Source organism: Zea mays, unplaced genomic scaffold (genome assembly GCF_902167145.1).
Source record: "Zea mays cultivar B73 unplaced genomic scaffold, Zm-B73-REFERENCE-NAM-5.0 scaffold_22, whole genome shotgun sequence".
Taxonomy (NCBI): Eukaryota; Viridiplantae; Streptophyta; class Magnoliopsida; order Poales; family Poaceae; genus Zea; species Zea mays.
This window is the reverse complement of record NW_023366838.1, coordinates 466,639-538,727: the sequence shown is the minus strand read 5'-3', so window position 1 is coordinate 538,727 and position 72,089 is coordinate 466,639. Positions and strand designations below refer to the sequence as shown.

The 72,089-nt window shown below is 42.6% G+C and overlaps 1 pseudogene; it reads right to left on the bottom strand.

Annotated features, from left to right (window-relative positions):
* Positions 1–20,170: 20,170 nt before the first annotated feature.
* Positions 20,171–60,829, bottom strand: LOC118474112 (pentatricopeptide repeat-containing protein At2g36240-like; annotated as a pseudogene).
* Positions 60,830–72,089: the final 11,260 nt, after the last annotated feature.

Here is a 72,089-nt window from a genome sequence, read left to right as displayed (position 1 = left end):
GTACACCTCACCCCACATATGTTTCCTTGCCATAGATCACATTCTTGGATTTCTGGTGGAGACCATTTCTTGGTAAAAAATCTGTAGGTGTTAGCCTTCGGTATTATTGTAAATGGTCGTTCATGGCTATTTTCAACAAAAATGGGGGTTGTGTGGCCATTGATCATCGACCAGAGGCTCATACACCTCACCCCACATATGTTTCCTTGCCCTAGATCACATTCTTGGATTTTTGGTGGAGACCATTTCTTGGTAAAAAATCCGTACGTGTTAGCCTTCGGTATTATTGAAAATGGTCATTCATGGCTATTTTCGACACAAATGGGGGTTGTGTGGCCATTGATCTTCGACCAGAGGCTCATACACCTCACTACACATATGTTTCCTTGCCATAGATCACATTCTTGGATTTATGGTGGAGACCATTTCTTGGTCAAAAATCCATAGGTGTTAGCCTTTAGTGTCACTGAAAATGGTCGTTCATGGCTATTTTCGACAAAAATGGGGGTTGTGTGGCCATTGATCATCGACCAGAGGCTCGTACACTTCACCCCACAAATGTTTTCTTGCCATAGATCACAATCTTGGATTTCTTGTGGAGACCATTTGTTGGTCAAAAATTCGTAGGTGTTAGCCTTCAGTGTCATTGAAAATGGTCATTTATGGCTATTTTCGACAAAAATGGGGGTTGTGTGGCCATTGATCATCGACCAGAGGCTCGTACACCTCACCCCACATAAGTTTCCTTGCCATAGATCACATTCTTGGATTTCTGGTGGAGACCATTTCTTGGTCAAAAATCCGTAGGTGTTAGCCTTCGGTATTATTGAAAATGGTCGTTCATAGCTATTTTCGACAAAAATGGGGGTTGTGTGGCAATTAATCATCGACCAAATGCTCATACACCTCACCCCACATATGTTTCCTTGCCATAGACCACATTCTTGGATTTCTGGTGGAGACCATTTCTTGGTAAAAAATCCATAGGTGCTAGCCTTCAGTGTCATTGAAAATGGTCGTTCATGGCTATTTTCGACAAAAATGGGGGTTGTGTGGCCATTGATCATCGACCAGAGGCTCATACACTTCACCCCACATGTTTTATTGCTATAGATCACATTCTTGGATTTCTGGTGGAGACCATTTCTTGGTCAAAAATCTGTTGGTGTTAGCCTTCGGTATTATTGAAAATGGTCGTTCATGGCTATTTTCGAATAAATGGGGGTTGTGTGGCCATTTATCATCGACCAGAGTCTCGTACACCTCACCCCACATATATTTACTTGCCATAGATCACATTCTCGGATTTCTGGTGGAGACCATTTCTTGGTTAAAAATCCGTACGTGTTAGCCTTCGGTATTATTTAAAATGGTCATTTATGGCTATTTTCGACAAAAATGGGGTTGTGTGGCCATTGATTATCGACCAGAGGCTCGTACAACTCACCCCACATATGTTTCCTTGCCATAGGTCACATTCTTGGATTTCTGGTGATGACCATTTCTTGGTCAAAAATCTGTAGGTGTTAGCCTTCGGTATTATTGAAAATGGTCGTTCATAGCTATTTTCGACAAAAATGGGGGTTGTGTGGCCATTGATCATCGACCAAAGGCTCATACACCTCACCCCACATATGTTTCCTTGCCATAGATCACATTCTTGGATTTCTGGTGGAGACCATTTGTTGGTCAAAAATCCGTCGGTGTTAGCCTTCGGTATTATTGAAAATGGTCGTTCATGGCTATTTTCATCAAAAATGGGGGTGGTGTGGCCATTTATTATCAACTAGAGGCTCGTACACCGCACCCCATATATGTTTCCTTGCCATAGATCACATTCTTGGATTTCTAGTGGAGACCATTTCTTGGTCAAAAATTCGTACGTGTTAGCCTTCGGTATTATTGAAAATGGTCGTGGTCGTTCATGGCTATTTTCGACAAAATGGGGGTTGTGTGGCCATTGATCATCAACCAGAGGCTCGTACACCACACCCACATATGTTTCCTTGCCGTAGATCACATTCTTGGATTTCTGGTGGAGACCATTTCTTGGTCAAAAATTCGTACGTGTTAGCCTTCGGTATTATTGAAAATGGTCGTTCATGGCTATTTTCGACAAAATAGAGGTTCTATGGCCATTGATCATCGACCAGAGGCTCATACACCTCACCCACATATGTTTCCTTGTCGTAGATCACATTCTTGGATTTATGGTGGAGACCATTTCTTGGGCAAAAATCCGAATGTGTTACCCTTCGGTATTATTGAAAATGGTTATTCATGGCTATTTTCGACAAAAAATGGGGGTTGTGTGGCCATTTATCTTCAACCAGAGGCTCATACACCTCACTACACATATGTTTTCTCGCTATAGATCACATTCTTGGATCTATGGTGGAGACTAGTTCTTGGTCAAAAATCCATAGGTGTTAGCCTTCAGTGTCATTGAAAATAGTCGTTCATGGCTATTTTCGACAATAATGGGGGTTGTGTGGCCATTGATTATCGACCAGATGCTCGTACACCTCACCCCACATATGTTTCCTTGCCATAGATCACATTCTTGGATTTCTGGTGGAGACCATTTCTTGGTCAAAAATCCGTAGGTGTTAGCCTTCGGTATCATTGAAAATGGTCGTTCATGGCTATTTTCGACAAAAATGGGGGTTGTGTGGCCATTGATCATCGACCAGAGGCTCGTACACCTTACCCCACATATGTTTTATTGCCATAGATCAAAATCTTGGATTTCTCGTGGCGACCATTTCTTGGTCAAAAATCCGTACGTGTTAGCCTTCGGTATTATTGAAAAAGGTCGTTCATGGCTATTTTCGACAAAAATGGGGGTTGTGTGGCCATTGATCATCGACAAGAGGCTCGTACACCTCACCCGACATATAATTCCTTGCCATAGACCATATTCTTGGATTTCTGGTGGAGACGATTTCTTGGTCAAAAATCCGTAGGTGTTAGCCTTCGGTATTATTGAAAATGGTCGTTCATGGCTATTTTCGACATAAATGGGGGTTGTGTGGCCATTGATCATCAACAAGAGGCTCGTACACCTCACCCCACATATGTTTCCTTGCCATAGATCAAATTCTTGGATTTCTGGTGGAGACCATTTCTTGGTCAAAAATCCGTAGGTGTTAGCCTTCGATATTATTGTAAATGGTCGTTCATGGCTATTTTCGACAAAAATGGGGGTTGTGTGGCCATTGATCATCGACCAGAGGCTCATACACCTCACCCCACATATGTTTCCTTGCCATAGATCACATTCTTGGATTTCTGGTGGAGACCATTTCTTGGTCAAAAATCTGTAGGTGTTAGCCTCTGGTATTATTGAAAATGGTCGTTCATGGCTATTTTGATAAAAAATGGGGGTTGTATGGCCATTTATCAGCGACCAGAGGCTCGTACACCTCACCCCACATATGTTTCTTGCCATAGATCACATTCTTGGATTTCTGGTGGAGACCATTTCTTGGTCAAAAATTCGTACGTGTTAGCCTTCGATATTATTGAAAATGGTCGTTCATGGCTATTTTCGACAAAATGGGAGTTGTGTGGCCATTAATTATCGACCAGAGGCTCGTACACCTCACCCCACATATGTTTCCTTGCCATAGATCACATTCTTGGATTTCTGGTGGAGACCATTTCTTGGGCAAAAATCCGAATGTGTTAGCCTTCGGTATTTTTGAAAATGGTCATTCATGGCTATTTTCGATAAAAATGGGGGTTGTTTCGCCATTGATCTTCGACCAGAGGCTCATACACCTCACTACACATATGTTTCCTTGCCACATCTCACATTCTTGGATTTATGGTGGAGACCATTTCTTGGTCAAAAATCCATAGGTGTTAGCCTTCAGTGTCATTGAAAATGGTCGTTCATGGCTATTTTCGACAAAATAGAGGTTCTGTGGCCATTGATCATCGACCAGAGGCTCATACACCTCACCCCACATATGTTTCCTTGCCATAGATCACATTCTTGGATTTCTGGTGGAGACCATTTCTTGGTCAAAAATCCGTAGGTGTTAGCCTTCGGTATTATTGAAAATGGTCATTCATGGCTATTTTCGACAAAAATGGGGGTTGTGTGGCCATTTATCTTAACCAGAGGCTCATACACCTCACTACGCATATGTTTTCTTGCCATATATCACATTCTTGGATCTATGGTGGAGACCAGTTCTTGGTCAAAAAATCCGTAGGTGTTAGCCTTCAGTGTCATTGAAAATAGTCGTTCATGGCTATTTTCGACAAAAATGGGGGGTGTGTGGCCATTGATAATCGACCAGAGGCTCGTACACCTCACCCCACAAATGTTTCCTTGCCATAGATCACATTCTTGGATTTCTGGTGGAGACCATTTCTTGGTCAAAAATCCGTATGTGTTAGCCTTCGGTATTATTGAAAATGGTCGTTCATGGCTATTTTTGACAAAAATGGGGGTTGTGTGGCCATTTATCTTCGACCAGAGGCTCGTACACCTCACCCCACATATGTTTCATTACCATAGATCACAATCTTGGATTTCTCGTGGAGACCATTTCTTGGTCAAAAATCCGTACGTGTTAGCCTTCTGTATTATTGAAAATGGTCGTTCATGGCTAGTTTCGACAAAAATGGGGGTTGTGTGGCCATTGATCATCGACCAGAGGCTCGTACACCTCACCCCACATATGTTTCCTTGCCATAGATAATATTCTTGGATTTCTGGTGGAGACGATTTCTTGGTCAAAAATCCGTAGGTGTTAGCCTTCTGTATTATTGAAAATGGTCGTTCATGGCTATATTCGACAAAAATGGGGGTTGTGTGGCCATTGATCATCGACCAGAGGCTCGTACACCTCACCCCACATATGTTTCCTTGCAATAGATCACATTCTTGGATTTATGGTGGAGACCGTTTCTTGGTCAAAAATCCGTAGGTGTTAGCCATCGGTATTATTGAAAATGGTCGTTCATGGCTATTTTCGACAAAAATGGGGGTTTTGTGGCCATTGATCATTGACTAGAGGCTCACACACCTCACCCCACATATGTTTCCTTGCCATAGATCACATTCTTGGATTTCTGGTGGAGACCATTTCTTTGTCAAAAATCTGTAGGTGTTAGCCTCTGGTATTATTGAAAATGGTCGTTCATTTTTGACCAAGAAATGGTATCCACCAGAAATACAAGAATGTGATCTATGGCAAGGAAACATTTGTGGGGTGAGGTGTACGAGCCTCTGGTCGATTATCAATGGCCACACAACCCCCATTTTTGTCGAAAATAGCCATGAACGACTATTTTCAATGACACTGAAGGCTAACACCTACGGATTTTTGACCAAGAACTGGTCTCCACCATAGATCGAAGAACGTGATATATGGCAAGAAAACATATGTGTAGTGAGGTGTATGAGTCTCTGGTTGAAGATAAATGGCCACACAAACCCCATTTTTGTCGAAAATAGCCATGAATGACCATTTTCAATAATACCGAAGGCTAACACCTATGGATTTTTGACCAAGAAATGGTCTCCACCAGAAATCCAAGAATGTGATCTATGGCAAGAAAACATATGTGGGGTGAGGTGTATGAGCCTCTGGTCGATGATCAATGGCTACAAAACCTCTATTTTGTCGAAAATAGCCATGAACGACCATTTTCAATGACACTGAAGGCTAACACCTATGGATATTTGACCAAGAAATGGTCTCCACCATAAATCCAAGAATGTGATATATGGCAAGGAAACATATGTGTGGTGAGGTGTATGAGCCTATGGTCGAAGATCAATGGCGAAACAACCCCCATTTTTTTCGAAAATAGCCATGAATGACCATTTTCAAAAATATCGAAGGCTAACACATTCGGATTTTTGCCCAAGAAATGGTCTCCACCAGAAATCCAAGAATGTGATCTATGGCAAGGAAACATATGTGGGGTGAGGTGTACAAGCCTCTGGTCGATGATCAATGGCCACACAACCCCCATTTTGTCGAAAATAGCCATGAACGACCATTTTCAATAATACCGAAGGCTAACACGTACGAATTTTTGACCAAGAAATGGTCTCCACCAGAAATCCAAGAATGTGATCTATGGCAAGAAACATATGTGGGGTGAGGTGTACGAGCCTCTGGTCGATGATAAATGGCCATACAACACCCATTTTTTATCAAAATAGCCATGAACGACCATTTTCAATAATACCAGAGGCTAACACCTATAGATTTTTGACCAAGAAATGGTCTCCACCAGAAATCCAAGAATGTGATCTATGGCAAGGAAACATATGTGGGGTGAGGTGTATGAGCCTCTAGTCGATGATCAATGTCCACACAACCCCCATTTTTATCGAAAATAGCCATGAACGACCATTTACAATAATATCTAAGGCTAACACCTACGGATTTTTGACCAAGAAAAGGTCTCCACCAGAAATCCAAGAATTTGATCTATGGCAAGGAAACATATGTGGGGTGAGGTGTACGAGCCTCTGGTCGATGATGAATGGCCACAGAACCACCATCTTGTCGAAAATAGCCATGAACGACCATTTTCAATAATACCGAAGGCTAACACCTACGGATTTTTGACCAAGAAATCGTCTCCACCAGAAATCCAAGAATATGATCTATGACAAGGAATTATATGTCGGGTGAGGTGTACGAGCCTCTGGTCGATGATCAATGGCCACACAACCCCCATTTTTGTCGAAAATAGCCATGAACGACCATTTTCAATAATATCGAAGGCTAACACGTACGGATTTTTGACCAAGAAATGGTCTCCACGAGAAATCCAAGATTTTGATCTATGGCAATAAAACATATGTGGGGTGAGGTGTATGAGCCTCTGGTCGATGATCAATGGCCACACAACCCCCATTTTTGTCGAAAATAGCCATGAACGACCATTTTCAATAATTCCGAAGGCTAACACCTACGGATTTTTGACCAAGAAATGGTCTCCACCAGAAATCCAAGAATGTGATCTATGGCAAGGAAACATATGTGGGGTGAGGTGTATGAGCCTCTGGTCGATTATCAATGGCCACACAACCCCCATTATTGTCGAAAATAGCCATGAACGACTATTTTCAATGACACTGAAGGCTAACACCTATGTATTTTTGACCAAGAACTGGTCTCCACCATAGATCCAAGAATGTGATCTATGGCAAGAACACATATGTGTAGTGAGGTGTATGAGCCTCTGGTTGAAGATAAATGGCCACACAACCCCCATTTTTGTCGAAAATAGCCATGAATAACCATTTTCAATAATACCGAAGGCTAACACATTCGGATTTTTGCCCAAGAAATGGTCTCCACCAGAAATCCAAGAATGTGATCTACGACAAGGAAACATATGTGGGTGAGGTGTATGAGCCTCTGGGCGATGATCAATGGCCACAGAACCTCTATTTTGTCGAAAATTGCCATGAACGACCATTTTCAATAATACCGAAGGCTAACACGTACGGATTTTTGACCAAGAAATGGTCTCCACGAGAAATCCAAGATTTTGATCTATGGCAATAAAACATATGTGGGGTGAGGTGAATGAGCCTCTGGTCGATGATCAATGGCCACACAACCCCCATTTTTGTCGAAAATAGCCATGAACGACCATTTTCAATAATTCCGAAGGCTAACACCTACGGATTTTTGACCAAGAAATGGTCTCCACCAGAAATCCAAGAATGTGATCTATGGCAAGGAAACATATGTGGGGTGAGGTGTATGAGCCTCTGGTCGATTATCAATGGCCACACAACCCCCATTATTGTCGAAAATAGCCATGAACGACTATTTTCAATGACACTGAAGGCTAACACCTATGTATTTTTGACCAAGAACTGGTCTCCACCATAGATCCAAGAATGTGATCTATGGAAAGAACACATATGTGTAGTGAGGTGTATGAGCCTCTGGTTGAAGATAAATGGCCACACAACCCCCATTTTTGTCGAAAATAGCCATGAATAACCATTTTCAATAATACCGAAGGCTAACACATTCGGATTTTTGCCCAAGAAATGGTCTCCACCAGAAATCCAAGAATGTGATCTACGACAAGGAAACATATGTGGGTGAGGTGTATGAGCCTCTGGGCGATGATCAATGGCCACAGAACCTCTATTTTGTCGAAAATTGCCATGAACGACCATTTTCAATAATACCGAAGGCTAACACGTACGGATTTTTGACCAAGAAATGGTCTCCACCAGAAATCCAAGAATGTGATCTACGGAAAGGAAACATATGCGGGTGAGGTGTACGAGCCTCTGGTCGATGATCAATTGCCACACAGCCCCCATTTTGTCGAAAATAGCCATGAACGACCACGACCATTTTCAATAATACCGAAGGCTAACACGTACGAATTTTTGACCAAGAAATGGTCTCCACTAGAAATCCAAGAATGTGATCTATGGCGAGGAAACATATGTGGGGTGAGGTGTACGAGCCTCTGGTTGATGATAAATGGCCACACAACCCCCATTTTTGATGAAAATAGCCATGAACGAACATTTTCAATAATACCGAAGGCTAACACCTACGGATTTTTGACCAACAAATGGTCTCCACCAGAAACCAAGAATATGGTCTATGGCAAGGAAACATATGTGGGGTGAGGTGTATGAGCCTTTGGTTGATGATCAATGGCCACACAACACCCATTTTTGTCGAAAATAGCTATGAACGACCATTTTCAATAATACCGAAGGCTAACACCTACGGATTTTTGACCAAGAAATGGTCACCACCAGAAATCCAAGAATGTGATCTATGGCAAGGAAACATATGTGGGGTGAGGTGTACGAGCCTTTGGTCGATAATCAATGGCCACACAACCCCCATTTTTGTCGAAAATAGCCATAAATGACCATTTTCAATAATACCGAAGGCTAACATGTACGGATTTTTAACCAAGAAATGGTCTCCACCAGAAATCCAAGAATGTGATCTATGGCAAGTAAACATATGTGGGGTGAGGTGTACGAGCCTCTGGTCGATGATAAATGGCCACACAACCCCCATTTTTGTCGAAAATAGCCATGAACGACCATTTTCAATAATACCGAATGCTAACACCAACAGATTTTTGACCAAGAAATGGTCTCCACCAGAAATCCAAGAATGTGATCTATAGAAAGAAAACATATGTGGGGTGAAGTGTACGAGCCTCTAATCGATGATCAATGGCCACACAACCCCCATTTTTGTCGAAAATAGCCATGAACGACCATTTTCAATGACACTGAAGGCTAACACCTATGAATTTTTGACCAAGAAATGGTCTCCACCAGAAATCCAAGAATGTGGTCTATAGCAAGGAAACATATGTGGGGTGAGGTGTATGAGCCTTTGGTCGATGATCAATTGCCACACAACCCCCATTTTGTCGAAAATAGCCATGAACGACCATTTTCAATAATACCGAAGGTAACACCTACGGATTTTTGACCAAGAAATGGTCTCCACCAGAAATCCAAGGATGTGATCTATGGCAAGGAAACTTATGTGGGGTGAGGTGTACGAGCCTCTGGTCGATGATCAATGGCGACACAACCCCCATTTTTGTCGAAAATAGCCATGAATGACCATTTTCAATGACACTGAAGGCTAACACCTACGAATTTTTGACCAACAAATGGTCTCCACGAGAAATCCAAGATTGTGATCTATGGCAAGAAAACATATGTGGGGTGAAGTGTACGAGCCTCTGGTCGATGATCAATGGCCACACAACCCCCATTTTTGTCAAAAATAGCCATGAACGACCATTTTCAATGACACTGAAGGCTAACACCTATGGATTTTTGACCAAGAAATGGTCTCCACCATAAATCCAAGAATGTGATCTATGGCAAGAAAACATATGTGTAGTGAGGTGTATGAGCCTCTGGTCGAAGATCAATGGCCACGCAACCCCCATTTGTGTCGAAAATAGCCATGAATGACCATTTTCAATAATACCGAAGGCTAACACGTACGGATTTTTGACCAAGAAATGGTCTCCACCAGAAATTCAAGAATGTTATCTATGGCAAGGAAACATATGTGGGGTGAGGTGTATGAGCCTCTGGTCGATGATCAATGGCCACACAACCCCCATTTTTGTCGAAAATAGCCATGAACGACCATTTACAATAATACCGAAGGCTAACACCTACGGATTTTTGACCAAGAAATGGTCTCCACCAGAAATCCAAGAATGTGATCTATGGCAAGGAAACATATGTGGGGTGAGGTGTACGAGCCTCTGATCGATGATCAATCGCCACACAACCCCCATTTTTGTTGAAAATAGCCATGAATGACCATTTTCAATAATTCTGAAGGCTAACACCTACGGATTTTTGACCAAGAAATCGTCTCCACCAAAAATCCAAGAATATGATCTATGGCAAGGAAACATATTTGTGGTGAGGTGTACGAGCCTCTGGTCGATGATCAATGGCCACACAACCCCCATTTTTGTCGAAAACAGCCATGAACGACCATTTTCAATAATACCGAAGGCTAACACGTACGGATTTTTGACCAAGAAATGGTCTCCACGAGAAATCCAAGATTGTGATCTATGGCAAGTAAACATATGTGGGGTGAGGTGTACGAGCCTCTGGTCAACGATAAATGGCCACACAACCCCCATTTTTGTCAAAAATAGCCATGAACGACCATTTTCAATAATACCGAAGGCTAACACCTACGGATTTTTGACCAACAAATGGTCTCCACCAGAAACCAAGAATATGGTCTATGGCAAGGAAACATATGTGGGGTGAGGTGTATGAGCCTTTGGTTGATGATCAATGGCCACACAACACCCATTTTTGTCGAAAATAGCTATGAACGACCATTTTCAATAATACCGAAGGCTAACACCTACGGATTTTTGACCAAGAAATGGTCACCACCAGAAATCCAAGAATGTGATCTATGGCAAGGAAACATATGTGGGGTGAGGTGTACGAGCCTCTGGTCGATAATCAATGGCCACACAACCCCCATTTTTGTCGAAAATAGCCATAAATGACCATTTTCAATAATACCGAAGGCTAACATGTACGGATTTTTAACCAAGAAATGGTCTCCACCAGAAATCCAAGAATGTGATCTATGGCAAGTAAACATATGTGGGGTGAGGTGTACGAGCCTCTGGTCGATGATAAATGGCCACACAACCCCCATTTTTGTCGAAAATAGCCATGAACGACCATTTTCAACAATACCGAATGCTAACACCAACAGATTTTTGACCAAGAAATGGTCTCCACTAGAAATCCAAGAATGTGATCTATGGCGAGGAAACATATGTGGGGTGAGGTGTACGAGCCTCTGGTTGATGATAAATGGCCACACAACCCCCATTTTTGATGAAAATAGCCATGAACGAACATTTTCAATAATACCGAAGGCTAACACCTACGGATTTTTGACCAACAAATGGTCTCCACCAGAAACCAAGAATATGGTCTATGGCAAGGAAACATATGTGGGGTGAGGTGTATGAGCCTTTGGTTGATGATCAATGGCCACACAACACCCATTTTTGTCGAAAATAGCTATGAACGACCATTTTCAATAATACCGAAGGCTAACACCTACGGATTTTTGACCAAGAAATGGTCACCACCAGAAATCCAAGAATGTGATCTATGGCAAGGAAACATATGTGGGGTGAGGTGTACGAGCCTTTGGTCGATAATCAATGGCCACACAACCCCCATTTTTGTCGAAAATATCCATAAATGACCATTTTCAATAATACCGAAGGCTAACATGTACGGATTTTTAACCAAGAAATGGTCTCCACCAGAAGTCCAAGAATGTGATCTATGGCAAGTAAACATATGTGGGGTGAGGTGTACGAGCCTCTGGTCGATGATAAATGGCCACACAACCCCCATTTTTGTCGAAAATAGCCATGAACGACCATTTTCAATAATACCGAATGCTAACACCAACAGATTTTTGACCAAGAAATGGTCTCCACCAGAAATCCAAGAATGTGATCTATAGAAAGAAAACATATGTGGGGTGAAGTGTACGAGCCTCTAATCGATGATCAATGGCCACACAACCCCCATTTTTTGTCGAAAATAGCCATGAACGACCATTTTCAATGACACTGAAGGCTAACACCTATGAATTTTTGACCAAGAAATGGTCTCCACCAGAAATCCAAGAATGTGGTCTATAGCAAGGAAACATATGTGGGGTGAGGTGTATGAGCCTTTGGTCGATGATCAATTGCCACACAACCCCCATTTTGTCGAAAATAGCCATGAACGACCATTTTCAATAATACCGAAGGTAACACCTACGGATTTTTGACTAAGAAATGGTCTCCACCAGAAATCCAAGGATGTGATCTATGGCAAGGAAACTTATGTGGGGTGAGGTGTACGAGCCTCTGGTCGATGATCAATGGCGACACAACCCCCATTTTTGTCGAAAATAGCCATGAATGACCATTTTCAATGACACTGAAGGCTAACACCTACGAATTTTTGACCAACAAATGGTCTCCACGAGAAATCCAAGATTGTGATCTATGGCAAGAAAACATATGTGGGGTGAAGTGTACGAGCCTCTGGTCGATGATCAATGGCCACACAACCCCCATTTTTGTCAAAAATAGCCATGAACGACCATTTTCAATGACACTGAAGGCTAACACCTATGGATTTTTGACCAAGAAATGGTCTCCACCATAAATCCAAGAATGTGATCTATGGCAAGAAAACATATGTGTAGTGAGGTGTATGAGCCTCTGGTCGAAGATCAATGGCCACACAACCCCCATTTGTGTCGAAAATAGCCATGAATGACCATTTTCAATAATACCGAAGGCTAACACGTACGGATTTTTGACCAAGAAATGGTCTCCACCAGAAATTCAAGAATGTTATCTATGGCAAGGAAACATATGTGGGGTGAGGTGTATGAGCCTCTGGTCGATGATCAATGGCCACACAACCCCCATTTTTGTCGAAAATAGCCATGAACGACCATTTACAATAATACCGAAGGCTAACACCTACGGATTTTTGACCAAGAAATGGTCTCCACCAGAAATCCAAGAATGTGATCTATGGCAAGGAAACATATGTGGGGTGAGGTGTACGAGCCTCTGATCGATGATCAATCGCCACACAACCCCCATTTTTGTTGAAAATAGCCATGAATGACCATTTTCAATAATTCTGAAGGCTAACACCTACGGATTTTTGACCAAGAAATCGTCTCCACCAAAAATCCAAGAATATGATCTATGGCAAGGAAACATATTTGTGGTGAGGTGTACGAGCCTCTGGTCGATGATCAATGGCCACACAACCCCCATTTTTGTCGAAAACAGCCATGAACGACCATTTTCAATAATACCGAAGGCTAACACGTACGGATTTTTGACCAAGAAATGGTCTCCACGAGAAATCCAAGATTGTGATCTATGGCAAGTAAACATATGTGGGGTGAGGTGTACGAGCCTCTGGTCAACGATAAATGGCCACACAACCCCCATTTTTGTCAAAAATAGCCATGAACGACCATTTTCAATAATACCGAAGGCTAACACCTACGGATTTTTGACCAACAAATGGTCTCCACCAGAAACCAAGAATATGGTCTATGGCAAGGAAACATATGTGGGGTGAGGTGTATGAGCCTTTGGTTGATGATCAATGGCCACACAACACCCATTTTTGTCGAAAATAGCTATGAACGACCATTTTCAATAATACCGAAGGCTAACACCTACGGATTTTTGACCAAGAAATGGTCACCACCAGAAATCCAAGAATGTGATCTATGGCAAGGAAACATATGTGGGGTGAGGTGTACGAGCCTCTGGTCGATAATCAATGGCCACACAACCCCCATTTTTGTCGAAAATAGCCATAAATGACCATTTTCAATAATACCGAAGGCTAACATGTACGGATTTTTAACCAAGAAATGGTCTCCACTAGAAATCCAAGAATGTGATCTATGGCAAGTAAACATATGTGGGGTGAGGTGTACGAGCCTCTGGTCGATGATAAATGGCCACACAACCCCCATTTTTGTCGAAAATAGCCATGAACGACCATTTTCAATAATACCGAATGCTAACACAAACAGATTTTTGACCAAGAAATGGTCTCCACCAGAAATCCAAGAATGTGATCTATAGAAAGAAAACATATGTGGGGTGAAGTGTACAAGCCTCTAATCGATGATCAATGGCCACACAACCCCCATTTTTGTCGAAAATAGCCATGAACGACCATTTTCAATGACACTGAAGGCTAACACCTATGGATTTTTTACCAAGAAATGGTCTCCACCAGAAATCCAAGAATGTGGTCTATAGCAAGGAAACATATGTGGGTGAGGTGTATGAGCCTTTGGTCGATGATCAATTGCCACACAACCCCCATTTTGTCGAAAATAGTCATGAACGACCATTTTCAATAATACCGAAGGTAACACCTACGGATTTTTGACCAAGAAATGGTCTCCACCAGAAATCCAAGAATGTGATCTATGGAAAGGAAACTTATGTGGGGTGAGGTGTACGAGCCTCTGGTCGATGATCAATGGCGACACAACCCCCATTTTTGTCGAAAATAGCCATGAATGACCATTTTCAATGACACTGAAGGCTAACACCTACGAATTTTTGACCAACAAATGGTCTCCACGAGAAATCCAAGATTGTGATCTATGGCAAGAAAACATATGTGGGGTGAAGTGTACGAGCCTCTGGTCGATGATCAATGGCCACACAACCCCCATTTTTGTCAAAAATAGCCATGAACGACCATTTTCAATGACACTGAAGGCTAACACCTATGGATTTTTGACCAAGAAATGGTCTCCACCATAAATCCAAGAATGTGATCTATGGCAAGGAAACATATGTGTAGTGAGGTGTATGAGCCTCTGGTCGAAGATCAATGGCCACACAACCCCCATTTGTGTCGAAAATAGCCATGAATGACCATTTTCAATAATACCGAAGGCTAACACGTACGGATTTTTGACCAAGAAATGGTCTCCACCAGAAATTCAAGAATGTTATCTATGGCAAGGAAACATATGTGGGGTGAGGTGTATGAGCCTCTGGTCGATGATCAATGGCCACACAACCCCCATTTTTGTCGAAAATAGCCATAAACGACCATTTACAATAATACCGAAGGCTAACACCTACGAATTTTTGACCAAGAAATGGTCTCCACCAGAAATCCAAGAATGTGATCTATGGCAAGGAAACATATGTGGGGTGAGGTGTACGAGCCTCTGATCGATGATCAATCGCCACACAACCCCCATTTTTGTTGAAAATAGCCATGAATCACTACAAGAAACTGGTTAAAGAACGTGGGTGAAAAACCGTCGAACTTAATGTAATAGGCCGTCGAACTTACCATAAGAACGTGGGTTTACCGACGAATATAGCCGACGGTGATTTTTGGACGAACTTAAAGAAGTAAGTTCGACGGCCCCCACGTTCTTAAGGTTAAGAACGTGGGTACCGTCGAACTTAACATTAAGAACGTGGGTAACATCGAACTTAAGGTTAAGAACGTGGGTTTTTAAGTTCGACGGGGGCCATCGAATTTTTTCCCATAAGTTCGACGGCACCCACGTTCTTACATTTAAGTTCGACGGGGCCACGTGGTCGTCGAACTTATGGGTCCTGCATGGGTCGACGAGGGCTACCCATTAAGTTCGATGGTACCCACGTTCTTAACCTTAAGAACGTGGGTACCCACGTTCTTAACTCTTTTCCAGAAAAAAATAAAAAATACAGAAATGAAAAATTAGACACACATAATATCACATGCAACACAGAATATCACATACAATACAGATTTCAAACACATGGATATATATTCATATCACAAATTCACACAAGTCCAAATACATAAGTTCACAAATTCACATAATTAAGTCCAAATACATAAGTTCACAAATTCACATAAGTTCACATCCATAGTTCACATTTGTAGTTCACAAGTTCAAATACACAAGTTCAAACATTAGCTCCATCGCTCTCGATCAGGACATCGAATTGTTGTTCGTAGCTCCACCACTAGAATTGAGACATCTGTCCGCAAAGTTATCGTGAGGGGGAGGAGTCACTTGATGAGAGCCTGAATCCTACAAAATAAACCAAAATTCTCATAAATATACAACTGGCATTAAATAACAAGTACACAAAGATATTAATTATGCGTGCAAGAACAGCTGAACCAAGAAGATCATCTACAACCTATATATATTCATTCTTGCATTGGTCGATATATAAATTGTAGCCAGCACTAGCAATTATATATATATATATCCTACCCAGGTAGATGAAAACTTACACTTCTAGAAGATTGCTTACTTACTCACTATCAGCTCCCGGCTGATTAGAAAAGAGGTCTGATCCGCAAATCCAACAAAAGCACAAAAAAATCCAGCTCTAGCCTCTACTAAACCCAAGGACCATTATTTGTGAAGGACAGCACGACGCCACGGTTCTGATACTGCCGACAGCATCAGACGCCACTTGGCTTGCATCCTCTACATCTCCTGCGTTGTGATTGGAGTGGGTTATAATCAGTGTTCTTTGTGAAGGACAGTTGTGATATAGGACATTTAATATCTGCACAACAGTATCTGTTTTTCCCGTACCAGGAGGACCAACAACCATCGTCAACCCAGGTTGAATACCAGACATTATAGCACCAATCTGCAAATAAATAATATTGTCACATTCAGAATTTTAAATACTGGACGAGCTACTGCATTCAGAGGCCAGATTCCAAGCAGGTGAATAATTACAGATGGAGGTTGTGTGTATAGTGGGATCTTCCTGCAGCTGGAATCAAGAAGCGGAAGCTGGAGTCAAGCTGTTAGCTCTTAAGCTGCTGCATTCAGAGCCAACACCTGCGACTAGGGCACATCGAAGCCAAGAGATGTTGCATAGATGGGAGGATCAATATTTTCCTTTTTTTTATTTCTTTAACCAAACACCTCGGAATACTTTTACACGAGGGTTGTGTGTATAGTGGGATCTTCCCAGTTTCTTGAATTCAGAATCATATCCACTGTATGTGTTCCTTGTTTGTGTAAATCTAGCATGCCCGAAGTTCGGCTTTAATTAGATTATAGGTGTAACTGTAGCAGGGATTGTCTCGTGTTAAGCCCGACAAGAAAATGATTTAGTGTAACTGTTACTGGTAACCAAAGAAAAGTAGTTATTCACTATAGACTTATTATTAACAAAAGAAAAGACAGTTACTGTTGTAATTACAGCACCAGTCTGCAATTCTACTGACATAACTGTTACTGCAATTCTAGTGAAAAGAAAAGTAGTTCTAATTACAGCACCAGTCTGCAATTTTTAGTCAGTGACATAATTGGTGCAAGAATCACATGGACGAGTACTAGTAGTCTGCTTTAGGTTGTTCTGATTACAGCACGAGATTTATGCATTAAGTAAACATTCCAAAACAGACCATGACTGACAGCAGCAGGGAATCATATACAGTTACTAACTACAAACTGGGTTCAAAACAACAACTGAATAAACATATATGCAAGCTGGTACAAGATCATGGTCTGGACCAGAGGTGAGCATCACAAGAGACGATGGGCTGGCTGAGTCGATGCACACAAAGAAAAAGTATCTACCTCACGTCCTCACATAGACTAGAGGATGGATAAATGGAGTACATGGTCACTAACTATAAACTGAGCCCACAAAGCCTAGCCATGTACCATTTCATTTGCTAGAAATTAAATAGGTTCATAGTCACTAACTGTTTTTAGTGTGCATCACTTGTTGTTTTCACTTTTTTGCTAAATCTGTAGTTTGATTTCAGATAGTTTGATAGTCACTTTTTTGCTGAATCTGTAGTTTGATTTCAAATAGGTTCATAGTCACTATCTAAATTAAATAGGTTCATAGTCACTGAATTACAACAGGGCTATTGGGGAAACACATATCCTCTTTTTGTAAATCTAGAATTCAGAAACAATTATTGTAATCTTGATATGGTATGCCATCCTTAATGTAAACAGAAGTGAACCTGGCTAGCAGTAGAATTGACTGCTTATACATTTTTCTCAATACAATATGGGTCCACTTCAGATGAGATGTACGGCAAACATCAAAGTTACAAGTTTCTATGTGCATTTTATAAATGGGACAGGAATGGATGTTCAGAGTGAGGAGAGAAATATACCTTCATGATTTCTTCATCATTACCAGAATTGGATTAATGTTGCTTGCAGGTATCCATTGAATGTTAGTTCACTATGAGCTGTTTGGATATATGAATATGTTTTGTATTGAAGTGAGTACTTTGTAAGAGTCGTTGGATGCTGCATATGGTATCTTCTGTGTTGGCTGCTAGTAGTAATTTTTTATGTTTGAGTTACTTAAGATCAGCTGGGCGGTAGATGAACAACACATTATACCAAAGAATATGATACATCATACAGAGTGTGCCTTCATGGGTTTGCGAACAAAATAAATGTGTAGATATTTTTGAGCATCGAACAGTCCCTAAATGTCAGATAAGGAGAGCAAAACAAATACAGTCATGTTCGAACTCGAAGACCTAGATGACTGCAATCTAAATTTTAATGGTGTGTTCCTCACACATGTGTGACATGCATGAAGCCAAATGTTTTCAGTAGATTAAAGTAGCCCGAGCAGACACGCACAGAAGCGTATACTGACCTTGAGGAGCCACAGAGAGGTTGAGGGGCTCAGCTGTCTCCCTCTGCGGCTTCGGCTACTGCTGGGCCATAGAAGCCTTGAGCGGCAACACCAGAGGGTCCAGCGGTCCCTGGGGAGCCTAGATGTGGCCATCCCGTCAGTGGTCCTCACTCCTCCGACAACAGAGCTAGCGGCTGCTTAGCATCATGGTCGACCCTGCCGACCACGGCAGCGGCGCTCCGTCGGCAGCGACGGCGTGGTCGAAATCGAACCTGTTGTGGCTGCTCCTGAAACTCATCGTTGTGCTAGCGGATAGACGTAGGCCAATAAATTAATATATAGAAATATGACAGAATTTTCATGAAACATTCATCACTTTAAATTCTCAGCTTTAAAATAGGCAAAAAGCACCATCCTTAGACCGATCAATCCAAGAGATCTTTCAATCCAAACAAAATTGGGAAGTCTCTCTTCCAATGTCCACTGCAGGCCAATAAATTATTTTCGTGTAGAACATTTCTCAAATACTTCACAAACACCCCCATCCTAGATCATTTCGCAGTGACGGCTGCAAGACTACATTGGAAGCAGTCCCACTCCCACCGTAGCAGTTGAGTTCCTCTTTCTGCAATCCTGGTGCAACATATTAGCGTCATATCTACTGTCCAAATATCATAACATTATAATAAGACTCCAACTCTCACATTAGGTGGACTTAATATGTTCAGAGGTTGCACATAAGAAAAGTGATAGAAAGACAGTATAGTATCATAAGTTCCTAAGCAATAGAAAGACACTTACTTTTCTTGATCTAATGCATTGAAAATATCATAAATCCCTAGTTTATGAAGATCAGGCAGTCATATATTTGGGTGGTGGGCACCAGGCATAAGAAGATGCCAGAGGTACATAGTTCGGTAAAACGATGTCATTCAGGCTCTAGTGTCCTACCTTAGTTGCTATCTAGTTAGGCCAATAAATATTGGAACGCAAGCACAATTGATTAGCACCTTCCAGAAAACATACACAGATCACTGATGGAATAAGACATTTTCTATCATACACACCTTATGATGAATGGTTTGTCAATATGTCCAAAAATGCACACAAAAATATGATAAATAGTCCTTGCTTCCAAACAGATAGGCCTTCAAAATTCATTCGTGTCAATTGAACTTTTTTCATAAATTAATTTAAAGAACAAATGGAAAATGCCACATTGGAAGCTTGGAATTTCAATGATAAATTTTTTGTAGATATGTGGAGCCAACACCACAAAAAGAATGCACATCAGTGGAATAAAATAATGTTATGTGCAATAGAAGCAAATAATCAAAAGAATACCTCATTTCAAACATTCCATCTTATATCTGTGCAGTTATGTACACCACTGGCTCATCAGGCATCTCCATCCAGACTCATCTAGCGGAATACTCAGTCCAGTGCTCTCATATGCCCTGAGAAGTGCTCTTGTAGCCACAAAGATCTTCACTTATGCAAGCCACCAAGAAGCCTATTATAAGAGGCAATATTTGGTATAAATCCTAAATCAAGCATTTCATCCAACACAGCCTTCCCTTCCTTTCTTTTCCCTTGCCTTTCAAATCCTTGCACCAGCATACAATAAGTTTCACCATCAGCCTCAAAACCCTTCTCCTTAGCGAACACCCTTAGCTGGTTGGCATCAGCTGTCCTCCCAGCTTTGCAAAGCGCCTCAAAGATGCAGTTACAAGAAATTGTATCCAGAACAATCCCCTGATCAATCATTCTCCACATCAACCGGTAAACCTTATCCAGCTTCCCTGCCTCCATCAGGCACTCCAAAACTGTGGCGCCAGCAGGTGCACTGAGACAGCATTTGGTATTCCTCTCTAATACCATGTCTACTACTTCCACTGCTCTGTCCACCTTCCCACCACGGCAAAGAGCCTCAACGAGTTCAAAGCAATCAAACCCTTCTGGCACCACCCCATCCCCCAAAAACTCAACAAACAGCTCAGCCGCCTCTAGAGCCTTGCTACCACGGCACAATCCACCGATCAAAATCTCCATGGACGCAACGGACAGCCCAACACCAAGCTCAAGCATCTCGCGTGCCACCTTTGTTCCCTCCTTATACCTACCTTCTCTGATGAACCCCCGCATAAGTGTGTTGAAATTAACGACCGTCGGTGCACAGCTCCGGCGCTGCATCTCACCAAACCACTGCATGGCGGCGTCTACGCCTTCCACCCGGCATGAGCTACTGAAGAATATGTTGAAGGTGGGAGTGGACATCCGGAGCGACGCGGTAGACGGAGGTCATTTCGCCGTAGAAGCGAATGGCATCGTTGTGGCGACGGAGGTGGGAGAGAGCTTGGAGGATGATGTTGTAGAACTCGGCGGGTAGTGGGGAGTCAACGACGCGTCGGAGAGAGGCGAGGGCATGCGATGGAGAGGGGATGTCACCGGAAGCGGCGAAGGCGACGATGGCCTTGCGGAAGGTGGGGAGGAGCTCGGGGCATGAAAAGATGGGGTCGTCGGCACAGGGGCAGGGGCGGGTGAGGACGAGCTCCAGGAGGCGCTGGAGCGAAGGGAGGCGGCGGGAAGCCGTGAGGCGGGCGGCGACGAGGGACATGAGGCTGTGGTCGGGTCGGAAAGTGGAGGACGCGTCTGCGGCGGCCAGCAGGATGTGGAGGTCGAGCGCCGCGAGTTGGGGGTGGTGGCGGGCTCGGCGGAGGAGACGAAAGAGAGAGGCGGGGGAGGAAGCGTGAGCGGTGGGGAGCACCGGGAGCGGATTAGGCGGCGCGCGGGGGGAGGAGCGGGGACCGGCGGCGCGCGGGGGAGGGATAGAATCATAGAAGAGAGATGTGCGGGTCGCTAGGGATTTAGTTTGGGTTAAGTTCGACGGTTTCCACGTGGCCCACGAACTTAAATTAGGAACGTGGATACCCACGTTCCTAATAGGTTAAGTTCGACGGTTTTGGCTAGGGCCCACGAACTTAATTTTAGAACGTGGGTACCCACGTTCTTAAAAAAACCCATGAACTTAAGTAATGTAAGAACGTGGGTACCCACGTTCTTAACAAAACCCACGAACATTTATCAGTTTCTTGTAGTGAATGACCATTTTCAATAATTCTGAAGGCTAACACCTACGGATTTTTGACCAAGAAATCGTCTCCACCAAAAATCCAAGAATATGATCTATGGCAAGGAAACATAATTGTGGTGAGGTGTACGAGCCTCTGGTCGATGATCAATGGCCACACAACCCCCATTTTTGTCGAAAACAGCCATGAACGACCATTTTCAATAATACCGAAGGCTAACACGTACGGATTTTTGACCAAGAAATGGTCTCCACGAGAAATCCAAGATTGTGATCTATGGCAATTAAACATATGTGGGGTGAGGTGTACGAGCCTCTGGTCAATGATAAATGGCCACACAACCCCCATTTTTGTCAAAAATAGCCATGAACGACCATTTTCAATAATACCGAAGGCTAACACCTACGGATTTTTGACCAAGAAATGGTCTCCACCAGAAATCCAAGCATGTGATCTATGGCAAGGAAACATATGTGGGGTGAGGTGTACGAGCCCCTGGTCGATTATCAATGGCCACACAACCCCCTTTTTTGTCGAAAATTGCCATGAACAACTATTTTCAATGACACTGAAAGCTAACACCTATGGATTTTTGACCAAGAACTGGTCTCCACCATAGATCCAAGAATGTGATCTATGGCAAGAAAACATATGTGTAGTGAGGTGTATGAGCCTCTAATTGAAGATAAATGGCCACACAACCCCCATTTTTGTCGAAAATAGCCATGAATGACCATTTTCAATAATACCGAAGGCTAACACATTCGGATTTTTGCCCAAGAAATGGTCTCCACCAGAAATCCAAAAATGTGATCTATGTCAAGGAAACATATGTGGGGTGTGGTGTATGAGCCTCTGGTCGATGATCAATGGCCACATAACCTCTATTTTGTCAAAAATAGCCATGAACGACCATTTTCAATAATACCGAAGGCTAACACGTACGGATTTTTGACCAAGAAATGGTCTCCACAAGAAATCCAAGAATGTGATCTATAGCAAGAAAACATATGTGGGGTGAAGTGTACAAGCCTCTGGTCGATAATCAATGGCCACACAACCCCCATTTTTGTCGAAAATAGCCATGAACGACCATTTTCAATGACACTGAAGGCTAACACCTATGGATTTTTGACCAAGAAATGGTCTTCACCAGAAATCCAAGAATGTGATCTATGACAAGGAAACATATGTGGGGTGAGGTGTATGAGCCTTTGGTCGATGATCAATTGCCACACAACCCCATTTTTGTCGAAAATAGCCATGAACGACCATTTTCAATAATACCGAAGGCTAACACCTACGGATTTTTGACCAAGAAATGGTCTCCACTAGAAATCCAAGAATGTGATCTATGGCAAGAAACTTATGTGGGGTAAGGTGTACGAGCTTCTAGTCGATGATTAATGGCGACACAACCCCCATTTTTGTCGAAAATAGCCATGAATGACCATTTTCAATGACACTTAAGGCTAACACCTACGAATTTTTGACCAACAAATGGTTTCCACGAGAAATCCAAGATTGTGATCTATGGCAAGAAAACATATGTGGGGTGAAGTGTACGAGCCTCTGGTCGATGATCAATGGCCACGCAACCCCCATTTTGTCGAAAATAGCCATGAACGACCATTTTCAATGACACTGAAGGCTAACAACTATGGATTTTTGACAAAGAAATGGTCTCCACCATAAATCCAAGAATGTGATCTATGGCAAGGAAACATATATGTAGGGAGGTGTATGAGCCTCTGGTCGAAGATCAATGGCCACACAACCCCCATTTGTGTCGAAAATAGCCATGAATGACCATTTTCAATAATACTGAAGGCTAACACGTACGGATTTTTGACCAAGAAATGGTCTCCACCAGAAATCCAAGAATGTGATCTATGGCAAGGAAACATATGTGGGGTGAGGTGTATGAGCCTCTGGTTGATGATCAATGGCCACACAACCCCCATTTTTGTCGAAAATAGCCATGAACGACCATTTACAATAATACCGAAGGCTAACACCTACAGATTCTTGACCAAGAAATGGTCTCCACCAGAAATCCAAGAATGTGATCTATGGCAAGGAAACATATGTGGGGTGAGGTGTACGAGCCTCTGGTCGATGATCAATGGCCACACAACCCCCATTTTTGTCGAAAATAGCCATGAACGACCATTTTCAATAATTCCGAAGGCTAACACCTACGGATTTTTGACCAAGAATTCGTCTCCACGAGAAATCCAAGAATATGATCTATGGCAAGGAAACATATTTGGGGTGAGTTGTACGAGCCTCTGGTCGATGATCAATGGCCACACAACCCCCATTTTTGTCGAAAACAGCCATGAACGACCATTTTCAATAATACCGAAGGCTAACACGTACGGATTTTTGACCAAGAAATGGTCTCCACGAGAAATCCAAGATTGTGATCTATGGCAATTAAACATATGTGGGGTGAGGTGTACGAGCCTCTGGTCGATGATAAATGGCCACACAACCCCCATTTTTGTCGAAAATAGCCATGAACGACCATTTTCAATAATACCGAAGGCTAACACCTACGGATTTTTGACCAAGAAATGGTCTCCACCAGAAATCCAAGAATGTGATCTATGGCAAGGAAACATATGTGGGGTGAGGTGTACGAGCCCCTGGTCGATTATCAATGGCCACAGAACCCCCATTTTTGTCGAAATTTGCCATGAACGACTATTTTCAAAGACACTGAAGGCTAACACCTATGGATTTTTGACCAAGAACTGGTCTCCACCATAGATTCAAGAATGTGATCTATGGCAAGAAAACATATGTGTAGTGAGGTGTATGAGCCTCTGGTTGAAGATAAATGGCCACACAACCCCCATTTTTGTCGAAAATAGCCATGAATGACCATTTTCAATAATACCGAAGGCTAACACATTCGGATTTTTGCCCAAGAAATGGTCTCCACTAGAAATCCAAAAATGTGATCCATGTCAAGGAAACATATGTGGGGTGAGGTGTATGAGCCTCTGGTCGATGATCAATGGCCACAGAACCTCTATTTTGTCAAAAATAGCCATGAACGACCATTTTCAATAATACCGAAGGCTAACACGTACGGATTTTTGACCAAGAAATCCAAGAATGTGATCTACGGCAAGGAAACATAGCCATGAACTACCATTTTCAATAATACCGAAGGCTAACACGTACGAATTTTTGACCAAGAAATGGTCTCCACCAGAAATCCAAGAGTGTGCTCTACGGCAAGGAAACATATGTGGGGTGAGGTGTACGAGCCTCTGGTCGATGATAAATGGCCACACAACCCCCATTTTTGATGAAAATAGCCTTGAACGACCATTTTCAATAATATCGAAAGCTAACACCTACGGATTTTTGACCAACAAATGGTCTCCACCAGAAATCCAAGAATGTGGTCTATGGCAAGGAAAAATATGTGGGGTGAGGTGTATGAGCCTTTGGTCGATGATCAATGGCCACACAACCGCCATTTTTGTCGAAAATAGCCATGAACGACCATTTTCAATAATACCGAAGGCTAACACCTACGGATTTTTTACCAAGAAATGGTCACCACCAGAAATCCAAGAATGTGGTCTATGGCAAGGAACAGATGTGGGGTGAGGTGTATGAGCCTTTGGTCGATGATCAATTGCCACACAACCCCCATTTTTGTCGAAAATAGCCATGAACAACCATTTTCAATAATACCGAAGGCTAACACCTACGGATTTTTGACCAAGAAATGGTCTCCACCAGAAATCCAAGAATGTGATATACGGCAAGGAAACTTATGTGGGGTGAGGTGTACGATCCTCTGGTCGATGATCAATGGCGACACAACCCCCATCTTTGTCAAAAATAGCCATGAATGACCATTTTCAATGACACTGAAGGCTAACACCTACGAATTTTTGACCAACAAATGGTCTCCACGAGAAATCCAAGATTCTGATCTATGGAAAGAAAACATATGTGGGGTGAAGTGTACGATCCTCTAGTCGATGATCAATGGCCACACAACCCCCATTTTTGTCGAAAATAGCCATGAACGACCATTTTCAATGACACTGAAGGCTAACAGCTATGGATTTTTTACCAAGAAATGGTCTCCACCATAAATCCAAGAATGTGATCTATGGCAAGGAAACATATGTGTAGTGAGGTGTATGAGCCTCTGGTCGAAGATCAATGGCCACACAACCCCCATTTGTGTCGAAAATAGCCATGAATGACCATTTTAAATAATACCGAAGGCTAACACGTACGGATTTTTGACCAAGAAATGGTCTCCTCCAGAAATCCAAGAATGTGATCTATGGCAAGGAAACATATGTGGGGTGAATTGTACGAGCCTCCGGTCGATGATAAATGGCCACACAACCCCCATTTTAGTCAAAAATAGCCATGAACGACCATTTTCAATAATACCGAAGGCTAACACCAACAGATTTTTGACCAAGAAATGGTCTCCTCTAGAAATCCAAGAATGTGATCTATGTCAAAAAAACATATGAGGGGTGAAGTGTACGAGCCTCTGGTCGATGATCAATGGCCACACAACCCCCATTTTTGTCGAAAATAGCCATGAACGACCATTTTCAATGACACTGAAGGCTAACACCTATGGATTTTTGACCAAGAAATGGTCTCCACCATAAATCCAAGAATGTGATCTATGGCAAGGAAACATAAGTGTAGTGAGGTGTATGAGCCTCTGGTTGAAGATCAATGGCCACACAAGCCCCATTTTTGTCGAAAATAGCCATGAATGACCATTTTCAATAATACCGAAGGCTAACACGTACGGATTTTTGACCAAGAAATGGTCTCCACCAGAAATCCAAGAATGTGATCTATGGCAAGGAAACATATGTGGGGTGAATTGTACAAGCCTCTGGTCGATGATAAATGGCCACACAACCCCCATTTTAGTCGAAAATAGCCATGAACGACCATTTTCAATAATACCGAAGGCTAACACCAACAGATTTTTGACCAAGAAATGGTCTCCTCCAGAAATCCAAGAATGTGATCTATGGCAAGAAAACGTATGTGGGGTGAAGTGTACGAGCCTCTGGTTGATGATCAATGGCCACACAACCCCCATTTTTGTCGAAAATAGCCATGAACGACCATTTTCAATGACAATAAAGGCTAACACCTATGGCAAGGAAACATATGTGGGGTGAGGTTTACGATCCTCTGGTTGATGATCATTGGCCACACAACCCCCATTTTTGTTGAAAATAGCCATGAATGACCATTTTCAATAATACCAAAGCCTAACACGTACGGATTTTTGACCAAGAAATGGTCTCCACCAGAAATCCAAGAATGTGATCTATGGCAAGGAAACATATGTGGGGTGAGGTGTATGAGCCTCTGGTCGATGATAAATGGCCACACAACCCCCATTTTAGTCGAAAATAGCCATGAACGACCATTTTCAATAATACCGAAGGCTAACACCAACGGATTTTTGACCAAGAAATGGTCTCCACCAGAAATCCTAGAATGTGATCTCTAGCAAGAAAACATATGTGGGGTGAAGTGTACGAGCCTCTGGTCGATGATCAATGGCCACACAAACCCCATTTTTGTCGAAAATAGCCATGAACGACCATTTTCAATGACACTGAAGGCTAACACCTACGGATTTTTGACCAAGAAATGGTCTCCACAATAAATCCAAGAATGTGATCTATGGCAAGGAAACATATGTGTAGTGAGGTGTATGAGCCTTTGGTCGAATATCAATGGCCACACAACCCCCATTTTTGTCGAAAATAGCCATGAACGACCATTTTCAATAGTACCGAAGGCTAAAACATTTAGATTTTTGACCAAGAAATGGTCTCCACCAGAAATCAAAGAATGTGATCTATGACAAGGAAACATATGTGGGGTGAGGTTTACGAGCCTCTGGTCGATGATCAATGGCCACACAACCCCCATTTTTGTCGAAAATAGCCATGAATGACCATTTTCAATAATACTGAAGGTTAACACGTACAGATTTTTGACCAATAAATGGTCTCCACCGGAAATCCAAGAATGTGATCTATGGCAAGGAAACATATGTGGGGTGAGGTGTACGAGCCTCTGGTCGATGATCATTGGCCACACAACCCCCATTTTTGTCGAAAATAGCCATGAATGACCATATTCAATAATACCGAAGGCTAACACGTACGGATTTTTGACCAAGAAATGGTCTCCACCAGAAATCCAAGAATGTGATCTATGGCAAGGAAACATATGTGGGGTGAATTGCACGAGCCTCTGGTCAATGATAAATGGCCACACAACCCCCATTTTAGTTGAAAATAGCCATGAACGACCATTTTCAATAATACCGAAGGCTAACTCCAACAGATTTTTGACGAAGGAATGGTCTCCTCCAGAAATCCAAGAATGTGATCTATGGAAAGAAATCATATGTGGGGTAAAGTGTACGAGCCTCTGGACGATGATCAATGGCCACACAACCCCCATTTTTGTCGAAAATAGCCATGAACGACCATTTTCAATGACACTAAAGGCTAACACCTATGGATTTCTGACCAAGAAATGGTCTCCACCATAAATCCAAGAATGTGATCTATGGCATGGAAACATATGTATAGTGAGGTGTATGAGCCTCTGGTCGAAGATCAATGGCCACACAACCCCCATTTTTGTCGAAAATAGCATGAATGACCATTTTCAAAAATACCAAAGGCGAACACATTCGGATTTTTGCCCAAGAAATGGTCTCCACCAGAAATCCAAGAATGTGATCTATGGCAAGGAAACATATGTGGGGTGAGGTGTACGAGCCTCTGGTCGATGATCAATGGCCACACAACCCCCATTTTGCCGAAAATAGCCATGAACGACCATTTTCAATAATACCGAAGGCTAACACGTACGAGTTTTTGACCAAGAAATGGTCTCCACCAGAAATCCAAGAATGTGATCTATGGCAAGGAAACATATGTGGGGTGAGGTTTATGAGCCTCTAGTCGATGATAAATGGCCACACAACCCCCATTTTTTATGAAAATAGACATGAGCGACCATTTTCAATAATACTAGAGGCTAACACCTACGGATTTTTGACCAAGAAATGGTCTCCACCAGAAATACAAAAATGTGATCTATGGCAAGGAAACATATGTGGGGTGAGGTGTATGAGCCTCTGGCGATGATCAATGGCCACACAACCCCCATTTTTGTCAAAAATAGCCATGAACGACCATTTTCAATAATACCGAAGGCTAACACCTACGGATTTTTGACCAACAAATGGCCTCCACCAGAAATCCAAGAATGTGATCTACGGCAAGGAAACATATGTGGGGTGAGGTGTATGAGCCTCTGGTCGACGATCAATGGCCATACAACCCTATTTTTTGTCGAAAATTGCCATGAACGACCATTTTCAATGACACTGAAGGCTAACACCTACGGATTTTTGACCAAGAAATGGTCTCCACCATAAATCCAAGAATGTGATCTATGGCAAGGAAACTTATGTGTAGTGAGGTGTATGAGCCTCTGGTCGAAGATCAATGGCCACACAACCCCCATTTTTGTCGAAAATAGCCATGAATGACCATTTTCAAAAATACCAAAGGCTAACACATTCGGATTTTTGCCCAAGAAATGGTCACCACCAGAAATCCAAGAATGTGATCAATGGCAAGAAAACATGTGTGGGGTAAAGTGTACGAGCCTCTGGTCGATGATCAATGGCCACACAACCCCCATTTTGCCGAAAATTGCCATGAACGACCATTTTCAATGACACGGAAGGCTAACACCTACAGATTTTTGCCAAGAAATGGTCTCCACCAGAAATCAAAGAATGTGATCTATGGCAAGGAAACATATGTGAGGTGAGGTATATGAGCCTCTGGTCGGTGATAAATGGCCACACAACCCCCGTTTTTACAAAAATAGCCATGAACGACCATTTTCAATAATACCGAAGGCTAACACCTACGAATTTTTGATCAAGAAATGGTCTCCACCAGAAATCCAAGAATGTGATCTATGGCAAGGAAACATACGTGGGGTGAGGTGTATGAGCCTCTGGTCGATGATCAATGGCCACACAACCCCCATTTTTGTCGAAAATAGCCATGAACGACCATTTTCAATAATACCGAAGGCTAACACCAACGGATTTTTGACCAAGAAATGTTCTCCACCAGAACTCCAAAATGTGATCTATGGCAAGGAAACATATGTGGGGTGAGGTGTATGGGCCTCTGGCCGATGATCAATGGCCACACAACGCCCATTTTTATCGAAAATAGCGATCAACGACCATTTTCAATAATACCGAAGGGCCGATGTTAATCGCTATTTTCGATAAAAATGGGCATTGTGTGGCCATTGATCATCGGCCAGAGGCCCATACACCTCACCTCACTTATGTTTCCTTGCCATAGATCACATTCTTGGATTTCTAGTGGAGACCATTTCTTGGTCAAAAATCCGTAGGTGTTAGCCTTCAGTGTCATTGAAAATGGTCGTTCATGTCTATTTTCGACAAAAATGGGGGTTGTGTGGCCATTGATCGTCGACCAGAGGCTCGTACACCTCACCCCACATATGTTTCCTTGCCATAGATCACATTTTGGATTTCTGGTGGAGAACATTTCTTGGTCAAAAATCCGTAGGTGTTAGCCTTCGGTATTATTGAAAATGGTCATTCATGGCTATTTTCGACAAAAATGGGGGTTGTGTGGCCATTGATCATCGACCAGAGGCTCATACACCTCACCCCACGTATGTTTCCTTGCCATAGATCACATTCTTGGATTTCTGGTGGAGACCATTTCTTGATCAAAAATCCGTAGGTGTTAGCCTTTGGTATTATTGAAAATGGTCGTTCATGGCTATTTTCGTAAAAAACGGGGGTTGTGTGGCCATTTATCATCGACCAGAGGCTCATACACCTCACCTTACATATGTTTCCTTGCCATAGATCACATTCTTGGATTTATGGTGGAGACTATTTCTTGGGCAAAAATCCGTAGGTGTTAGCCTTCCGTGTCATTGAAAATGGTCGTTCATGGCAATTTTCGACAAAATGGGGGTTGTGTGGCCATTGATCATCGACCAGAGGCTCGTACACTTTACCCCACATATGTTTTCTTGCCATTGATCACATTCTTGGAATTCTGGTGGAGACCATTTCTTGGTCAAGAATCCGTTGGTGTTAGCCTTCGGTATTATTGAAAATGGTCGTTCATGGCTATTTTCGTCTAAAATGGGGGTTGTGTGGCCATTTATCATCGACCAGAGGCTCGTACACCTCACCCCACATATGTTTCCTTGCCATAGATCACATTCTTGGATTTTTGGTGGAGACCATTTCTGGGTCAAAAATCCGTACGTGTTAGCCTTCGGTATTATTGAAAATGGCCATTCATGTCTATATTCGACAAAAATGGGGGTTGTGTGGCCATTGATCATCGACCAGAGGCTCATAAACCTCACCCCACATATGTTTCCTTGCCATAGATCACATTCTTTGATTTCTGCTGGAGACCATTTCTTGGTAAAAAATCCGAATGTGTTAGCTTCGGTACTATTGAAAATGGTCGTTCATGGCTATTTTCGACAGAAATAAGGGTTGTGTGGCCATTGATATTCGACCAGAGGCTCATACACCTCACTACACATATGTTTCCTTGCCATAGATCACATTCTTGGATTTATGGTGGAGACCATTTCTTGGTCAAAAATCCGTGAGTGTTAGCCTTCAGTGTCATTGAAAATGGTCGTTCAAGGCTATTTTTGACAAAAATGGGGGTTGTGTGGCCACTGATCATCGACCAGAGGCTCGTACACCTCACCCCACATATGTTTTATTGCCATAGATCACATTCTTGGATTTCTGGTGGAGACCATTTCTTGGGCAAAAATCTGAATGTGTTAGCCTTCGGTATTATTGAAAATGGTCATTCATGGCGATTTTCGACAAAAATGGGTGTTGTGTGGCCATTGATCTTCGACCAGAGGCTCATACACCTCACTACACATGTGTTTCCTTGCCATAGATCACATTCTTGTATTTATGGTGGAGATCATTTCTTTGACAAAATTCCGTAGGTGTTAGCCTTCAGTGTCATTCAAAATGGTCGTTCATGGCTATTTTCGACAAAAATGGGGGTTGTGTGGCCATTGATCATCGACCAGAGGCTCGTACACCTCACCCCACATATGTTTCCTTGCCATATATCACATTCTTGGATTTCTGGTGGAGACCGTTTCTTGGTCAAAAATCCGTAGGTGTTAGCCTTCAGTGTCATTGAAAATGGTCGTTCAAGGCTATTTTTGACAAAAATGGGGGTTGTGTGGCCACTGATCATCGACCAGAGGCTCGTACACCTCACCCCACATATGTTTTATTGCCATAGATCACATTCTTGGATTTCTGGTGGAGACCATTTCTTGGGCAAAAATCTGAATGTGTTAGCCTTCGGTATTATTGAAAATGGTCATTCATGGCGATTTTCGACAAAAATGGGTGTTGTGTGGCCATTGATCTTCGACCAGAGGCTCATACACCTCACTACACATATGTTTCCTTGCCATAGATCACATTCTTGTATTTATGGTGGAGACCATTTCTTCGTCAAAATTCCGTAGGTGTTAGCCTTCAGTGTCATTGAAAATGGTCGTTCATGGCTATTTTTGACAAAAATGGGGGTTGTGTGGCCATTGATCATCGACCAGAGGCTCGTACACCTCACCCCACATATGTTTCCTTGCCATATATCACATTCTCGGATTTCTGGTGGAGACCGTTTCTTGGTCAAAAATCCGTAGGTGTTAGCCTTCGGTATTATTGAAAATGGTCGTTCATGGCTATTTTCATCAAAAATGGGGGTTGTGTGGCCATTTATCATCGACCAGAGGCGCGTACACCTCACCCCACATATGTTTCCTTGCTACAGATCACATTCTTGGATTTCTGGTGGAGACCATTTCTTGGTCAAAAATTCGTACGTGTTAGCCTTCGGTATTATTGAAAATGGCCATTCATGTCTATATTCGACAAAAATGGGGGTTGTGTGGCCATTGATCATCGACCAGAGGCTCATAAACCTCACCCCACATAGGTTTTCTTGCCATAGATCACATTCTTGGATTTCTGGTGGATACCATTTCTTAGTCAAAAATCCGAATGTGTTAGCTTCGGTATTATTGAAAATGGTCGTTCATGGCTATTTTCGACTAAAATGGGGGTTGGGTGGCCATTTATCATCGACCAGAGGCTCGTACACCTCACCCCACATATGTTTCCTTGCCATAGATCACATTCTTGGATTTCTGGTGGAGACCATTTATTGGTCAAAAATCTATACGTGTTAGCCTTCAGTATTATTGAAAATGGTCATTCATGGCTATTTTCGACGAAAATGGGGGTTGTGTGGCCATTGATCATCGACCAGAGGCTCGTAAACCTCACCCCACATATGTTTCCTTGCCATAGATCACATTCTTTGATTTCTGGTGGAGACCATTTCTTGGTCAAAAATCTTAATGTTTTAGCCTTCGGTACTATTGAAAATGGTCGTTCATGGCTATTTTCGACAAAAATGGGGGTTGTGTGGCCATTTATATTCGACCAAAGGCTCATACACCTCACTACACATGTTTCCTTTCCATAGATCACATTCTTGGATTTATGGTGGAGACCATTTCTTGGTCAAAAATCCGTAGGTGTTAGCGTTCAGTGTCATTGAAAAGGTCGTTCATGGCTATTTTCGACAAAAATGGGGTTTGTGTGGCCATTGATCATCGACCAGAGGCTCGTACACTTCACCCCACATATGTTTTCTTGCCATAGATCACATTCTTGGATTTCTGGTGGGGACCATTTCTTGGTCAAAAATCCGTTGGTGTTAGCCTTCGGTATTATTGAAAATGGTCGTTCATGGCTATTTTCGACAAAAATGGGGGTTGTGTGGCCATTTATCATCGACCAGAGGCTCATACACCTCACCCCACATATGTTTCCTTGCCATAGATCACATTCTTGGATTTCTGGTGGAGACCATTTCTTGGTCAAAAATCCGTACGTGTTAGCCTTCGGTATTATTGAAAATGGTCATTCATGGCTATTTTCGACAAAAATGGGGGTTGTGTGGCCATTGATCTTCGACCAGAGGCTCATACACCTCACTACACATATGTTTCCTTGCCATAGATCAAATTCTTGGATTTATGGTGGAGACCATTTCTTGGTCAAAAATCCATAGGTGTTAGCCTTCAGTGTCATTGAAAATTATCGTTCATGGCTATTTTCGACAAAAATGGGGGTTGTGTGGCCATTGATCATCGACCAGAGGCTCGTACACTTCACCCCACATATGTTTTCTTGCCATAGATCACATTCTTCGATTTCTGGTGGGGACCATTTCTTGGTCAAAAATCCGTTGGTGTTAGCCTTCGGTATTATTGAAAATGGTCGTTCATGGCTATTTTCGACAAAAATGGGGGTTGTGTGGCCATTTATCATCGACCAGAGGCTCATACACCTCACCCCACATATGTTTCCTTGCCATAGATCACATTCTTGGATTTCTGGTGGAGACCATTTCTTGGTAAAAAATCCGTAGGTGTTAGCCTCTGGTATTATTGAAAATGGTCGTTCATGGCTATTTTCATCAAAAATGGGGGTTGTGTGGCCATTTATCATCGACCAGAGGCTCGTACACCTCACCCCACATATGTTTCCTTGCCATAGATCACATTCTTGGATTTCTGGTGGAGACCATTTCTTGGTCAAAAATCCGTACGTGTTAGCCTTCGGTATTATTGAAAATGGTCATTCATGGCTATTTTCGACAAAAATCGGGGTTGTGTGGCCATTGATCTTCGACCAGAGGCTCATACACCTCACTACACATATGTTTCCTTGCCATAGATCAAATTCTTGGATTTATGGTGGAGACCATTTCTTGGTCAAAAATCCATAGGTGTTAGCCTTCAGTGTCATTGAAAATTATCGTTCATGGCTATTTTCGACAAAAATGGGGGTTGTGTGGCCATTGATCATCGACCAGAGGCTCGTACACTTCACCCCACATATGTTTTCTTGCCATAGATCACATTCTTGGATTTCTGGTGGAGACCATTTCTTGGTCAAAAATCTGTTGGTGTTAGCCTTCTGTATTATTGAAAATGGTCGTTCATGGCTATTTTCGACTGAAATGGGTGTTGTGTGGGCATTTATCATCGACCAGAGGCTCATACACCTCAACCCACATATGCTTCCTTGCCATAGATCACATTATTAAATATCTAGTGGAGACCATTTCTTGGTCAAAAATCCGTACGTGTTAGCCTTCGGTATTATTGAAAATGGTCATTCATGGCTATTTTCGACAAAAATGGGGGTTGTGTGGCCATTGATCATCGACTGAAGGCGCGTACACCTCACCCCACATATGTTTCCTTACCATAGATCACATTCTTTGATTTCATGTGGAGACCATTTCTTGGTCAAAAATCCGAATGTGTTAGCCTTCGGAACTATTGAAAATGGTCGTTCATGGCTATTTTCGACAAAAATGGGGGTTGTGTGGCCATTGATATTGGACCAGAGGCTCATACACCTCACTACACATATGTTTCCTTGCCATAGATCATATTCTTGGATTTATGGTGGAGACCATTTCTTGGTCAAAAATCCGTAGGTGTTAGCCTTCAGTGTCATTGAAAATGGTCGTTCATGGCTATTTTCGACAAAAATTAGGGTTGTGTGGCCATTGATTGTTGACCAGAGGCTCATACACCTCACCCCACATATGTTTCCTTGTCGTAGATCACATCCTTGGATTTCTGGTAAAGACCATTTCTAGGTAAAAAATCGGTAGGTGTTAGCCTTCAGTATTATTGAAAATCGTCGTTCATGGCTATTTTCGACAAAAATGTGGGTTGTGTGGCCATTGATCATCGCCAGAGGCTCATACACCTCACACCACATATGTTTCCTTGCCATAGATCACATTCTTGGATTTCTAGTGGAGACCATTTCTTGGTCAAAAATTCGTAGGTGTTAGCCTCTAGTATTATTGAAAATGGTCGCTCATGGCTATTTTCATAAAAAATGGGGGTTGTGTGGCCATTTATCATCGACTAGAGGCTCATAAACCTCACCCCACAAATGTTTCCTTGCCATAGATCACATTCTTGGATTTCTGGTGGAGACCATTTCTTGGTCAAAAACTCATGGTCGTTCATGGCTATTTTCGGCAAAATGGGGGTTGTGTGGCCATTGATCATCGACCAGAGGCTCGTACACCTCACCCCACATATGTTTCCTTGCCATAGATCACATTCTTGGATTTCTGGTGGATACCATTTCTTGGGCAAAAATCCGAATGTGTTAGCCTTTGGTATTTTTGAAAATGGTCATTCATGGTCGTTCATGGCTATTTTCGGCAAAATGGGGGTTGTGTGGCCATTGATCTTCGACCAGAGGCTCATACACCTCACTACACATATGTTTCCTTGCCATAGATCACATTCTTGGATTTATGGTGGAGACCATTTATTGGTCAGAAATCCATAGGTGTTAGCCTTTAGTGTCATTGAAAATGGTCGTTCATGGCTATTTTCGACAAAAATGGGGGTTGTGTGGCCATTGATCATCGACCAGAGGCTCGTACACTTAACCCCACATATGTTTTCTTTCCATAGATCACATTCTTGGATTTCTGGAGGAGACCATTCCTTGGTCAAAAATCTGTTGGAGTTAGCCTTTGGTATTATTGAAAATGGTCGTTCATGGCTATTTTCGACTAAAATGGGGGTTGTGTGGCTATTTATCATCGACCAGAGGCTCGTGCAATTCACCCCACATATGTTTCCTTGCCATAGATCACATTCTTGGATTTCTGGTGGTGACCATTTCTTGGTTAAAAATCCGTACGTGTTAGCCTTCAGTATTATTGAATATGGTCATTCATGGCTATTTTCGACAAAAATGGGGGTTGTGTGGCCAACGATCATCGACCAGAGGCTCGCACACCTCACCCCACATATGTTTCCTTGCCATAGATCACATTCTTGGATTTCCGGTGGAGACCATTTATTGGTCAAAAATCTGTACGTGTTAGCCTTCAGTATTATTGAAAATGGTCATTCATGGCTATTTTCGACAAAAATGGGGGTTGTGTGGCCATTGATCATCGACCAGAGGCTCGTAAACCTCACCCCACTTATGTTTCCTTGCCATAGGTCACATTCTTTGATTTCTGGTGGAGATCATTTCTTGGTCAAAAATCTGAATGTTTTAGCCTTCGGTACTATTGAAAATGGTCGTTCATGGCTATTTTCGACAAAAATAGGGGTTGTGTGGCCATTGATATTCGACCAAAGGCTCATACACCTCACTACACATATGTTTCCTTGCCACAGATCACATTCTTGGATTTTATTGTGGAGACCATTTCTTGGTCAAAAATCCGTAGGTGTTAGCCTTCAGTGTCATTGAAAATCGTCGTTCATGGCTATTTTCGACAAAAATGGGGTTTGTGTGGCCATTGATCATCGACCAGAGGCTCGTACACTTCACCCCACATATGTTTTCTTGCCAGAGATCATTAGGATTTCTGGTGGAGACCATTTCTTGGTCAAAAATCCGTTGGTGTTAGCCTTCGGTATTATTGAAAATGGTCGTTCATGGCTATTTTCGACTAAAATGGGGGTTGTGTGACCATTTATCATCGACCAGAGGCTCATACACCTCACCCCACATATGTTTCCTTGCCATTGATCACATCCTTGGATTTCTGGTGGAGACCATTTCTTGGTCAAAAATCCGTACATGTTAGCCTTCGGTATTATTGAAAATGGTCATTCATGGCTATTTTCAACAAACATGGGGGTTGTGTGGCCAATGATCATCAACCAGAGGCTCGTAAACCTCACCCCACATATGTTTCCTTGCCATAGATCACATTCTTGGATTTCTGGTGGTGACCATTTCTTGGTCAAAAATCCGTAGGTGTTAGCCTTCGGTATTATTGAAAATGGTCGTTCATAGCTATTTTCGACAAAAATGGGGGTTGTGTGGCCATTGATCATCGACCAAAGGCTCATACACCTCACCCTACATATGTTTCCTTACCATAGACCACATTCATGGATTTCTGGTGGAGACCATTTGTTGGTTAAAAATCCGTAGGTGTTAGCCTTCGGTATTATTGAGAATGGTCGTTCATGGCTATTTTCATCAAAAATGGGGGTTGTGTGGCCATTTATCATCAACCAGAGGCTCGTACACCTCACCCCACATATGTTTCTTTGCCATAGATCACATTCTTGGATTTCCGGTGGAGACCATTTATTTGTCAAAAATCTGTACGTGTTAGCCTTCAGTATTATTGAAAATGGTCATTCATGGCTATTTTCGACAAAAATGGGGGTTGTGTGGCCATTGATCATCGACCAGAGGCTCGTAAACCTCACCCCACATATGTTTCGTTGCCATAGATCACATTCTTTGATTTCTGGTGGAGACCATTTCTTGGTCAAAAATCTGAATGTTTTAGCCTTCGGTACTATTGAAAATGGTCGTTCATGGCTATTTTCGACAAAAATGGGGGTTGTGTGGCCATTGATATTCGACCAAAGGCTCATACACCTCACTACACATATGTTTCCTTGCCATAGATCACATTCTTGGATTTATTGTGGAGACCATTTCTTGGTCAAAAATCCGTAGGTGTTAGCCTTCAGTGTCATTGAAAATGGTCGTTCATGGCTATTTTCTACAAAAATGGGGTTTGTGTGGCCATTGATCATCGACCAGAGGTTCGTACACTTCACCCCACATATGTTTTCTTGCCAGAGATCACATTCTAGGATTTCTGGTGGATACCATTTCATGGTCAAAAATCCGTTGGTGTTAGCCTTCGGTATTATTGAAAATGGTCATTCATGGCTATTTTCGACTAAAATGGGGGTTGTGTGGCCATTTATCATCGACCAGAGGCTCATACACCACACCCCACATATGTTTCCTTGCCATAGATCACATTCTTGGATTTCTGGTGGAGACCATTTCTTGGTCAAAAATCCGTACGTGTTAGCCTTCGGTATTATTGAAAATGGTCATTCATGGCTATTTTCAACAAAAATGGGGGTTGTGTGGCCAATGATCATCAACCAGAGGCTCCTAAACCTCACCCCACATATGTTTCCTTGCCATAGATCACATTCTTGGATTTCTGGTGGTGACCATTTCTTGGTCAAATATCCGTAGCTGTTAGCCTTCGTTATTATTGAAAATGGTCGTTCTTAGCTATTTTCGACAAAAATGGGGGTTGTGTGGCCATTGATCATCGACCAAAGGCTCATACACCTCACCCCACATATGATTCCTTGCCATAGACCACATTCTTGGATTTCTGGTGGAGACCATTTGTTGGTCAAAAATCCGTAGGTGTTAGCCTTCGGTATTATTGAAAATGGTCGTTCATGGCTATTTTCATCAAAAATGGGGGTTGTGTGGCCATTTATCATCAACCAGAGGCTCGTACACCTCACCCCACATATGTTTCCTTGCCATAGATCACATTCTTGGATTTCTAGTGGAGACCATTTATTGGTCAAAAATTCGTACGTGTTAGCCTTCGGTATTATTGAAAGTGGTCGTGGTCGTTCATGGCTATTTTCGACAAAATGGGGGTTGTGTGGCCATTGATCATCGACCAGAGGCTCGTACACCTCACCCACATATGTTTCCTTGCCGTAGTTCACATTCTTGGATTTCTGGTGGAGACCATTTCTTGGTCAAAAATCCGTACGTGTTAGCCTTCGGTATTATTGAAAATGGTCGTTCATGGCAATTTTCGACAAAATAGAGGTTCTGTGGCCATTGATCATCGACCAGAGGCTCATACACCTCACCCACATATGTTTCCTTGCCGTAGATCACATTCTTGGATTTCTAGTGGAGACCATTTCTTGGGCAAAAATCTGAATGTGTTAGCTTTCGGTATTATTGAAAATGGTTATTCATGGCTATTTTCGACAAAAATGGGGGTTGTGTGGCCATTTATCTTCAACCAGAGGCTCATACACCGCACTACACATATGTTTTCTTGCCATAGATCACATTCTTGGATCTATGGTGGAGACCAGTTCTTGGTCAAAAATCCATAGGTGTTAGCCTTCAGTGTCATTGAAAATAGTCGTTCATGGCTATTTTCGACAATAATGGGGGTTGTGTGGCCATTGATAATCGACCAGAGGCTCATACACCTCACCCCACATATGTTTCCTTGCCATAGATCACATTCTTGGATTCCTGGTGGAGACCATTTCTTGGTCAAAAATCCGTAGGTGTTAGCCTTCGGTATTATTGAAAATGGTCGTTCATGGCTATTTTCGACAAAAATGGGGGTTGTGTGGCCATTGATCATCGACCAGAGGCTCGTACACCTCACCCCACATATGTTTTATTGCCATAGATCAAAATCTTGGATTTCTCTTGGAGACCATTTCTTGGTCAAAAATCCGAACGTGTTAGCCTTCGGTATTATTGAAAATGGTCGTTCATGGCTATTTTCGACAAAAATGGGGGTTGTGTGGCCATTGATCATCGACCAGAGGCTCGTACACCTGACCCGACATATAATTCCTTGCCATAGATCATATTCTTGGATTTCTGGTGGAGACGATTTCTTGGTCAAAAATCCGTAGGTGTTAGCCTTCGGTATTATGGAAAATGGTCGTTCATGGCTATTTTTGACAAAAATGGGGGTTCTGTGGCCATTGATCATCGACCAGAGGCTCGTACACCTCACCCCACATATGTTTCCTTGCCATAGATCAAATTCTTGGATTTCTGGTGGAGACCATTTCTTGGTCAAAAATCCGTAGGTGTTAGCCTTCGATATTATTGTAAATGGTCGTTCATGGCTATTTTCGATAAAAATGGGGGTTGTGTGGCCATTGATCATCGACCAGAGGCTCATACACCTCACCCAACATATGTTTCCTTGCCATAGATCACATTCTTGGATTTCTGGTGGAGACCATTTCTTGGTCAAAAATCTGTAGGTGTTAGCCTCTGGTATTATTGAAAATGGTCGTTCATAGCTATTTTGATAAAAAATAGGGGTTATATGGCCATTTATCATCAAACAGAGGCTCGTACACCTCACCCCACATATGTTTCTTGCCATAGATCACATTCTTGGATTTCTGGTGGAGACCATTTCTTGGTCAAAGATTTGTATGTGTTAGCCTTCGGTATTATTGAAAATGGTCGTTCATGGCTATTTTCGACAAAATGGGGGTTGTGTGGCCATTGATCATCGACCAGAGGCTCGTACACCTCACCCCACACATGTTTCCTTGCCATAGATCACATTCTTGGATTTCTGGTGGAGACCATTTCTTGGGCAAAAATCCGAATGTGTTAGCCTTCGGTATTTTTGAAAATGGTCATTCATGGCTATTTTCGATAAAAATGGGGGTTGTTTCTCCATTGATCTTTGACTAGAGGCTCATACACCTCACTAAACATATGTTTCCTTGCCATATATCACATTCTTGGATTTATGGTGGAGACCATTTCTTGGTCAAAAATCCATAGGTGTTAGCCTTTAGTGTCATTGAAAATGGTCGTTCATTGCTATTTTCGACAAAATAGAGGTTCTGTAGCCATTGATCATCGACCAGAGGCTCATACACCTCACCCCACATATGTTTCCTTGCCATAGATCACATTCTTGGATTTCTGGTGGAGACCATTTCTTGCTCAAAAATCCGTAGGTGTTAGCCTTCGGTATTATTGAAAATGGTCGTGGTCGTTCATGGTTATTTTCGACAAAAATGGGGGTTGTGTGGCCATTTATCTTCAACCAGAGGCTCATACACCTCACTACACATATGTTTTCTTGCCATATATCACATTTTTGGATCTATGGTGGAGGCCAGTTCTTGGTCAAAAATCCGTAGGTGTTAGCCTTCAGTGTCATTGAACATAGTCGTTCATGGCTATTTTCGACAAAAATGGGGGTTGTGTGGCCATTGATAATCGACCAGAGGCTCGTACACCTCACCCCACAAATTTTTCCTTGCCATAGATCACATTCTTGGATTTCTGGTGGAGACCATTTCTTGGTCATAAATGAACGACCATTTTCAATAATACTAGAGGCTAACACCTACGGATTTTTGACAAAGAAATGGTCTCCACCAGAAATCCAAGAATGTGATCTATGGCAAGGAAACATATGTGGGGTGAGGTGTGTGAGCCTCTGGTCGATGATCAATGGCCACACAACCCCCATTTTTGTCGAAAATAGCCATGAACGACCATTTTCAATAATACCGATGGCTAACACCTACAGATTTTTGACCAAGAAACGGTCTCCACCATAAATCCAAGAATGTGATCTATGGCAAGGAAACATATGTGGGGTGAGGTGTACGAGCCTCTGGTCGATGATCAATGGCCACACAACCCCCATTTTTGTCGAATATAGCCATGAACGACCATTTTCAATAATACAGAAGGCTAACACCTACGGATTTTTGACCAAGAAATCGTCTCCACCAGAAATCTAAGAATATTATCTATGGCAAGGAAACATATGTGGGGTGAGGTGTACGAGCCTGTGGTCGATGATCAATGGCCACACAACCCCCATTTTTGTCGAAACTAGCCATGAACGACCATTTTCAATAATATAGAAGGCTAACACGTACGGATTTTTGACCAAGAAATGTTCTCCACGAGAAATCCAAGATTGTGATCTATGGTAATGAAACATATGTGGGGTGAGGTGTACGAGCCTCTGGTCAAAGATAAATGGCCACACAACCCCCATTTTTGTCGAAAATAGCCATGAACGACCATTTCCAATAATACCGAAGGCTAACACATACGAATTTTTGACCAAGAAATGGTCTCCACCAGAAATCTAAGAATGTGATCTATGGCAAGGAAACATTTGTGGGGTGAGGTGTACGAGCCTCTAGTCGATTATCAATGGCCACACAACCCCCATTTTTGTCGAAAATAGCCATGAACGACTATTTTCAATGACACTGAAGGCTAAAACCTACAGATTTTTGACCAAGAACTGGTCTCCACCATAGATCCAAGAATGTGATATATGCAAGAAAACGTATGTTTAGTGAGGTGTATGAGCCTCTGGTTGAAGATAAATGGCCACACAACCCCCATTTTTGTCGAAAATAGCCATGAATGACCATTTTCAATAATACCGAAGGCTAACACCTACGGATTTTTGACCAAGAAATGGTCTCCACCAGAAATCCAAGAATGTGATCTATGGTAATGAAACATATATGGGGTGAGGTGTACGAGCCTCTGGTCGATGATCAATGGCCACAGAACCCCCATTTTTGTCGAAAATAGCCATGAACGACCATTTCCAATAATACCGAAGGCTAACACATACGAATTTTTGACCAAGAAATGGTCTCCACCAGAAATCCAAGAATGTGATCTATGGCAAGGAAACATTTGTGGGGTGAGGTGTACGAGCCTCTAGTCGATTATCAATGGCCACACAACCCCCATTTTTGTCGAAAATAGCCATGAACAACTATTTTCAATGACACTGAAGGCTAACACCTACAGATTTTTGACCAAGAACTGGTCTCCACCATAGATCCAAGAATGTGATATATGCAAGAAAACATATGTTTAGTGAGGTGTATGAGCCTCTGGTTGAAGATAAATGGCCACACAACCCCCATTTTTGTCGAAAATAGCCATGAATGACCATTTTCAATAATACCGAAGGCTAACACCTACTGATTTTTGACCAAGAAATGGTCTCCACCAGAAATCCAAGAATGTGATCTATGGCAAGGAAACATATGTGGGGTGAGGTGTATGAGCCTCTGGTCGATGACCAATGGCCACAGAACCTCTATTTTGTCGAAAATAGCCATGAACGACCATTTTCAATGACACTAAAGGCTAACACATATGGATTTTTGACCAAGAAATGGTCTCCACCATAAATCCAAGAATATGATATATGGCAAGGAAACATAAGTGTAGTGAGGTGTATGAGCCTCTGGTCGAAGATCAATGGCAAAACAACCCTCATTTTTATCGAAAATAGCCATGAATGACCATTTTCAAAAATACCGAAGGCTAACACATTCGGATTTTTGCCCAAGAAATGGTCTCCACTAGAAATCCAAGAATGTGATCTATGGCAAGGAAACATATGTGGGGTGAGGTGTATGAGCCTCTGGTCGATGATCAATGGCCACACAACCCCCATTGTTTCGAAAATAGCCATGAACGACCATTTATAATAATATCGAAGGCTAACACCTACGGATTTTTGACCAGAAATGGTCTCCACCAGAAATCCAATAATTTGATCTATGGCAAGGAAACATATGTGGGGTGAGGTGTACGAGCCTCTGGTCGATGATCAATGGCCACACAACCCCCATTTTTGTCGAAAATAGCCATGAACGACCATTTTCAATAATATCGAAGGCTAACATGTACGGATTTTTGACCAAGAAATGGTCTCCATGAGAAATCCAAGATTTTGATCTATGGCAATAAAACATATGTGGGGTGAGGTGTATGAGCCTCTGGTCGATGATCAATGGCCACACAAACCCCATTTTTGTCGAAAATAGCCATGAACGACCATTTTCAATGATACCGAAGGCTAACACCTACGGATTTTTGACCAAGAAATGGTCTCCACCAGAAATCCAAGAATGTGATCTATGGCAAGGAAACATATGTGGGGTGAGGTGTATGAGCCTCTGGTCGATTATCAATGGCCACACAACCCCCATTATTGTCGAAAATAGCCATGAACGACCATTTTCAATGACACTGAAGGCTAACACCTATGGATTTTTGACCAAGAACTGGTCCCCACCATAGATCCAAGAATGTGATCTATGGCAAGAAAACATATGTGTAGTGAGGTGTATGAGCCTCTGGTTGAAGATAAATGGCCACACAACCCCCATTTTTGTCGAAAATAGCCATGAATAACCATTTTCAATAATACCGAAGGCTAACACATTCGGATTTTTGCCCAAGAAATGGTCTCCACCAGAAATCCAAGAATGTGATCTACGGCAAGGAAACATATGTGGGTGAGGTGTATGAGCCTCTGGTCGATGATCAATGGCCACAGAACCTCTATTTTGTCGAAAATAGCCATGAACGACCATTTTCAATAATACCGAAGGCTAACACGTACGAATTTTTGACCAAGAAATGGTCTCCACTAGAAATCCAAGAATGTGATCTATGGCAAGGAAACATATGTGGGGTGAGGTGTACGAGCCTCTGGTTGATAATAAATGGCCACACAACCCCCATTTTTGATGAAAATAGCCATGAACGACCATTTTCAATAATACCGAAGGCTAACACCTACGGATTTTTGACCAACAAATGGTCTCTACCAGAAATCCAAGAATGTGGTCTATGACAAGGAAACATATGTGGGGTGAGGTGTATGAGCCTTTGGTCGATGATCAATGGCCACACAACCCCCATTTTTGTCGAAAATAGCTATGAACGACCATTTTCAATAATACCGAAGGCTAACACCTACGGATTTTTGACCAAAAATGGTCACCACCAGAAATCCAAGAATGTGATCTATGGCAAGGAAACATATGTGGGGTGAGGTGTACGAGCCTCTGGTCGATATTCAATGGCCACACAACCCCATTTTTGTCGAAAATAGCCATAAATGACCATTTTCAATAATACCGAAGGCTAACATGTACGGATTTTTAACCAAGAAATGGTCTCCACCAGAAATCCAAGAATGTGATCTATGGCAAGTAAACATATGTGGGGTAAGGTGTACGATCCTCTGGTCGATGATAAATGGCCACACAACCCCCATTTTAGTCGAAAATAGCCATGAACGACCATTTTCAATAATACCGAAGGCTAACACCAACAGATTTTTGACCAAGAAATGGTCTCCACCAGAAATCCAAGAATGTGATCTATAGCAAGAAAACATATGTGGGGTGAAGTGTACGAGCCTCTGGTCGATGATCAATGGCCACACAACCCACATTTTGGTCGAAAATAGCCATGAACGACCATTTTCAATGACACTGAAGGCTAACACCTATGGATTTTTGACCAAGAAATGGTCTCCACCAGAAATCCAAGAATGTGGTCTATGGCAAGGAAACATATGTGGGGTGAGGTGTATGAGCCTTTGGTCGATGATCAATTGCCACACAACCCCCATTTTTGTCGAAAATAGCCATGAACGACCATTTTCAATAATACCGAAGGCTAACACCTACGGATTTTTGACCAAGAAATGGTCTCCACCAGAAATCCAAGAATGTGATCTATGGCAAGGAAACTTATGTGGGGTGAGGTGTACGAGCCTCTGGTCGATGACCAATGGCGACACAACCCCCATTTTTGTCGAAAATAGCCATGAATGACCATTTTCAATGATAGTGAAGGCTAACACCTACGAATTTTTGACCAACAAATGGTGTCCACGAGAAATTCAAGATTGTGATCTATGGCAAGAAAACATTTGTGGGGTGAAGTGTACGAGCCTTTGGTCGATGATCAATGGCCACACAACCTCCATTTTTGACGAAAATAGCCATGAACGACCATTTTCAATGACACTGAAGGCTAACACCTATGGATTTTTGACCAAGAAATGGTCTCCACCATAAATCCAAGAATGTGATCTATGGCAAGGAAACATATGTGTAGTGAGGTGTATGAGCCTCTGGTCGAAGATCAATGGCCACACAACCCCCATTTGTGTTAAAAATAGCCATGAATGACCATTTTCAATAATACCGAAGGCTAACACGTACGAATTTTTTACCAAGAAATGGTCTCCACCAGAAATCCAAGAATGTGATCTATGACAAGGAAACATATGTGGGGTGAGGTGTATGAGCCTCTGGTCGATGATCAATGGCCACACAACCCCCATTTTTGTTGAAAATAGCCATGAACGACCATTTAGAATAATACCGAAGGCTAACACCTACAGATTTTTGACCATTAAATGGTCTCCACCAGAAATCCAAGAATGTGATCTATGGCAAGGAAACATATGTGGGGTGAGGTGTACGAGCCTCTGATCGATGATCAATGGCCACACAACCCCCATTTTTTGTCGAAAATAGCCATGAACGACCATTTTCAATAATTCCGAAGGCTAACACCTACAGATTTTTGACCAAGAAATCGTCTCCACCAGAAATCCAAGAATATGATCTATGGCAAGGAACATATTTGGGGTGAGGTGTACGAGCCTCTGGTCGATGATCAATGGCCACACAACCCCCATTTTTGTCGAAAACAGCCATGAACGACCATTTTCAATAATACCGAAGGCTAACACGTATGGATTTTTGACCAAGAAATGGTCTCCACGAGAAATCCAAGATTGTGATCTATGGCAATTAAAAATATGTGGGGTGAGGTGTACGAGCCTCTGGTCGATGATAAATGGCCACACAACCCCCATTTTTGTCGAAAATAGCCATGAACGACCATTTTCAATAATACCAAAGGCTAACACATACGGATTTTTGTCCAAGAAATGGTCTCCACTAGAAATCCAAGAATGTGATCTATGGCAAGGAAACATATGTGGGGTGAGGTGTACAAGCACCTGGTCGATTATCAATGGCCACACAACCCCCATTTTTGTCGAAAATTGCCATGAACGACTATTTTCAATGACACTGAAGGCTAACACCTATGGATTTTAGACCAAGAACTGGTCTCCACCATAGATCCAAGAATGTGATCTATGGCAAGAAAACATATGTGTAGTGAGGTGTATGAGCCTCTGGTTGAAGATAAATGGCCACACAACCCCCATTTTTGTCGAAAATAGCCATGAATGACCATTTTGAATAATACCGAAGGCTAACACATCCGGATTTTTGCCCAAGAAATGGTCACCACCAGAATCCAAAAATGTGGTCTATGTCAAGGAAAAATATGTGGGTGAGGTGTATGAGCCTCTGGTCGATGATCAATGGCCACAGAACCTCTATTTTGTCAAAAATAGCAATGAACGACCATTTTCAATAATACCGAAGGCTAACACGTACGGATTTTTGACCAAGAAATGGTCTCTACCAGAAATCCAAGAATGTGATCTTCAGCAAGGAAACATATGTGGGTGAGGTGTACGAGCCTCTGGTCGATGATCAATGGCCACACAACCCCCATTTTGTCGAAAATAGCCATGAACGACCATTTTCAATAATACCGAAGGCTAACATGTACGAATTTTTGACCAAGAAATGGTCTCCACCAGAAATCCAAGAGTGTGCTCTATGGCAAGGAAACATATGTGGGGTGAGGTGTACGAGCCTCTGGTCGATGATAAATGGCCAAACAACCCCCATTTTTGATGAAAATAGCCATGAACGACCATTTTCAATAATACCGAAAGCTAACACCTACGGATTTTTGACCAACAAATGGTCTCCACCAGAAATCCAAGAATGTGGTCTATGGCAAGGAAACATATGTGGGGTGAGGTGTATGAGCCTTTGGTCGATGATCAATGGCCACACAACCCCCATTTTTTCGAAAATAGCCATGAACGACCATTTTCAATAATACCGAAGGCTAACACCTACGGATTTTTTACCAAGAAATGGTCACCACCAGAAATCCAAGAATGTGGTCTATGGCCAGGAAACACATGTGGGGTGAGGTGTATGAGCCTTTGGTCGATGATCAATTGCCACACAACCCCCATTTTTGTCGAAAATAGCCATGAACGACCATTTTCAATAATACCGAAGGCTAACACCTACGGATTTTTGACCAAGAAATGGTCTCCACCGGAAATCCAAGAATGTGATATATGGCAAGGAAACTTATGTGGGGTGAGGTGTACGATCCTGTGGTCGATGATCAATGGCGACACAACCCCCATTTTTGTCGAAAATAGCCATGAATGACCATTTTCAATGACACTGAAGGCTAACACCTACGAATTTTTGACCAACAAATGGTCTCCACGAGAAATCCAAGATTCTGATCTATGGCAAGAAAACATATGTGGGGTGAAGTGTACGAGCCTCTGGTCAATGATCAATGGCCACACAACCCCCATTTTTTGTCGAAAATAGCCATGAACGACCATTTTCAATGACACTGAAGGCTAACACCTATGGATTTTTGACCAAGAAATGGTCTCCACCATAAATCCAAGAATGTGATCTATGGCAAGGAAACATATGTGTAGTAAGGTGTATGAGCCTCTGGTCGAAGATCAATGGCCACACAACCCCCATTTGTGTCGAAAATAGCCAAGAATGACCATTTTCAATAATACCGAAGGCTAACACGTACGGATTTTTGACCAAGAAATGGTCTCCACCAGAAATCCAAGAATGTGATCTATGGCAAGGAAACATATGTGGGGTGAATTGTACGAGCCTCCGGTCAATGAGAAATGGCCACACAACCCCCATTGTAGTCAAAAATAGCCAAGAACGACCATTTTCAATAATACCGAAGGCTAACACCAACAGATTTTTGACCAAGAAATGGTCTCCTCTAGAAATCCAAGAATGTGATCTATGGCAAGAAAACATATGTGGGGTGAAGTGTACGAGCCTCTGGTCGATGATCAATGGCCACACAACCCCCATTTTTGTCAAAAATAGCCATGAACGACCATTTTCAATGACACTGAAGGCTAACACCTATGGATTTTTGACCAAAAAATGGTCTCCACCATAAATCCAAGAATGTGATCTATGGCAAGGAAACATAAGTGTAGTGAGGTGTATGAGCCTCTGGTCGAAGATCAATGGCCACACAACCCCCATTTTTGTCGAAAATAGCCATGAATGACCATTTTCAATAATACCGAAGGCTAACACGTACGGATTTTTGACCAAGAAATGGTCTCCACCAGAAATCCAAGAATGTGATCTATGGCAAGGAAACATATGTGGGGTGAATTGTACGAGCCTCTGGTTGATGATAAATGGCCACACAACCCCCATTTTAGTCAAAAATAGCCATGAACGACCATTTTCAATAATATCGAAGGCTAACACCAACAGATTTTTGACCAAGAAATGGTCTCCTCCAGAAATCCAAGAATGTGATCTATGGCAAGAAAACATATGTGGGGTGAAGTGTACGAGCCTCTGGTCGATGATCAATGGCCACACAACCCCCATTTTTGTCGAAAATAGCCATGAACGACCATTTTCAATGACACTAAAGGCTAACACCTATGGATTTCTGACCAAGAAATGGTCTCCACCATAAATCAAAGAATGTGATCTATGGCAAGGAAACATATGTGTAGTGAGGTGTATGAGCCTCTGGTCGAAGATCAATGGCCACACAACCCCCATTTTGTCGAAAATAGCCATGAATGACCATTTTCAAAAATACCGAAGGCTAACACATTCGGATTTTTTTCCCAAGAAATGGTCTCCATCAGAAATCCAAGAATGTGATCTATGGCAAGGAAACATATGTGGGGTGAGGTGTATGAGCCTCTGGTCGATGATCAATGGCCACACAACCCCCATTTTGTCGAAAATAGCCATGAACGACCATTTTCAATAATACCGAAGGCTAACACCTACGGATTTTTGACCAAGAAATGGTCTCCACCAGAAATCCAAGAATGTGATCTATGGCAAAGAAACATATGTGGGGTGAGGTGTATGAGCCTCTAGTCGATGATCAATGGCCACACAACCCCTATTTTTGTCGAAAGTAGCCATGAACAACCATTTTCAATGACACTGAAGGCTAACAACTATGGATTTTTGACCAAAAAATGGTCTCCACCATAAATCCAAGAATGTGAACTATGGCAAGAAAACATATGTGGGTTGAGGTGTACGAGCCTCTGGTCGATGATCAATGGCCACACAACCCTAATTTTTGTCAAAAATAGCCATGAACGACCATTTTCAATGACACTGAAGGCTAACACATTCGGATTTTTGACCAAAAAATGGTCTCCACCAGAAATCAAAGAATGTGATCTATGGCAAGGAAACATATGTGGGGTGAGGTTTACGAGCCTCTAGTTGATGATCATTGGCCACACAACCCCCATTTTTGTCGAAAATAGCCATGAATGACCATTTTCAATAATACCGAAGGCTAACACGTACGGATTTTTGACCAAGAAATGGTCTCCACCAGAAATCCAAGAATGTGATCTATGGCAAGGAAACATATGTGGGGTGAGGTGTATGAGCCTCTGGTCGATGATAAATGGCCACACAACCCCCATTTTAGTCGAAAATATCCATGAACGACCATTTTCAATAATACCGAAGGCTAACACCAACGGATTTTTGACCAAGAAATGGTCTCCACCAGAAATCCTAGATTGTGATCTACAGCAAGGAAACATATGTGGGGTGAGGTGTATGAGCCTCTAGTCGATGATCAATGGCCACACAACCCTAATTTTTGTCGAACATAGCCATGAACGACCATTTTCAATGACACTGAAGGCTAACACCTACGGATTTTTGACCAAGAAATGGTTTCCACCATAAATCCAAGAATGTGATCTATGGCAAGGAAACATATGTGTAGTGAGGTGTATGAGCCTCTGGTCGAAGATCAATGGCCACACAACCCCCATTTTTGTTGAAAATAGCCATGAATGACCATTTTCAAAAATACCAAAGGCTAACACATTCGGATTTTTGCCCAAGAAATGGTCTCCACCAGAAATCCAAGAATGTGATCTATGGCAAGGAAACATATGTGGGGTGAGGTGTACGAGCCTCTGGTCGATGATCAATGGCCACACAACACCTATTTTGCCGAAAATGGCCATGAACGACCATTTTCAATAATACCGAAGGCTAACACGTACGAGTTTTTGACCAAGAAATGGTCTCCACCAGAAATCCAAGAATGTGATCTATGGCAAGGAAAGATATGTGGGGTGAGGTTTATGAGCCTCTAGTCGATGATAAATGGCCACACAACCCCCATTTTTTATGAAAATAGCCATGAGCGACCATTTTCAATAATACTAGAGGCTAACACCTACGGATTTTTGACCAAGAAATGGTCTCCACTAGAAATCCAAGAATGTGATCTATGGCAAGGAAACATATGTGGGGTGAGGTTTACGATCCTCTGGTTGATGATCATTGGCCACACAACCCCCATTTTTGTCGAAAATAGCCATGAATGACCATTTTCAATAATACCGAAGTCTAACACGTACGGATTTTTGACCAAGAAATGGTCTCCACAAGAAATCCAAGAATGTGATCTATGGCAAGGAAACATATGTGGGGTGAGGTGTATGAGCCTCTGGTCGATGATAAATGGCCACACAACCCCCATTTTATTCGAAAATATCCATGAACGACCATTTTCAATAATACCGAAGGCTAACACCAACAGATTTTTGACCAATAATTGGTCTCCAGCAGAAATCCTAGATTGTGATCTCTGGCAAGAAAACATATGTGGGGTGAAGTGTACGAGCCTTTGGTCGATGATCAATGGCCACACAAACCCCATTTTTGTCGAATCTAGCCATGAACGACCATTTTCAATGACACTGAAGGCTAACACCTACGGATTTTTGACCAAGAAATGGTCTCCACAATAAATCCAAGAATGTGGTCTATGGCAAGGAAACATATGTGTAGTGACGTGTATGAGCCTTTGGTCGAATATCAATGGCCACATAACCCCCATTTTTGTCGAAAATAGCCATGAACGACCATTTTCAATAGTACCGAAGGCTAAAAAATTCAGATTTTTGACCAAGAAATGGTCTCCACCAGAAATCAAAGAATGTGATCTATGGCTAGGAAACATATGTGGGGTGAGGTTTAGGAGCCTCTGGTCGATGATCAATGGCCACACAACCCCCATTTTTGTCGAAAATAGCCATGAATGACCATTTTCAGTAATACTGAAGGCTAACACGTACAGATTTTTGACCAATAAATGGTCTCCACCGAAAATCCAAGAATGTGATCTATGGCAAGGAAACATTTGTGGGGTGAGGTGTACGAGCCTCTAGTCGATGATCATTGGCCACATAACCCCCATTTTTGTCGAAAATAGCCATGAATGACCATATTCAATAATACTGAAGGCTAACACGTACCAATTTTTGACCAAGAAATGGTCTCCACCGGAAATCCAAGAATGTGATCTATGGCAAGGAAACATATGTGGGGTGAATTGCACGAGCCTCTGGTCGATGATAAATGGCCACACAACCCCCATTTTAGTCCAAAATAGCCATGTACGACCATTTTCAATAATACCGAAGGCTAACACCAACAGATTTTTGACCAAGGAATGGTCTCCTCCAGAAATCCAAGAATGTGATCTATGGAAAGAAAACATATGTGGGGTGAAGTGTACGAGCCTCTGGTCGATGATCAATGGCCACACAACCCCCATTTTTGTCGAAAATAGCCATGAACGACCATTTTCAATGACACTAAACACTAACACCTATGGATTTCTGACCAAGAAATGGTCTCCACCATAAATCCAAGAATGTGATCTATGGCAAGGAAACATATGTGTAGTGAGGTGTATTAGCCTCTGGTCAAAGATCAATGGCCACACAACCCCCATTTTTGTCGAAAATAGCCATGAATGACCATTTTCAAAAATACCAAAGGCTAACACATTCGGATTTTTGCCCAAGAAATGGTCTCCACCAGAAATACAAGAATATGAGATATGGCAAGGAAACATATGTGGGGTCAGGTGTACGAGCCTCTGGTCGATGATTAATGGCCACACAACCCCCATTTTGCCGAAAATAGCCATGAACGACCATTTTCAATAATACCGAAGGCTAACACGTACGAGTTTTTGACCAAGAAATGGTCTCCACCAGAAATCCAAGAATGTGATCTATGGCAAGGAAACATATGTGGGGTGAGGTTTATGAGCCTCTGGTCGATGATCAATGGCCACACAACCCCCATTTTTGTCGAAAATACCCATGAACAACCATTTTCAATAATACCGAAGGCTAACAACTACGGATTTTTGACCAAGAAATGGTCTCCACCAGAAATCCAAGAATGTGATCTACAGCAAGGAAACATATGTGGGGTGAGGTGTATGAGCCTCTGGTCGACGATCAATGGCCACACAACCCTAATTTTTCTCGAAAATAGCCATGAACGACCATTTTCAATGACACTGAAGGCTAACACCTACGGATTTTTGACCAAGAAATGGTTTCCACCATAAATCCAAGAATGTGATCTATGGCAAGGAAACATATGTGTAGTGAGGTGTATGAGCCTCTGGTCGAAGATCAATGGCCACACAACCCCCATTTTTGTCGAAAATAGCCATGAATGACCATTTTCAAAAATACCAAAGGCTAACACATTCGGATTTTTGCCCAAGAAATGGTCTCCACCAGAAATCCAAGAATGTGATATATGGCAAGGAAACATATGTGGGGTGAGGTGTACGAGCCTCTGGTCGATGATCAATGGCCACACAACCCCCATTTTGCCGAAAGTAGCCATGAACGACCATTTTCAATAATACCGAAGGCTAACACGTACGAGTTTTTGACCAAAAAATGGTCTCCACCAGAAATCCAAGAATGTGATCTATGGCAAGGAAACATATGTGGGGTGAGGTTTATGAGCCTGTAGTCGATGATAAATGGCCACACAACCCCCATTTTTTATGAAAATAGCCATGAGCGACCATTTTCAATAATACTAGAGGCTAACACCTACGGATTTTTGACCAAGAAATGGTCTCCACTAGAAATCCAAGAATGTGATCTATGGCAAGGAAACATATGTGGGGTGAGGTGTATGAGCCTCTAGTCGATGATCAATGGCCACACAACCCCCATTTTTGTCGAAAATAGCCATGAACAACCATTTTCAATAATACCGAAGGCTAACACCTACGGATTTTTGACCAAGAAATGGTCTCCACCAGAAATCGAATAATGTGATCTACGGCAAGGAAACATATGTGGGTGAGGTGTATGAGCCTCTGGTCGACGATCAATGGCCACACAACCCTAATTTTTGTCAAAAATAGGCATGAACGACCATTTTCAATGACACTGAAGGCTAACACCTACGGATTTTTGACCAAGAAATGGTCTCCACCATAAATCCAAGAATGTGATCTATGGCAAGGAAACATATGTGTAGTGAGGTGTATGAGCCTCTGGTCGAAGATCAATGGCCACACAACCCCCATTTTTGTCGAAAATAGCCATGAATGACCATTTTCAAAAATACCAAAGGCTAACACATTCAGATTTTTGCCCAAGAAATGGTCTCCACCAGAAATCCAAGAATGTGATCTATGGCAAGGAAACATATGTGGGGTGAGGTGTACGAGCCTCTGGTCGATGATCAATGGCCACACAACCCCCATTTTGCCGAAAATAGCCATGAACGACCATTTTCAATAATACCGAAGGCTAACACGTACGAGTTTTTGACCAAGAAATGGTCTCCACCAGAAATCCAAGAATATGATCTATGGCAAGGAAACATTTGCGGGGTGAGGTTTATGAGCCTCTAGTCGATGATAAATGGCCACACAACCCCCATTTTTTATGAAAATTGCCATGAGCGACCATTTTCAATAATACTAGAGGCTAACACCTACGGATTTTTGACCAAGAAATGGTCTCCACCAGAAATCCAAGAATGTGATCTATGGCAAGGAAACATATGTGGGGTGAGGTGTATGAGCCTCTGGTCGATGATCAATGGCCACACAACCCCCATTTTTGTCGAAAATAGCCATGAACGACCATTTTCAATAATACCGAAGGCTAACACCTACGGATTTTTGACCAAGAAATGGTCTCCACCAGAAATCCAAGAATGTGATCTATGGCAAGGAAACATATGTGGGGTGAGGTGTATGAGCCTCTGGTCGACGATCAATGGCCACACAACCCTATTTTTTGTCGAAAATAGCCATGAACGACCATTTTCAATGACACTGAAGGCTAACACCTACGGATTTTTGTCCAAGAAATGGTCTCCACCATAAATCCAAGAATGTGATCTATGCCAAGGAAACATATGTGTAGTGAGGTGTATGAGCCTCTGGTCCAATATCAATGGCCACACAACCCCCATTTTTATCGAAAATAGCCATGAACGACCATTTTCAATAGTTCCGAAGGCTAACACATTCGGATTTTTTACCAAGAAATGGTCTCCACCAGAAATCAAAGAATGTGACCTATGGCAAGGAAACATATGTGGGGTGAGGTGTACGAGCCCTTGGTCGATGATCAATGGCCACACAACCCCCATTTTGTCGAAAATAGCCATGAATGACCATTTTCAATAATAGCGAAGGCTAACACGTACGGATTTTTGACCAAGAAATGGTCTCCACCAGATATCAAAGAATGTGATCTATGGCAAGGAAACATATGTGGGGTGAGGTGTATGAGCCTCTGGTCGATGATAAATGGCCACACAACCCCCATTTCAGTCGAAAATAGCCATGAACGACCATTTTCAATAATACCGAAGGCTAACACCAACAGATTTTTGACCAAGAAATGGTCTCCACCAGAAATCCAAGAATGTGATCTATGGCAAGAAAACATATGTGGGGTGAAGTGTACGAGCCTCTGGTCGATGATCAATGGCCACACAACCCCCATTTTTGTCGAAAATAACCATGAACGACCATTTTGAATGACACTGAAGGCTAACACCTATGGATTTTTGACCAAGAAATGGTCTCCACCATAAATCCAAGAATTTGATCTATGGCAAGGAAACATATGTGTAGTGAGGTGTATGAGCCTCTGATCGAAGATCAATGGCAACACAACCCCCATTTTTGTCGAAAATAGCCATGAATGACCATTTTCAAAAATACCGAAGGCTAACACATTCAGATTTTTGCCCAAGAAATGGTCTCCACCAGAAATCCAAGAATGTGATCTATGGCAAGGAAACATATGTGGGGTGAGGTGTACGAGCCTCTGGTCGATGATCAATGGCCACACAACCCCCATTTTGTCGAAAATGGCCATGAACGACCATTTTCAATAATACTGAAGGCTAACACGTACGAATTTTTGACCAAGAAATGGTCTCCACCAAAAATCCAAGAATGTGATCTATGGTAAGGAAACATATGTGGGGTGAGGTGTACGAGCCTCTGGTCGATGATAAATGGCCACACAACCCCCATTTTTGATGAAAATAGCCATGAACGGCCATTTTCAATAATACCAGAGGCTAACACCTACGGATTTTTTACCAAGAAATGGTCTCCACCAGAAATCCAAGAATGTGATCTATGGCAAGGAAACATATGTGGGGTGAGGTGTATGAGCCTCTGGTCGATGATAAATGGCCACACAACCCCCATTTTTGTCGAAAATAGCCATGAACGACCATTTTCAATAATACCGAAGGCTAACACCAACGAATTTTTGACCAAGAAATGGTCCCCACCAGAAATCCAAGAATGTGATCTATGGCAAGAAAACATATGTGGGGTGAAGTCTACGAGCTTCTGGTCGATGATCAATGGCCACACAAACCCCATTTTTGTCGAAAATAGCCATGAACAACCATTTTCAATGACACTGAACGCTAACACCTACGGATTTTTTACCAAGAAATGGTCTCCACCATAAATCCAAGAATGTGATATATGGAAAGGAAACATGTGTAGTGAGGTGTATGAGACTTTGGTCGAATATCAATGGCCACACAACCCCCATTTTTGTCGAAAATAGCCCTGAACGACCATTTTCAATAGTACCGAAGGCTAAAACATTCAGATTTTTGACCAAGAAATGGTCTCCACCAGAAATCAAAGAATGTGATCTATGGCAAGGAAACATATGTGGGGTGAGGTTTACGAGCCTCTGGTCGACGATCAATGGCCACACAACCCCCATTTTTGTCGAAAATAGCCATGAATGACCATTTTCAATAATACTGAAGGCTAACACGTACAAATTTTTGAACAATAAATGGTCTCCACCAGAAATCCAAGAATGTGATCTATGGCAAGGAAACACATGTGGGGTGAGGTGTATGAGCCTCTGGTCGATTATAAATGGCCACGCAACCCCCATTTTAGTCGAAAATAGCCATGAACGACCATTTTCAATAATACCGAAGGCTAACACCAACGGATTTTTGACTAAGAAATGGTCTCCACCAGAAATCCAAGAATGTGATCTATGGCAAGAAAACCTATATGGGGTGAAGTGTACGAGCCTCTGGTCGATGATCAATGGCCACACAACCCCCATTTTTGTCAGAAATAGCCATGAACGACCATTTTCAATGACACTGAAGGCTAACACCTACGGATTTTTGACCAAGAAATGGTCTCCACCATAAATCCAAGAATGTGATCTATGGCAAGGAAACATATGTGTAGTGAGGTGTATGAGCCTCTGGTCAAAGATTAATGGCCACACAACCCCCATTTTTGTCAAAAATAGCCATGAATGACAATTTTCAATAATACCGAAGGCTAACACATTCGGATTTTTGCCCAAGAAATGGTCTCCACTAGAAATCCAAGAATGTGATCTATGGCAAGGAAACATATGTGGGGTGAGGTGTACGAGCCTCTGATCGATGATCAATGGCCACACAACCCCCATTTTGTCGAAAATAGCCATGAACGATCATTTTCAATAATACTGAAGGCTAACATATGTTTCCTTAGCCTTCGGTATTATTGAAAATGGTCGTTCATGGCTATTTTCGACAAAATGGGGGTTGTGTGGCCATTGATCATCGACCAGAGGCTCGTACACCTCAGCCCACATATGTTTCCTTGCCATATATCACATTCTCGGATTTCTGGTGGAGACCATTTCTTGGTCAAAAATCCATACGTGTTAGCCTTCTGTATTATTGAAAATGGTCGTTGATCGCTATTTTCGACAAAAAATGGGCATTGTGTGGCCATTGATCAACTACCAGAGGCCCATACACCTCACCCCACATACGTACGAATTTTTGACCAAGAAATGGTCTCCACCAGAAATCCACGAATGTGATCTATAGCAAGAAAACATATGTGGGGTGAGGTGTACGAGCCTGGTCGATGATAAATGGCCACACAACCCCCATTTTTGATGAAAATAGCCATGAACGACCATTTTCAATAATACCGAAGGCTAACACCTACGGATTTTTGACCAAGAAATGGTCTCCACGAGAAATCCAAGAATGTGATCTATGGAAAGGAAACATATGTGGGGTGAGGTGTATGAGCCTCTGGTCTATTAACAATGGCCAAAGAACCCCCATTTTTGTCAAAAATAGCCATGAACGACCATTTTCAATAATACCGAAGGCTAACACCTACGGATTTTTGACCAAGAAATGGTCTCCACCAGAAATCCAAAATGTGATCTATGGAAAGGAAACATATGTGGGGTGAGGTGTACGAGCCTTTGGTCGATGATCAATGGCCACATAACCCCCATTTTTGTCAAAAATAGCCATGAACGACCATTTTCAATGACACTGAAGGGTAACACCTATGGATTTTTGACCAAGAAATGGTCTCCACCATAAGTCCAAGAATGTGATCTATGGCAAGGAAACATATGTGGGGTGAGGTGTATGGGCCTCTGGTCGTTGATCAATGGCCACACAACGCCCATTTTTTGTCGAAAATAGTGATCAACGACCATTTTCAATAATACAGAAGGCTAACACGTATGGATTTTTTACCAAGAAATGGTCTCCACCAGAAATCCGAGAATGTGATTGTTGGGGGCCTTCGGCTTCCAAAGGTCCTCAAAAACATGATTTGATAATGTTTTCCAAGTGAAATGTGTGAACAGGTATCTTCGGAATCGGATTATGAGTATAAAAGAGTATGGTCAAGACGAAGCTTGAGTGGAACGAAAGGCGATTGTGACGAAGGAAAAGATCATCACGAAGCTATGCACAGATAAGCTTCGGCATGACAGCAGAAAAGGGGAACCGACTTAAAGATGAAAAGCCAAATTAGACCCTGAAGAATTGCTATATAGTTATTGATAAGTATAAAGGGCATTAATGTAATTTTTCACAGGCTGCGTCCCGTGCCTATAAATAGATGAACAGTACTCCTGTCCTGTTCACGCTGACTTGGCATTCACTTTTGCGTCACGCCTGTATTATCTTTCCTTCAAACCGAAGGTACATTTGTAATTCATCATTGTTTATACAAGTAATATAAATGGAAGTAGATTAATAATAATGTTTACAAAAATTATGTTACTTTCTGTACTTTGTATGAATACACTCAATCTTTTATCATGATCGTGAAGGTATGTCCTCCATGACCTTCGTCCTAGAATCATTATATCCGAAGGGAAATAATGATCCGAAGGACGAAGGGCTTTGATATTTAACATTTTATGTTGCCTTGTTCTTGATTCATAGCATTTGAGAACAAGTCCCCAACATTGGCGCCCACCTCCGATGAACTCACTTACATTTCTTGAGCTTTGAATACCTTCGGCAAGCATCACCTTCGTCATGCCGCCGAAAAAAGCTTCAGCAACAGGGGCTGCCACTCTGCAGCCGCTGGACCCCAATCAGGACGTCCTTTCCCTTAGGGAGGCCCAAAGCCAGAAGAGGAAGGCCGCTAGTCCAACGCCTCCGGAGGACGACTTGGATCAGGAGATCCAAAACCTGGAGATCCTTCAGCAGCAGGTGCAACGAAAGAAGGAGAAGATGGCTCGTCTAGCTGATATTCAAAGACAGATAGATGAAGCTTCGGAAGAGGGTCATCATCTTGTTCAAGATGATCAGAACCGAAGGCCTCCGCGCAGAGAGCTTCATCAAGAAGGCTTCTACAATGAGGACGACTGGTATGAAGATTTCCATCATGGAAATTTTGCTTTTGATGATGCTTCTCCTCTCTCAACAGAATTGCAGGCTACAACATGGCCCTAGTCTTACAAGCCACCCCAGCTCCCCATGTACGATGGTCATACAGACCTGAAGCAATTCTTGATGAGCTATGAAGCAACCATATCTTCGTATGGTGGCAACACTGCAGTCATGGCAAAGTCTTTTGTCATGGCCGTCAAAAGTGTTGCTCAAACCTGGTACTCCTCTCTTCGGCCAGGGACAATCACCTCTTGGCAGAAGCTGAAGGATATGTTTATAACCAACTTCCAAGGGTTTCAGACGAAGCCTGTTACTGCACAAGCTTTATTCCAGTGTACCCAGGACCATGAAGAATACCTCTAGGCGTATGTCCGAAGGTTTCTGCGTCTGAGGGCACAGGCGCCAACAGTGCCCAATGAAATTGTCATTGAGGCCATGATTAAGGGACTTCGGCCGGGACCTTCAGCGCAATACTTTGCCAGGAAACCGCCGCAAACTTTGGAGAAGCTGCTCCAAAAGATGGACGAATATATCTGAGCTGATAATGACTTCCGCCAAAGAAGAGAGGAGGCATTTAGGTTCTCTGAAATGACCAGGGGCTTCGGAGGAAGATTTCATCCGAGGCACGTCAGGTCAATTCATAACTCCACTCAAAGTGATGATAGAGGAAGCCAATAGCAAAGGCCACAATACTCTTCGCAAGCTTCGGGGCAGCAGCAAAGTTCTGTTCGGCCGCCAGCGCCAAGGGGCAGAGGCGCTAGGGGCTTCGGGGGAAGATTTGGTGATCAGCCAAGAAGAATTTACTGTCTATTCTGTGGTGAAGACAAGGGCCATACCACCAGGATGTGCCACGTCACCATCCAGAAACAAAAGGAGATAGCAGAAGCTGCAACACAACAGAGTCAGTCGAAGCAGGTCATGCACACTGCTTCGTACCATTCGCCTTATATTCCAGAATATGTAGGCAATCACCCTGCAGCTTCTGTTGCTTCGGCAAGTCAACCCCAAGCATCTTGGCAACAGCCTCCACCTCCACCACCAACGCAGCGAGGACAACAGCCAGAAGGGAGTCAGCACACTCACCTTCAGAGGGACTTCAGAGAGGAGTCCGAAGCTCGCACATTCAATAGCACTGTGCCAGAGTCAAAGCACATTTACTGACAAATATCCTACCTCGACAGCAGTTTCTTCGCATTTTTACATTCAGTATTTTTTTTGTCAATAAGGAACAATCATGGGAAGTCTATGTGTTTTTATTGTTCTTGCAATTTCTTGTAATAGTTTCGTCTTTTGCAATAATGAAAATATATCTTCTCCATAGGCTTGAGTTGCCGAAGCATACGAATTTATGGTGACACGAAGGACCTTTGAATTATCAAAAATTTGTTCTAAGAGACACAGTGCAATTTATTCGAAGCAGTAAAAAGTCGTTCCTAAGGGAGCGCAGTGTATGTTTTCTGAGCCTACAGCGAAAAATAAGCGCTGATTCCGCCGAAAGTAAAAGGCGAAGAAGCTCCTAAGGGAGGCTTACAGCGAAAAATAAACGTTGATTCCGCTGAAAGTAAAAGGCGAAAAAGCTCCTAAAGGAGGCTTACAGCGAAAAATAAACGCTGATTCCGCTGAAAGTAAAAGGCGAAGAAGCTCCGAAGGGAGGCTTACAGCGAAAAGTCAGCGCTGATATAAAAAGATTGTGTGCTCTATTGCAGGGATGTGTGTATCTTCGGCACAAATATCATTTTGCATAACATAACATCATCACATCATTTTGCATAACATAAGCATCATACAACATATTGCATGTGGAACAAGAAGGGGATACAGTATTGATCTTCGGAGAATATTTTGAAAAAGAGAAAATCGTGCTAAGGCACAAGATAAATTGAGAAGTGTAGCTTCATGAGAGAGACAACATAAAAACAACTTCGGAGAATATTTCACGAAGCTTGGATATTTCCCATCAGAGAAGTTTGCAAATTCTTGCGATATATAAAACATTTTCTTCACGAAGCATGAAAAGAAGGGAAGGTGTTTTTTCGCCGAAGGCTTAAAAATGGTATGTAAGCAAAATTTCATGCATCGTAAAGAATTGAATTATAAATAGATTATATATTACATTCAAAGTTACAATGTATTACACATGTTACGTTCCAAATGTTTCTACAATAGCATTTAATCCTCCTTAAGAACTATTTCTGCAGCTTCGTTTGGTAGCTGGTCGACAACCTTGTCCATAATGGCTTCGGCCATTTTTCTAATTTCATCGTCCCCCTTCGAGTGGGGGCCCGGAGATGCCTCAACAGGTTCTGAGGGTGGAGAAGATACGGCTATATTACTATTACAAACCGCAAACAAAGTCTGGAATAAAAAATTACAACATAATAAAAACCACTAATTAATACCTATTTGACCTTCGGGCTCTGTACTTTTCTCGGCAGCTTCCGCTACTTTTCTAGCATTGTGGATGCCTTTTTCGCTCTTTTGAATAATTTCTTGGGCCATTTCTCGGCCGCCGTTGTCCCAGATATCAGTGAAAAATTTTCTGCTGATCATGCTTGCTTCGGCTGAGGGGTCTCTAATGTCTTCAGAGGACAAATTACCTTCGGACTGCGCTAAAGATTTTACATGTTCGCAACCTTTCCTCTCCAAAACAGTAGCAATTCCTCTAGCACCCGAAAAAGCACATATGTCTCCGCGGCTATTCAGGATTTCCTCGAAGGCCTCAGCTTCGTGACTGATCCATTCAATCGGACCTTCAGGATTGCCCCTTGAGAAATTCTCTTCACTAGAGAATGCGCCAACGTTGGCGAAGCTGGATTTTATCTTCTTAACACACTCTATGGATTTAACATAGCATTTTCTCTGGGATGCACGAAGCTCTTTAACATTTATTTCTAAATGATCGGCCCATTGATCACTAAGCTCTCGTTTTGTCTCTTCAAGTATACGTTCTTCTTTAGCTCTAGCTAGATGTTTCTGAAGATCTTTAATTTCGCGTTTTTGGGCTTCAGCCTGGGCTTTTGAGGCAGCTTCGTCCTCTTTTATCTTGTCCACCAATGTAAGCAGAATTTTATCCTTTTACAGAGCTTCGTTTCTCAGCTTAATAACCTCTGATCGTAGGTTGTTGAAAGCAATATCATAGCTCTCATCTTCGGCATTCTTTTGCGCTCTCAGCGCGTTGCTCAATATTAAACCCTATATATACAAGAATTAGTATAAGAATAAAAGAATAATTAAAAAAAATTGTAAATTTCTAAATATACAATTCTCGCACCTATAGGCTATTGTATGCAAGGCTATCCGCAAGATCCTCCTTCGTCATAGCGCATAATCCAGCTTCAAGCTTCGGAAACCCCATGCTTCTAGCCATCTCCCGGCAGACGGATAATTCTTTGTTGTCTGGGAGACAGTATAGGAAGTCATCTTCGTCTGTCCCATTGAACACTAGTGCCCCCTTCGGATATTTCAATTCTCTGGCATAGTGATTAGCTTCAAAAATCTCTTCTTCGGATAATTTCTTCCCCGAAGCGTGTCGCACAATATAATCGTATATTTTGGAAGGTGCTTCGGGGGCAGCAGTGTCAGCTTCTTCAACCAAAATTGGATCTGATATTTTTATTTTTTCAGCTGCCTCTGTAATGTTCATTTCTTCGGTTTCAAAAGGTTTTACCTTGGTTGGCTCTGAAGGCCCAGCTTTAGTTTCAAATTGTTGCTTCGAAGCTTCAGCACCAAAGGCTTCAGTAGACACTTCAGAAGTTTCAACAGTTTTCTTTGGAGTTATGCTTGAATATTTAATTGTTTCCAAAACATCTAATACATTAACCATTCTTTTCTTTTTGGGGTTACGGTTGGACCTATCTGGCTTTTTCCTGTCTCAATCTTTGCCGAAGGACTTAAAACTTCTGATGTTTTTGCTTTTTCAGTCCTTGGTTCTTCCATCTTTCCTGTTGTTGGCACTTCGGCCACCTCTTTGATTTGTGGCAGCAGAGTCCTTGGTTCTTCCATTTTTTCTGTTGCTGGCACTTCGACCAGCTCTTTGATTCCTGGCAGCAGAGTTGATTCCTTAGCTTCGGTGGCCGAAGAGGTCTCACCGGCGAACTCAGGCATTGTGGCCAGTTCAATGTAACGTGGCCGGTGTGTGAGAACCTTTACCCTTTTCCTCTTCGGCGCCGGCTCACTAGGAGCGGCTGAAGCAGTTTCTTTCGCAGAGGGAGTGTTCTTTCTTTTTTGCCCCCGCACTGGATAATGGTAGTCGGGGTACACGAACCCAATTGCGTCAAATACTCGGTTCAGTCTCTTCTTTTTTCGGCCTCCGAAGGCTGCTGACAATGCAGTATCTTCGGCCTTTGAATATACTCCAAGTAGTTCATCACTTACAGTTTCAATGCTTTTCAGCCAGTCATCATCTGGCTCAACGAATTTATCTCCGAACTTAAATGTGTACTTCAGCCTGACTAGTCCACCTTCGTCAGTATCTTTAATGGTCTCCTGCGGCATTTCCCATTTTTCCACAAGCGGCCATACTCTGAAGGCAATGTGTTCTTGGACCAAATCCCTCGTCCCAATAAAAGAGCAAACAACTCCGAAGGCCCTCTGGCATTCTTCGACTGCTTCATTCATTTCCACCTTCGGCCTCCGCAGGCCGAAGCGTTGCCAGATAGGGCGCATAATGATCTTCTTTATATCTTCTCGTGATTTCAAGTCGTTCTTCACGTAAAACCATTCCGTCATCCAGTCGCCAGGCCATCTCTTTCGAAAGGTCGGCACTGGGCAGCTTGACCCAGACCGGGAGCCGAGGCTGTAGCAGCCAAAGTTGTTATGATACTGTTCCTTACCCCAGGGTTTTGTCTCGTACAACAATTCATGTATGTTGCAGAAGCTTTTCGCATCAGGTTCCAAGCCTTGGCTTCTCACGGCCCACACGTAGATGTTCATCCTTATGATCGCTTCGGGGGTAAGTTGGTGAAGGAAGATTTCAAATATCTTCAGCACCTCTATGACAAAGCTGCTTAAGGGAAATCGTAGTCCAGCTTTCAAGAAGCTTCGGAATACCACAACTTCATTTTCCTTAGGAGTTGGACAAGTCTTCTCTCCTTCATCAGCTCTCACAACAGACAAGTCCCGGAAATATCTGCCCCTCATGCTGGCAAGATGATTTTCTTTAATACTAGATTTACCAAAAACCGCATGACTTGGTCGCCATGGTCGATCTTCGGAGTCTTCACCACCACTATCCACATCATAACTGTCACTGTCACCAGTACCTTCAGATAAACCCTCCAAGGTTTCCCTAGTGATCTTCTCCGTATTGGTCTTTGCTATTGACTGAAGAAAGCCGAGATGCATCTCCTCAGAAAGGCCCAGCTTCGTCTCAGCAACAACTTTCTTATCTTCAGACATCTTCGCAAGCGCTGAGAAAGTACTCCCAAAACCGAAGCTTAAAAATTTAAAAAACCAAGCAAGTGTTGTCGCGCGCAGGCTAAAAGATGGTTGAGCAAGAGCAGTTGGCAAGAGAGCGTGCCAAATAAACTCGGGATGAGTTCTTATTTATACACCCAGTATGTCGAAAACTGGAGGGTCCCGCTTGTCAATGGCTGATTGCTATTCTAGCAAAGAGAAGGTGTTTTTCGGACCTTCGGCTTAAGGCCTTCATCCATATCGCAATATGAATTTATCAGCACAGCAAATTAATATTGCGAGGGGCTACTGTTGGGGGCCTTCGGCTTCCGAAGGTCCTCAAAAACATGATTTGATAATGTTTTCCAAGTGAAATGTGTGAACAGGTATCTTCGAAATCGGATTACGAGTATAAAAGAGTATGGTCAAGACGAAGCTTGAGTGGAACGGAAGGCGATTGTGACGAAGGAAAAGATCATCACGAAGCTATGCACAGATAAGCTTCGGCATGACAGCAGAAAAGGGGAACCGACTTAAAGATGAAAAGCCAAATTAGACCCTGAAGAATTGCTATATAGTTATTGATAAATATAAAGGGCATTAATGTAATTTTACACGGGCTGCGTCCTGTGCCTATAAATAGATGAACAGTACTCCTGTCCTGTTCACGCTGACTTGGCATTCACTTTTGCGTCACGCCTGTATTCTCTTTCCTTCAAACCGAAGGTACATTTGTAATTCATCATTGTTTATACAAGTAATATAAATGGAAGTAGATTAATAATAATGTTTACAAAAATTATGTTACTTTCTGTACTTTGTATGAATACACTCCATCTTTTATCATGATCGTGAAGGTATGTCCTCCATGACCTTCGTCCTAGAATCATTATATCCGAAGGGAAATAATGATCCGAAGGACGAAGGGCTTTGATATTTAACATTTTATGTTGCCTTGTTCTTGATTCATAGCATTTGAGAACAAGTCCCCAACAGTGATATATGGCTAGGAAACATATGTGGGGTGAGGTGTACGAGCCTCTAGTCGATGATCAATGGCCACACAACCCCCATTTTTGTGGAAAATAGCCATGAACGACCATTTTCAATGACACTGAAGGCTAACACCTACGGATTTTTGACGAAGAAATGGTCTCCACCATAAATACAAGAATGTGATCTATGGCAAGGAAACATATGTGTAGTGAGGTGTATGAGCCTCTGGTCGAAGAACAATGGCCACACAACACCCATTTTTGTCGAAAATCGCCATGAATGACCATTTTCAATAATACCGAAGGCTAACACATTCAGATTTTTGCCCAAGAAATGGTCTCCACCAGAAATCCAAGCATGTGATCTATGGCAATGAAACATATGTGGGGTGAGGTGTACGAGCCTCTAGTCGATGATCAACGGCCACACAACCCCCATTTTTGTCGAAAATAGCCATGAACGACCATTTTCAATAATACCGAAGGCTAACACCTACGAATTTTTGACCAAGAAACGGTCTCCACTGGAAATCCAAGAATGTGATATATGGCAAGAAAACATGTGTGGGGTGAGGTGTAGGAGCCTCTGGTCGATGATCAATGGCCACACAACCCCCATTTTTGTCGAAAATAGCCATGAACGACCATTTTCAATAATTCCGACTAGATGCTCATACACCTCACCCCACATATGTTTCCTTTCCATAGATCACATTCTTGGATTTCTGGTGGAGACCATTTCTTGGTCAAAATCCGTAGGTGTTAGCCTTCGGTATTATTGAAAATGGTCGTTCATGGCTATTTTCATCAAAAATGGGGGTTGTGTGGCCATTTATCATCGACCAGAGGCTCGTACACCTCACCGCACATATGTTTCCTTGCTATAGATCACATTCTTGGATTTCTGGTGGAGACCATTTCTTGGTCAAAAATTCGTACGTGTTAGCCTTCACTATTATTGAAAATGATCGTTCAAGGCTATTTTCGACAAAATGGGAGTTGTGTGGCCATTGATCATCGACCAGAGGCTCGTACACCTCACCCCACTTATGTTTCCTTGCCATAGATCACATTCTTGGATTTCTAGTCGAGACCATTTCTTGGGCAAAAATCCGAATGTGTTAGCCTTCGGTATTATTGAAAATTGTCATTCATGGCTATTTTCGACAAAAATGGGGGTTGTGTGGCCATTGATCTTTGACTAGAGGCTCATACACCTCACTACACATATGTTTCCTTGCCATAGATCACATTCTTGGATTTATGGTGGAGACCATTTCTTGGTCAAAAATCCGTAGGTGTTAGCCTTCAGTGTCATTGAAAATGGTCGTTCATGGCTATTTCCGACAAAAATGGGGGTTGTGTGGCCATTGATCATCGACCAGAGGCTCGTACACTTCACCCGACATAGGTTTTCTTGCCATAGATCACATTCTTGGATTTCTTGTCGAGACCATTTCATAGTCAAAAATCCGTTGGTGTTAGCCTTCGGTATTATTCAAAATGGTCGTTCATGGCTATTTTCGACTAAAATGGGGGTTGTGTGGCCATTTATCATCGACTAGAGGATCGGACACCTCACCCCACATATGTTTCCTTGCCATAGATCACATTCTTGGATTTCTGGTGGAGACCATTTATTGGTCAAAAATCTGTACGTGTTAGCCTTTAGTATTATTGAAAATGGTCATTCATGGCTATTTTCGACAAAAATGGGGGTTGTGTGGCCATTGATCATCGACCAGAGGCTCGTAAACCTCACCCCACATATGTTTCCTTGCCATAGATCACATTCTTTGATTTCTGGTGTGTTGGGGGCCTTCGGCTTCCGAAGGTCCTCAAAAACAGGATTTAACAGTATTTCTGGAGTATAATGTGTGAACAGGTACCTTCGGACTCAAGTCGACATCACAGCAGACCAGAATAATACGAAGGTTGATACAGCGCCGAAGGTGTGAGCAGGGAAGCTTCGGCGTGGCAGCAAAAAGTGAAACCGACTTAAAGATGAAAAGGCTATTCAGACCTCGATAGATTACTATAGAATTATTATCAAATGTAAAGGGCATGAATGTAATTTTGTATGGGTTGTGTCCCTTGCCTATAAATAGGTGAACAGTACCCCCGTACTGTTCACGCTGACTGGGCACTCGCTTTTTGCGTCACGCTTGTACTTTCATCTCCTTCAAGTTGGAGGTACATTTGTAATTCAACGTTATTTCTGTTTATACGTGTTAATAATATATAATTGCTTATGTTGTCCTTTATATTCCTTACAATTTACCCTTCGTCGCTGTATAATGAATTTATAAAGGTATGCCCTTTATAACCTTCGTCCGAAAACCATTATATCCTGAGGGGAATAATGCTTCGAAGGACGAAGGACTTTACCGATTAACATTTCCTATGTTGCCTTGTTCTTGACTCATAGCATTTGAGAACAAGTCCCCAACATTGGCGCCCACCTCCGGTGAACTCACTTCCACACTCTGAGTTTTCTGAACACCTTCGGCGATCACGTTATGGCGCCGAAGAAAGTTTCAGCAACTGGTACTGCAGCTCTTCAACCGCTGGACCACAATCAGGAGACTGTCTCTCTTCGGGAGGCCCGAAGCCAGAAAAGGAAGGCTGTCAGCTCGACACCACCAGAGGACGAAATAGATCAAGAAATCAGAGACATGGAAATGCTTCATCAACAGGTGCAGAGGAAGAAAGAAAAGATGGCCAGGCTAGCTGAACTGCAAAGGCAGATAGACGAAGCCTCTGAAGAAGTTCATCATCTTGCTCAGGATGAGCAGCACCGAAGGCCTCAGCACCAAGACCTTCATCAGGAGGGTTTCCCCAACGAAGATGACTGGTATGACAATTTCCATCATGGGAATTTTGTTTTCGATGATGCTTCTCCTCTGTCCGCTGAGCTGCAGGCTACACCTTGGCCTCCGTCCTACAAGCCGCCTCAGCTTCCCGTATTCGATGGCCACTCAGACCCGAAGCAGTTTTTGATGAGCTACGAAGCAACGGTATCTTCGTATGGTGGCAATGCTGCAGTCATGGCCAAATCTTTTGTTATGGCTGTCAGGAGCGTTGCTCAAACCTGGTATTCCTCCCTTCGACCAGGAACGATCACATCGTGGCAGAAGCTGAAGGACTTGTTGTTAACTAGCTTCCAAGGGTTTCAGACGAAGCCGGTCACTGCTCAAGCTCTATTCCAGTGCACCCAGGATCACGAAGAATACCTTCAGGCGTACGTCCGAAGGTTCTTGCGTTTAAGGGCACAAGCACCAACGGTGCCCAATGAAATTGTCATTGAGGCCATGATCAAGGGGCTTCGGCCAGGACCGTCAGCTCAGTACTTCGCTAGGAAGCCTCCTCAAACTTTGGAGAAGCTGCTCCAGAAGATGGACGAGTACATTCGGGCCGATAATGATTTTTGCCAAAGAAGGGAGGAGGCTTTCCGGTTTTCTGAAATGACCAGGGGCTTCGGAGGAAGGTTCTATCCGAGGCACGTTAGATCAATTCATAACTCTACCCAAAATGATGATCGAGGGAGCCAACAGCAAAGGCCACAGTGTTCTTCACAGGCTTCGGGGCAACATCAAGGCTCTTTCCGACCACCAGCTCCAAGAGGCAGAGGCGCCAGGGGCTTCGGCGGAAGATTTGGAGATCAACCAAGAAGAATCTTTTGCTTATTTTGCGGTGAGAACAAAGGCCATACCACCAGGATGTGCCATGTTACTATCCAGAAGCAAAAGGAAATAGCCGAAGCCGCAGCACAACAAGCTCAGCCGAAGCAGGTCATGCATACTGCTTCGTATCATTCGCCCTACATCCCAGAATATGTGGGCAACCACCCTGCAGTTTCTATTGCTTCGGCGAGTCAACCTCAAGCTTCCTGGCAACAGCCTCCGCCTCCACCTCCGCTGCAACAAGGCCAGCAGCCAGAAGGGAGCCAGTATACTCCACACCAAAGGGACTTCAGAGAGCAGTCCGAAGCCCGTACAGTCAACAGCACTGTGCCAGAGTCAAAGCACATCTATTGACAAATATCCTACCTTAATGGCAGTCTTTCTTTTTCAGTCTTATTTTCTGTGTAATAAAGGACATTGCTTAGATTTCATGTAAACAGTTTCATTGTTTGCCACAAGGAAAATATATTTTCTTCACAGGCTTAAAAATTTGCGATAACAAGGAGGACCTTCGAATTATCAAAAAATCTTCGAAGTAACAAAAAGTCGTTCTAAGGAACGCAGAGTAAGTTTGCCGAAGTCACAAAAAGCCGTTCCAAAGGGAGCGCAGTGTAAGTTTTCTGCTCCAAAGTCATTCCAAAGGGAATGCAGAGCATACAGCGAAAAGTCAACGCTGATACCGCCTAAGTAAAAGGCGAAGCGTGAAAAGTCAACGCGAATACCGCTGAAAGTAAAAGGCGAAGAAGCTCCTAAGGGAGGCTTACAGCGAAAAATAAACGCTGATTCCGCTGAAGTAAAAGGCGAAGAAGCTCCTAAGGGAGGCTTATAAAAGATTGTGTTTTATTGCAGGGATGCGTATGTATCTTCGGAATGAACATCACCTCACATAGCATAACATCATCGCATCATTTCGCATAGCATAAGCATCATACATCATATTGCATATGGCACAGGAAGTGGACACAATATTGATCTACAGAAAAATGTTTTGAAAAAAAGGGAAAAATCATAATGTCACAAGGAGATACATTATTGATCTTCGGAAGTATAGCTTCGGAAAATATCTTCACGAAGCCTGGATATTATTCAGCAGAACACTGGATATTGTTGGGATAAAGAAAAATTCTTCTTCACGAAGCATGAAAAGAAGGGAAGGTGTTTTTTCGTCAAAGACTCAAAAGCGGTACGTGTAAAATTTCATGCATCGTAAAGAATTGAACAATAAAAATAGGTATATTACATTCAGGATTACAAAATGTTACAATATATCACATTTC